Source organism: Acipenser ruthenus, chromosome 1 (genome assembly GCF_902713425.1).
Source record: "Acipenser ruthenus chromosome 1, fAciRut3.2 maternal haplotype, whole genome shotgun sequence".
Lineage (NCBI taxonomy): Eukaryota > Metazoa > Chordata > Actinopteri > Acipenseriformes > Acipenseridae > Acipenser > Acipenser ruthenus.
The window spans coordinates 17,822,575-17,894,663 of record NC_081189.1 but is presented as its reverse complement, the minus strand read 5'-3'; the positions used below and the strand labels follow the sequence as shown (position 1 = coordinate 17,894,663).

Sequence of the window (72,089 nt, the reverse complement as noted above, 5' to 3'; positions counted from 1 at the left end):
CTCCTCCCGCTTGGGCTGTGGACGCTCAGGCTCCTCCCACTCAGGTACTGGAGAGGGCAGCGACTGCTCCTCTCCCTCTTGCTCACTGGAAGGCATCCCTCCCATGTCTGCAGCTAGGTACCCCAGCACCACCATGGTGAGGTCACGAACGGATGCCGGGTTGTGTTGTTGCTCCCAGTCCTCCCATCGTTTCCCATCTCGCATCTGCAGCGCGTGAATAACCCAGGGGAGGTCACTGGCGAAGTTCCCCTCAGGGTGCACCAGCCAGTCCCATATTTCCCGGGACGGTGGAGAACCCGGTGGCAGTGGGGGTAGAGGGGTGGCTACTGCCCCGTTGTGGCTGTCCTCCTCCCAGCCCGGCATGCAGGATGAGGGCTGCAGCTGTTGCTGCTGCTGCTTCTGCTTCCTGCAGCTCTTTCTTCCCATCCTCGCTTTACTATTTTTTTTTTTTTTTTTTTTTTTTTTTTACAAAACCCCCTCTCCTGGTCTGACGCTTGGAGGCGCGGCTATCCCACGATGACACCACGTGTCACAAAGACGGCCAGAGTGGGTTGCGTCAGACCAGAAAGGAATTCAAACACAGACGGTTGTTGTGATGAGCTGAGTGCAATGGTGGCACTCAGCGTTTATTAACAAATAAAAGGTTTTAAACGGTACACAAAACAGGACACGGCACTATACGCCAAAGTAAATAGACAAACAAAACGGACTAGACAGTGCACAACAGACAGACGAACAAACACGGTGAGTGAAAACACTTTAACTATTATTATTCTTCTTATTATTATTACCTCCGTCTCCAATCCCGTTCTCCACTCACTGAACACCTAACCCCGAGTGACTAAAAATGTGCCTATTTATACGGTTGTGCTGGGATTCAATTACTAATTAATTATTCACTTGAATCCCAGCACATGAATTAATTCTGTGCAACCCCGTGCTCGCATATTACATTTAACCAGCACGTGAAGTGATTTGTGCTCTCCTCGTGCCTAAATACAAATCTACACTTTTTAAGTACACGTGAAACACAGACCCGTTTATATCCCGTGTACCAATGACTATACACCAACATTAACACACGCAACATACAACACATAACACACAAATGCACACAGGGGCGGGGCGCATTGCCACAGTCACCCTTACTTTTTTTTACATGTATTGTGAGAACACAAGAAGTTATTCCACATACTCTAAATCACAGTAATAATAACAATACAGTGAAAGCTAACCAGTCACCCAGTAATCAAAGCAACAACACATTGGTGGCTGCTAAAGACGGGTACGCTGAGCATTTCATTCACATCATATGGAAACGACTCTGTCCTGTAGTTTAATCTGTTGTATTTTCTAGAATTCTATCATGGGATGAACTTAACTGTACTCTTCTTCAGTTTGCACACTGACCTGGCGGGTGCATTACACACCTGTAGATTTGTTTGATTTGTAATCAAGTTATAGGGCATCTGAACCTGTACAAAACGATACCTAACTTTCAAATGAATAAATAAATAAATAAATAAATAAATAAATAAGGCACAAATGTAAGTCAGTTCCTTCGTAGTTGTGTAACACTAACAGTGTTGTACAGCTTGGGGAGACGGGGGCGAACTTTGCATTGGTGTAAAGATGACTCATACAGCTGATTTCCTAGGAGCTGGAGTAGAAAAATATGAGTATGTGCAGAATGACCTGGACATGCTAGTACGAGAGGGATTAGGAATTCGTTTCATTTTGATCTGTGACTAAGTTTAGTGTCATTTAGTGAGAAGGCATTTTCCTAGAATGTAAACAATTTTGTTTGAGCTTCACATTATGCCTGAAGGATATCATTTATATGGCAAATTAACTATTTAATAATCTCCTCTCCCATTATTATTATTATTATTATTATTATTATTATTATTATTATTATTATTATTATTATTTAGCGGACGCTTTTATCCAAAGCGACTTACAGAAATTAAACAAAATATAACAATACATGTTACAGTATTACATTTTTTTAAAAAAGAAAGCAAAAGAAAGATACGGAGAGAAATGGCACATGGAAAGATATTACAGACATATAAAAAGCAAATGAAGAATTATGAACATTTAAAATACACAACTAATTATAAAATAACACAACGCATAAACATCCCAGAACAGCCCAAAACAGCCAGTGTCCTTTCCCGATATTCTTACACGATTGCGGCACACGCTGCCGCTCACACCGGCAGGGAAGAATGACTCCATAGCAATCCTTAATCAGAGGCAGTAGAAACAGGTGTGTGATGGACACAGGTGAAAACAACAAAGTCCCATAATACTGAAGGATATTTATGAAAAAAGAAGTATGTTTGAACCTAAATTAAACAACAGAACAGCAGACTTCAGACCAAGCATGCGTCCCACACATACATTTATACTTAATGCATTTATATAGCACTTTTTATACAAAAGTATCACAAAGCACTGTACAGTACATAGCAGAAAAAAAAGAACAAACCACAATACATTTGTATAGCATGTCACACATACAAGTCCTGAGGTCAGCTGTGGGCTAGGGCGTCGATTCCCAGAGGGCCCCCGCCTCTCTGAATCGAGAACCACAGAGGGCAATGCGTGGACTCCCCTGAGGCAAAGAGGTCAACTGTTGCGCTGCTGAACCTGTGCCAAATCATGGCTACCACCTGGGGATGCAGGCACCACTCGGCGTACCGAGGAGCCCCCTCGACAGCAGGTCTGCTGCCTCGTTCGAACCCCCCGGCAGGTGGACTGCTCTGAGGGACAGAAAAAGCGGTTGTGCCCAGGTGAGCAACTGGAATGCCTCTTGGTGCAACCCCGGGACCGTAGCCCCCCCTAGCGATTGACATATGCCACGACAGAGGTATTGTCCGTGTGCACTAGTACATGCCTGCCCTGCAGCAATGATTGAAAATGGTGCAGAGCCAGGTGCACTGCCCTCAGTTCCAGCGCATTGATGTGGACGGACTGCTACCTGCCAGTCCAGACCCCACAGGTCCCCCTGCCGTTCCAAACCGCCCCCCAACGGAGGTTGGAGGCGTCCGTGGTCAGCACCTCCCTCTGGTATATTACACCCATAGTTACTCCTTCGCTGAGGAGGCGAGGATTCTTCCACCAGCTCAGGGCACGCCAGCATGACTGAGACACCGTCAGCCGGCGGTGTCTATCTCGGGCTGGGTAAACAACTTGGGCACAGAGCCATGCCTACAAGGGGCGCATATGGAGGAGACTGAGAGGGAGGACAGAGGAGGCTGCGACCAGCAGACCTAGCAACCGTTGGCACATCACCACCTGCACTGACTGTCTGAGATGAAACAGGGACAGACAGGCTTGCAATGCGCTTACCCTGTCGGCTGACAGGGAAGAGAGCATGGAGCAGGAATCCAGCCGGATCCCCAGGAAAACCGTCACTTGCACCGGCTGCAGGGATCTCTTCTCCAGGTTGAGTGTGAGCCCCAGCCGGGTAAGATGCTCCGTCACTAGAGCCATGTGAGACACGGCTTGCTCCCGCGACTGGCCACAGATGAGCCAGTCATCCAAGTAATTGAGGACCCTGACCCCCTGCAGCGGCAGGGGTGCCAGAACAGCGTCCATGCACTTCGAGAACGTCCTGGGAGCAAGAGACAGACCGAATGGCAGAACACAGAATTCGCTGACCCGAAAGGCGAAGTGGAGGTACTTTCTGTGGACAGGACGTATCGCAACGTGGAAGTACGCGTCCAGGAGGTCCACGGTCGCAAACCAGTCGCCCGGCCGGATGGACTGGAGAATGTGACGGGTAGTTAGCATCTTGAACTACCTCTCCTTCAGGAATATGTTCAGGCCTCTGAGATCCAAAATGGGACAGAGCCCGCCGTCCCGCTTTGGTACCAGAAAATACCTTGAGTAAAAACCCTCCTGTTGACATGGGGGTTCTACAAGGCGAATTGCATGCTTTGTGCGTAAAGTGTCCAATTCTTGCGTGAGGACAGAGGCCTGTACAGGGTGGGACACCAACACAAGTGTTCACGAGCCCCTGTAAGGGAGGAGGTCTGGCTCGAAACTGGAGTGAGTAGCCGGAGTGGACGGTTGCAAGCACCCACGCATCAGTGGTACATTGCTTCCATGCCAGAAGGTGGTGCTGGCTGAACGGGTACAGGGCCTGAGGCCGGAGTCCTTCAGGCTTGCTGCTGCTGTTGCCGAGCCTGCTGGGCTGTGTTCGGCTGTCGCTGCCTCTGTTGAGGGCACAACGCGCGAACGCAGACCAGAAACCGAGACACAAAACAATTTGTCGACAAAATCCAGCCGCCTCTTCTCAGTCGTGAAAACCACACAGCCGTGTGATTTAGATGAACTATAACAGAACTACCATTGCATCCAAAGGAAGGGGCAGCCGACTTCTGATGAGGAATAGTGAGGTGCTTTTATTATCAAAAAGAGAAAGAGATTCTCACGAAAATGGAGCAAGTGAAGACACGCCTGCTCAGGTTGGAGTGAGGAATCAAATGGCGAAGGTTGTTGTGTGATGTAGCGTCTTGTTCCACAATGCAACAGACACATGGTCACACCGGGCCTATCAGCAGCTTTTTAAATATGAGCTCAAGTCATGTGCCACGAGGGTCATTTCCCAACTCCTAATGGCTGACATTTCGAGATTGAAAGGGAACTGTAATATATAGAATGGCAAACTGTTGTAGACTTTTGTGCTTTGTTGCTATATCTGAGACGTGTTCTAGAGATCATACCAAGAGAAAAAACGGTGCATTTAAATCAACATGGGTTTTATTTCGCAGGGAGATTCACGTCACTCATCATGGTAATTTTTTCCTCTTAGCTCTCAGATAGGGTTGTCAACAGGCTCCAGAATCTCGGGACACTTTAAGGCAGGTCAGGTTTTTTTAACTCACCTCTCTAAACTGCAATGTATTCGACATGTAAAGTGAGTGTGAATTGCTTGAGCAGTTTAGTAAATGTATTTCATTGTTTAATTGTGGTGGCGATTCTATCCGGAGAGCCTCGTAACAACGATTAACCGTATTGCTTGAATTTTTTTATACAGTAAACAGTATCCATCAAAACAGTGCAACACCATTAGTATAGATAACTTTCCACTCGCCTCCACTCTTTCATTTAACCTTGTGATAGCAGGTAAAGTTTATATTTGTTTAATATTTCTTGCTTCACACAATCCCACCCAGTCAGAGACTCAGAAAAGCCAATCAGCTGCAGTACTATAGGTCTGATTGATGGAAACGATCCTCACAGGCATGTGTGTGCTTTTGGTAACAACTAAGTAAAGCAATTAAATTAATGTTGTTTATTGACGTTTCTGTTATGGGAGGGAAGGGGCTAGCGGTAAATTGTGTAAGTTTCAAACTGAAACCTTATTCATGGATATATTTCCATTCGGTAATAAAAAATACTATGAACTAAAAATGAACTCAAAACAACAGATTGTGCGTGCCCCTTGTCAGTGGTTGCCAGTCTGTTTTTCATTAGTTATTAGTGCTTCTTTTGAGGCCCTGTATGCCGCAGAACTTGTTAACAGTCATTATACTGAGGTCAACATACATAATTTATATAACAAAGTAAAAACATGCATAATTTATATAACAAAGTATATTAAAAAGGCTCTTTATAACAACAATGTTGTTGTTGCTGTGGATCCATTTCCGAGAAACCTCCACTTGTAGCATAGCCAGGAAACTAAAGCAAAGCCATGAGTAAAATAATTCAGGCATAGTAATAAAGTGCATAAAACCAACATACAGTATACGTCACTCCTCTGTTAGAAACAGCCCCTATTAGAACAGACTGCATACTTGAGTGAATCATAATAGTTTGTTAATCCTAAAGTGTGTATAGCCAAAAAGCTGTCATTGTTTTAGACATTTCTGGTGTGTAATGCAGCAGATAGTGAGGGAGCCAAGAGTGTATAACCTACTGTTTTGTGATTTAATATGCTACCCCTCACATCCATAGACTATTTTTTCATCAGAAAGAAAGCACAGGATTTATGCTCAGTTGAAGTGACAAGTCTGCAAAGTGCAACGTTATGCAGTATATGTCTCAATTTCTCAATGACGGTTTTGTTTACTACTCAAACCTTGCTTAGGATCTCTTTACTCATCTCTGGTTATGTAGACATTCATTCAAAATGAAATGTACTTTAATTAGGAATGCCTAGAAATGGTCCTCAAAACATGCAGGTATCAGTTATGGATGATTTGCAGTTAACTGTTCATGTGACAAAAAATGTTCAAATGAATTTAAACAAATAGTTGACATACAGGCCCTTTGCTCGACCATGGCAAGGTAAATATAAACCCAGATGAGGTTGCTTATGGCAAGAGATGACCGGGAGTTTCACAGTCACTAACAGTGATAACAGCTGCTGGATTTAATGTGCAGACGACTACAAGACTTGAACTTCATGCTTCTTTAGGTTATCAGCTGCTCCATGTCCCGCAACATCCACTGGCCTTTGACTACCATCCGAGTCATAATGGTTATATCATTCAGAGGCTCTTGTCGGCAGCTGACAGGCTGACGATATCATCTGTGTGTTTCATAAGAACATAAGAACATAAGAAAGTTTACAAACGAGAGGAGGCCATTCAGCCCATCTTGCTTGTTTGGTTGTTAGTAGCTTATTGATCCCAGAATCTCATCAAGCAGCTTCTTGAAGGATCCCAGGGTGTCAGCTTCAACAACATTACTGGGGAGTTGGTTCCAGACCCTCACAATTCTCTGTGTAAAAAAGTGCCTCCTATTTTCTGTTCTGAATGCCCCTTTATCTAATCTCCATTTGTGACCCCTGGTCCTTGTTTCTTTTTTCAGGTCAAAAAAGTCCCCTGGGTCGACATTGTCTATACCTTTTTAGGATTCTGAATGTTTGAATCAGATCACCGCGTAGTCTTCTTTGTTCAAGACTGAATAGATTCAATTCTTTTAGCCTGTCTGCATACGACATGCCTTTTAAACCCAGGATAATTCTGGTTGCTCTTCTTTGCACTCTTTCTAGAGCAGCAATATCCTTTTTGTAACAAGGTGACCAGAACTGAACACATTATTCTAGGTGAGGTCTTACTAATGCATTGTAGAGTTTTAACATTACTTCCCTTGATTTAAATTCAACACTTCTCACAATATATCCGAGCATCTTGCTGACCTTTTTTATAGCTTCCCCACATTGTCTAGATGAAGACATTTCTGAGTCAACATGAAAGCCTAGGTATTTTTCATAGTTCCCTTCTTCAATTTCAGTATCTCCCATATGATATTTATAATGCACATTTTTATTGCCTGCATGCAATACTTTACACTTTTCTCTATTAAATTTCATTTGCCATGTGTCTGCCCAGTTCTGAATGCTGTCTAGATCATTTTGAATGACCTTTGCTGTTGCAACAGTGTTTGCCACGCCTCCTATTTTTGTGTCGTCTGCAAATTTAACAAGTTTGCTTACTACACCAGAATCTAAATCATGAATGTAGATTAGGAATAGCAGAGGACCTAATACTGATCCCTGTGGTACACCACTGGTTACCTCGCTCCATTTTGAGGTTTCTCCTCTAATCAGTACTTTCTGTTTTCTACATGTTAACCACTCCCTAATCCATGTGCATGCATTTCCTTGAATCCCTACTGCGTTCAGTTTGAGAATTAATCTTTTATGCAGGACTTTGTCAAAAGCTTTCTGGAAATCTAAATAAACCATGTTGTATGCTTTGCAATTATCCCTTGTCAATGTTGCATCCTCAAAAAAAGTCAAGCAGGTTAGTCAGACATGATCTCCCTTTCCTAAAACCATGCTGACTGTCTCCCAGGATATTGTTACCATATAGGTAATTTTCCATTTTAGATCTTATTATAGTTTCCATAAGTTTACATATAATAGAAGTCAGGCTTATTGGTCTGTAGTTACCTGGTTCGGTTTTGTCTCACTTTTTGTGGATCGGTATTACGTTTGCTATTTTCCAGTCTGTCGGTACAACCCCTGTGTCAAGAGACTGTTGCATGATCTTGGTTAGCAGTTTGTAAATAACTTCTTTCATTTCTTTGAGTACTATTGGGAGGATCTCATCTGGGCCAGGGGATTTGTTTATTTTAAGAGCTCCTAGTCCCTTTAACACTTCTGCCTCTGTTATGCTAAAGTTATTTAAAACTGGATAGGAACAGGTCGACATGTGGGGCATGTTGTCCGTGTCCTCCTTTGTAAAAACCTGTGAAAAGTAATCATTTAATATATTTGCTATTTTTTTTTCTTCATCTATGATTTTGCCATTTGTGTCTCTTAAACATTTAACCTCCTCTTTGAATGTTCTCTTCCTGTTATAATATTGGAAAAACATTTTGGAATTGGTTTTAGCCCCCTAAGCAATATTGATTTCTGTCTCTCTTGACCTTTCTAACTTCCTTTTTGACTTGTGTTTGCAGTTCCAAGTACTCTTTCTGTGTACAGTGCCTTTTTTCACTGAATATTTTTTTTAATTGATCTATTAAACCATTTTGGCCATTTTGTTTTAGATTTAGATTTGTCTACTTTTGGGATGTAATTGTTTTGCGCTTCTAGTACTACATTTTTAAAAAACAGCCATCCTTTTTCTGTGGATGTTTTCTCTATTTTACTCCAATCTACTTCTGTTAGTCTCTGTTTCATACCTTCATAGTTTGCTTTTCTAAAATTGTAAACCTTAGCTTTAGCCATTACTTCATGGCTGCACCAAATAGTATGACAGAAATTGTACATCCTGTCGTTATGCCAACATCCAACCTCTTTAGGTTCCGTAGGTGAAACTCAAATAAACTTTTAGACTAATCAGCTTTGGACATTTTTCCAGGGGATATTGTCTGCAAGTGTCTCCATATGGTATGTTATCTAGGAGTGTTCTTCTACATCTACTTGTGAGCAGTCTTATCCCCAGCAACGTAGTGACAGATTGGAAAGTTTTGGCCATAAAGCTGGCTCTCTTCAATACTTGCTGTGTGGATGTGCCTCAGCCTTCCTCCAACTCCTCCTCAGGATTAGGCCAAGTTCCCTGGCTCCTGACACTGGCTTGTGTCCTGGTCTGGCTCCTCCTTCATCTCATCAGGGTGCCCTTTGGGCTTTGACAAATTCTTTGACAAAATCTCTTCTCAGTTGTTAACACATATTTTCATGGTCTTGAGGCTCCAGTTACTGCAATTTTTTAAACAGATCGTGCACTTGCCACTAGCTCTGTTGTCAGATGTATACCATCCATCATCGTTTATTTTGATGCTATCCACAAAATGCTTGAGATGGCACACCAACCAAAGTCATCAGGCCTCGTCTTGAGCCATCTGACTTTTCATTTCTGCCAGACCCATCTGGAAGTTGCTTCTGCTGTTCTACACATGGCCACAACACCTGCACCATTTTTTTTCTTCAATTCTTTTTCTGAATAGACGGTGTTTTTAATTAACAATATGCCTTGAAATTTAACGATGTACCATGTGATTTTTGTCATTATTGTATAACAACTGGGGCCATATTTGGAAGCTGTTGCAAAGGCAAAAGCACATTTTCTGATATGAATACAACTGTTTGTATAAAACTAGCAAGAAAAAAAATTGTTGCACAAAGGAGTAGCTCAATTGTAGTTACTATTTGCTAAATTGTTGTTACTAGTGAGCAGTGGCGTGCCGTCAGGACCTTCAAGGTATTCACTGCTGACCAGACAGTGCCAAGTAAACCATCAGTCAAATGACATTACGTTGCCTCACTCACTTGCGTACAGTGTGCTTGCTTATACTATGAAACATACTACTCTAATTATTATTTGTTCATTTGTCTGACTCCTTTATCCAAGATGACTTACAGGGTTTACTCGAGGTTTTTTAAGAGTCTAGGGGTTTCCTGAAGGGGATGTGATCAGCCAATAAGAGATCTGCATTTCCCCCACATAAGTCTAAAACAACGACCAGACGTTAGAAAAAAAACAGTTCTGGGTATTCTCCGTTTCAGTTGAAGGTCTTGAGTGAGTTTAACCAATAGGCGAGTCGAAGAATGTCCTTTTTTTTAGACAGGCGACTAATCAGGAGTGAGCAGAGGCGGGCCATAAATCTCCCAGGGTATTCTCTGCCTCACTTGAAGGACCTGCTTTAGCAACCAATGGGAAAGTCAAAGCTGACAGCTGACCAATCATTAGTGAGAAACCCCGAAACATGAATATTCCTTGGTTAGCACTGCAGTTCGCACGATATTGCTTATAAATATACATTGATTAGGGTTGCGACGACTCTGCTACCCCAGGCCATTTTGTCACGGCACTCCACTGCTAGTGAGCAATGTTATGCTAGGTTTATACCATTACATTAAGTTTTATTCCTCTCTCTGAAGATCTATTTTGTTGTTCTCCTGTCTCTCAGTAAGCTTTATGCTGTTGTGTGGCTGGGAGGCCCTCATGTGGTGGTGGGTGTGAACAGCAGTGTTTATAAAACAGGTATTAATCTACATGCACAGTTTTTGTCACAGATTACTAAGTGACAATTTGAGACAGTGGTAAAGTGACAGTGGTTTGGTTGAGAAGTAGTCCTATTGCTGAAGCGATAACATTAAAGGGTCTAGTAAACCAACTATTTGTCAACCTCAGTGCCCTCCCATTATTTCCCCTGCCATTTTACAGTTTTCAGGATTTTTTAGATTTGATGCTGCGAAGGAGAAAACAACAAACTGGAAAGTCACACGGTTCTCTTAGCTTCTCAGAATGCACATTGCTGCCCTCATTTGAGATATAATCTGCCTTCAGTAATGTAATTAGAATCAACAATCTCCCTCTCGACCTGTGAGAGCACTGTACAGCAGGAATTGCGTGCCCCGTACTGAATGTTTCGGCAGTTCATTCCGGGGGCAGTCGGAAGCCGGCCATTCAGGAAAGGGATGGCGTCACGGTAGCAGGAGTCCCCGCCCTAGTACGGTAAGCAAAGTTTCATTCATGAATTGGACGAGACGTGATTGAACTAGCTATCGGAGGGGACGGAGCTGAGGGTACTTTAGGGGGACGTGACGCCATAATCGGTTCCTTTGTTGTGGTTGATGGGAAGAAACGAGGACTGTTTTGAAGGAGAGTTAAGTGTTTTGTTTGTTTTGCAACCGTGTGTGTTTTGTCTTTGTCAGACTGATTAGACGGATCTGGGAGCTGCAGCCTGAGGCCAGCGATTCACCCGGACTTCACCGCACCTGCACTTAACCGGCATCACTGTATCCAGCACCGCACCTGCACCTGAGCACTCACTGTCCGGAGACGTGTCTGTGTTTGTGTTGTGTTTGTGTTTTTGGAATTATTATTTCGGGACTGCAACCCCTTGTTTTGGCACTGGCAATACCCATTGCTGGGTAGAACCAGTTTTATCATTTAAGTACTGGTCAAGAAGAATAAAATAAATTGTACCGTGAACTTTGTGTTTGTCTTTGTCTGGAGCACCTACATCACCCTTTCACTTCGTACTGCAACCCACACGTTCACAAATGGCCACTAGAATGGCCACCAATAAAGCATCCAATATGGCCACCATTTACTTCGTTCATACCCATATTAATGCTGGATTTTGAATAATCATAACTTTAATGAGACTGTGTGATGATGTTGTTTGTAAAACCTTCCCCAGACCCTCGGGTGACCTATTGAGAAAAAGGGAAAAGGGTAGTAAGATTTTTTTTACCAGGTCTGACATATACGAGAGGGTGACACAAACTTCTGTAGGCTAGTCGGCAGTACTGGACACCAGCAGAGTCCCTCCCCTAGCCTGAACTCAAATACAATACAACCTTTGTTGTATTGTCATGTTTTGAATTTGTGCATATTGTTAATAAAATGTAAATAAATCAATCAATAAATAACCTGTCACCATGGTCAGCTGGGGGCCCCCTCGCTGCATCAGGGCCCCATGATTGCGTGGGTTGCATGTCCCTAACGCCGCCACTGGTCACAGATCAAAGTGAACTGGCACATTTAGATTTTCCAAGATAAGTATCATAAGCAGTAAAAATACAGACAGCATCATGTTTTATGAGCTGTTGAAGAAACTGCTGCAGCAGCTGATTTACAAAAAATAAATAAATAATGAAAAAGAATTGACTAAAATATCTAAATCAGGAGGCTGTGTGGTCCAGTGGTTAATGAAAGGGCTTATAACCAGAAAGTCCCTGGTTCAAATCCCACCTCAGCCACTGACTCAATGTGTGACCCTGAGCAAGTCACTTAACCTCCTTGTGCTCCGTCTTTCGGGTGAGATGTAGTTGTAAGTGACTCTGCAGCTGATGCATAGTTCACACACCCTAGTCTCTGTAAGTCGCCTTGGATAAAGGCATCTGCTAAATAAACAAATAATAATAATAATAAATTATGTACCAATAGTTTAAAAAAAAAAAAAAGATGTCTCAATCCTAAAATTTTTGGTGATGCAAAACGTGTGGCTTTAGATGTAGGCGTTTCAAGCATGTTGAGACATATTTAGATATTCAAAACTCCAAAGTTTATTACGTAGGTGATTTTGCATTTAAACAGACATTTGTGTGGAAGAAAACAGCAGAACAATTACATACATGGTATAAAGTGTAGGCTACACCACGTAATTGGATTTGATAATAACCATTTTTGCAGTAAAGAAGAAGAAAAAAAATTGCCAGGAATCGGATGAGGTCTAATAGACAGGTGAGGTAGATGATCACTTTTTTTTTTTTATCAGTTTCTTTTTATTTGTAGTAAATATTATCAGACAGACATATAGATGCTGTATCATATAGGCAGGATAGATAGATTTTACTTTTTTCACTTGCTTTCAAATAGGGACATACGTCAGTGTCTTAGTTTAGCATAACGCCTTGTGCAGATTCTTTTTATTTTATTTGCTAAAGTCAAACATTGAGAGCATATAGGGTCGCCCAGATCAGTTAAACGTTTTGAATAGATCTTGCCATTGATATGAATCTAGTGTCATAATCACTTCCTTTCTTGAGAGTTTTACATTTACTAGTATTATGGTGAACCGTTAAAACATGCATTACAAAGAGCATGCGTTAGAGGAACGATGGACAGCGTTTGGATCTGAGGAGATATTTTCAAGCTAGTTGTTTATTTCAACTTGTAAATAGGTATGTTCAATTCCTTGTAGTTTATTGGCTAGCATTTACATGTCACTGTGCTATACGTGGTCTAGACTGACACTGAAGGCAGAAAAGTGGAGTTTGTTAATCTAGTACAGTAGTAGGCTACTAAATTATTAATTCAACAAACTTTACAAAACATACGAAAATGCATGTATTTAGACTGTAAAATACAAATGAGTGTTTTTTAAAAAGTGTTTAGTAATTACAATCATACATCGTATGCAAGAGATTTGAAACACACCATAGCGCAGTATTGACATATAGCTGTAAATGGTTGAGCTGTATAAGCGGGTTAGACTGTGAGGTTAAAACAGTGATTCAGAGAATGTTGATGGTACAGTACTTTTTGCAATCTCAGACGTTTACAATGAAAATGTTGCCTTATTGGAGATACTATATATTTGTAGATGTTACTGATATCGCCCTGCATGTGGCACACGGTAAACTGGCGCAGTGAAAATGACACACAGTTGATCCACTAAAACGTATTATTTTTTCACAAAGCATATTTAAACAATACCTGTGGAAGCTATGAAATTCCAATTCTCTCTCTCTCTCTCTCTCTCTCTCTCTCTCTCTCTCTCTCTCTCTCTCTCTCTCTCTCTCTCTCTCATTTATTAAAAAAAAATATATATAAAAATATGTTATTTAAAGCTGTAACAGAATTGTAATATAACAAAACAACATGTAATAATTAATGTACATTTTTAGGATGTTTTACGTTGTGACCCAAACTAGCAAACAGCATAGCATGTAGTATACTGGATAAACAATTTTAACTTGAAAATCAATACCAATAAATAAATAAATAAATAAATAAATAAATAAATAAAAAATTAAAAAATATGTCCAGGCAGATTTTTTTTCAACCAGACAAAATAATAATTGGAAATTCGAATAATCCACAATTAAAGCTATACTTACACATGCGCTGTTAAATTTAGCATATAACCTACAATGTATTTTCTTTCCTTAATAAATTAACCAGTCACAAACTTGATGCAATGATTGAATCTGTATGTGTAATAAAACACGTGTTAACGGCATTTCCCTCACCTTCATCAGCTTTTCAATACCTTTCTTATCACTGTTTAATTAAAGTATTCATTTCTTAAAGATGCAGTCTGCAATTGTGAACAATGCAATGCGATAGGGGGGCAGCTGACCTTTAACCCCATTTTATATTTTTCAGCTACCACAACAATGCAGCTTGTTTTCAGCCTCATCATGTTTCTGTGTGCAGCAATTAATAAAGGCAGGTTTAAAACATTAAATTTTTTTCTATCTTAAAAATACAGTACTGAATACAACATTTTATTTTCACAAATACATAAAAAAAATATATATTATTATTGCTATTTATCTTTTCGTAACTTCTTTTGTCCATAATTCAAACAGGCATTTTGCAAGCCAACAAGGACCTGGCAGTAATGGAAAGTAAACCAGGTACAGTAATTAAAGTGAGGATTTTTAGTCACAGAACATTGTTTTGTTTTAGTAAGTTTTCTTATTTCTTCTGGTCTCTCCTTTGGAATAAATAAATGGTTTGTGCTTCCTCTTTATTATTATTATTATTATTATTATTATTATTATTATTATTATTATTATTATTATTATTATTATTATTATGTATCAACAGCCCTTCCAGAAAAAGTCACAAACATCACCTGCACCTATTTTTTGAATTCTACCATCACTTGCAGCTGGAATCCTGGAAATAATATACAAAACCAGCAAACAGAGTACAGCTTAATTTATTATCGGTAAGCAGCCACCAAGGTCCCATAAACAGAACCTTAGCAGTGCTATCTACTGCTGCAGAATGTCTATGGAGCACCAGTACATGTGTTCTCAGGAGGCTATACTAGATAACTGTGTCGGTTTGGTCCCGATCCAACCCTCCACAACACTCAATAGAAATTTACCATTTTAATGTTTTGGATTTCTAACAAGGATATCTGAGTTTCTCATTGCCTCCCAGTTCTCAAGGCACAGACAACAACATGGTGTTAAGCTGAGGGAACATGAAGCCACTTTGTGGCTTGGAACTCAGTTTCAGGAGACTAGGTTCCAGGTCACTGCATGGCACACCAGGGGAGACTTGGGGTTTAATAGAGCAAAGTTGCCTTAAACTAGGTCTCCCAGTCTCCTGGAACCAGGGTTCAAGCCACTGTTCCTGAAAAAGTGGCTTTGTGTTCCCTCAGCTTTACATAACCAAAATGAACATTTTTATCCTGCTTAATCATGTTTTCAACATGTGTTGGTCATACATTATTTTGTAAAAAATGGATTAGGAGGTATTGAAAATACATTGCTTTTTACCACAAGGAGTGGCTTAACATGCTGCATTTGTAGATACAACATTGTCTACTAGTTTTCCTGTTTTTTTGTTTTTTTTACAGTAATAAATTCTTCAGTGACACTCCTGTACAGAACTGTTTTCCAAAGGCCATTATTTCATCAAGGTACATTTTTACAATACAATTAAATGTATTTCTGTATGAAATGAGTTTGTTTTGTACAACATACATTCACAACAGCAATTTTGAATATTTTTTTCCTCTTATTTTATATTTTAGAATAAGTTTGTATTATACAGCATTCATTAGGTATTTTTAGAAGCTAATTGCATATTTTGCTTTTTTTATATTTTGAATCTATTTGACAACCATTTCCAATTTAATTTGAATGCAGGAATAAAAACTAATCTCAGTTATAATCATTTCAAGCAGATGTAAAAATATGTTAAAAGATCATACTTGTATGTGTACTATTACTTGTACTTGTAACTGATGAAGTGTTTATTGGCAACTAATAAATACATCTATTCATTAATGTGTTGATTTCAAAACAAGAAAAGCTGTCCTCCCCTCATCTTTACAATTGAGTACCAATCAATGGCAATTACCTTCCGCAATGAGTATTTTAAAAGCTGATTGGAAGTGAATTATTCTCTTATCTGGGGCGTTGATATTTTTACATTTATAAATGGATTTATTTAATAGCGTCTTAAAGGCAATTAGGAGTAGGAGTAGGAGTATCAGCACACCCCTAGCCTTTACTGCAACTGAAATTGGTTCCTTATGACTTTTAAAGGAAAAACTGATTAAATACATGTTTTATTGTTGTACATTTGATCTCTGCAACGAGCACTGTTTGAAAGGGTTCAATTATATCCATATCCTTTGCATCTTAAAGAGATTGCACCTATCAACATTCCATAAATATTGCATGTTTTGCTCTTCAGTTTGTTATATCGGTCTAAGATGTCCAATTTTAAAAGAAACACATGTTACGGTAAACATGGATTTTTATATTAAAACATGACACATGGTACTTTACTTGGTTAAACACATCTCTGTTTGCAACCCATGCTTTTCAGTTAGTGTTGCACTTGCTTGGTCATTTCATCAAGAGGATATAACTGTCCCTACCCTTTCAACGGCTTCTTTCCTGTCATTAACTAACCAGATACTTCCCCTAATGACTGCCATGATTTGACCCAGAAGACACTGCTGAGATGTAATATATCTTGAAAATAAGGCATAGAAGCTGAGAACTTTCTTCAAACTAAAAGTAGTACTAGACATCACATTTGAAAACAAAAATAAAGTACACGTTTGCTATAATGTGCTTCTTTCAAAACTGCAAATTGCAGACCTACAGTATGTAGCTGCACAGTAATAAAAAACTTTACAGAATAAGAACTTTACAGAAAGATTTACAGAATTCTTTTGTTAGCTACAATTAGTTTCTCCCGTATAATTTCTCTGTTCTATGGTGCTATTTAATCAAACTTTCAGACATACTGTAGGAGGGAACCGTCTGATCACACCACACCATTAGCATATATACCATGCCTCTGGAATGGTTGCAATATCACTGGTGCTGTGTTTTCTGAAGTAAATTACAGTAAGTTAAACACGTGAACATGTATGCCAGCCCATGTCTTTGTATTAATATGCTCAATTTAAAACAAGGAGAGTCTGTTATTCATTTGCTTTTACAGTTTCACTGTTCTTTTTTCTCCTAGTGAAAGTGTTACATTTCCCTGTGGACTGTCAAAGACAGAGTGTACTGTTAGATGTGGGGTGTTTATTTTCACTGCTAAATATTTAATATCCGTAAGAGCTGAGAACACCATGGGTAAAGAAGATTCAGAAAAGTACAATCTTGACACACAGCATGCAGGTAACGTAAAACGATTTCTCATTTGATTATGCTAACACATCTTTATATCATCTTTAAACACTAAAAAATAATATTAAGGTTTCAGGTCTTTTTTTGTGGTTGTGGCACAAACAACACATTACAATAAAAAATAACTGAAGCTTTGGTACTTTATTAATTATTGGTGATAGATAGGTTAATTGAGCTGGGCATCAGCCTGGATGCGTGTATTACAAAACAATAGAGTGCTTTGATTGGGGTTGGGTTGCTTTCAGTGAATGTTTAGAATTTGCACTGTAACTACAGTATGGGCTCATTATTCTGTATTCATTTGGTAATTATTTCAGTATTACAATGTAACTTCTTAGAAATCACTGCAATTCATATTGAATTATAATCATGCGGACGTTAATTAGAAGGGATCCACACTGAACTATCTATTCTTAAATACTTAAAATATAAAAAGTAGTTTATCAAAGATCCGCTTAACCAGAAGCTTTAATGAAATGTAGCTAATTAAATATTCTGAATTTCAGTACAATTATCTACTCCGGTAATTACAAAAATCATTGCGTCAAAGAATTCATTGAATTTGACTTGGAAGGGACAAGATTTTTTTCCATTCGATGTAACATGTATACTCCGATACAAAAAGGTCACTGCGGGCCAGTGGATTCAGGTATTTACATTTTCATATTATTATTACTTTTTGGCTAGTCTGTTGGACATATGCATTTTTTTGTCTTTGTAATGTGGTGATGCTGGTTCATTTACAGTCAGTGTCGTAATTTAATAAACGAATATTGCTTCCAGAAATTCTTGGTTTGTAACATGTAACTTGTTGCTGCTTGTACCCCTATGTTCTCTTTGAGAAAAAAAAATAAAAAATCAGTCCATCAATATGACTGCCTAATTATTATAAACAGACTAATGCGGGAATAACAATTTAGAACGAACACATGCAAACTCACGCAGTTCGTGCTTCAGTATCGACAGCACTCGTGAGAACGCGATGGTTACAGGCTTGTTTGCCATGTTTGAGTTCAGGTGACATTTTCAACTCTACTTGCTTCTGTGCTAGTCTTTACATTGGATCAGGTTTGAGCAACAGAGTTGAAAGACCAGCCAAATTCCCAAAGACCAAAGCCTACTCAAAGCAAGATAGAGGCAGCCATTCAGAAAATGTATAATCCTACTGCTGGAACAACAGCATGAGTGCAGCTATGAGAATGGTTCAAACAAACACAAAAAGCAAACCCTTTAATAGTTTGGATTTTAATAACAGGTTGAGAACATACCCATGGAAAAGAATGAAAAAGAAGCAAGTTTTCACATTGGAGGTTTGGAGCCGTTCAGCAACTACAGTGCTGCTGTTTCCTGTATTAGAAAAGGGAATACAATCTACTGGTCTGAATGGAGTGCTGACGTATACGGTCAAACTTTGGAAGACAGTAGGTATATTTAGTACAGTAATAGGGTTTATAGATAGAAGGCATTACAATGGCTATACTGATGATATCTTACAATTTGTGATTTGCCCAGGCACCTGGCATGCCATGAACAATTGCTCTGGGGCTGTTTCTGTTTAGTATTATCATTCTTGTTTCTTAATACATTTACTTGATGTGCATTTAAAGAAGCTCATTTGCTACAGTTCATGTATGTATGTACTGGTATGAAGGATCCAGAGCCGGATTAACCAATGCGCAAATTACTCTATAGCATATGGCCCCCAGCAGAATTGGGGCCCACGCGAGGTCGACGTTTTTGGGAAATTTTCTAAAACTTGCGTGTGGGCACACAGAAACTTGTTTTTGGTTGATTTTTTATTTTATATTATGACAGATAGGTATTCCTTCTCAATTAATAGTCTGTCTCTCACGCAAGCAGCTTCCCGCTACTGTACAATACCAAATGCTCTACGCCCACTACCTCTTGGGAAATATCCGTCCCTAGTCCTACGTCAGAGGTGTCAGTCTGCAGAATAAAATGTATGAATCATGCTCAATTTACGCATTAATTTATTTCAGTTTTAGGGCCAATTTAATAACCTGTCCTGTCTCAGATGTGCACAGTATGTCTCTTTATGTTTATAAGCTTACCTTTTTAATTAGGGGGTTTGAATTTTAGGACAAAAAGGCAGGTAAAAGTAAATGTGTTTAATGGGGGAGACCACCCTTCTGCAGCAGGGTTTAAGTCCATAGCATTTGTTTCTTTATATACTAAGCAGAAATCATGAAATTAGCCAAATACAGCGATTTTTAAAATATTCTTAAGAAATAAAAATACATTTTCATAATTATTTGTATTTCATACAAATAAAAAAAATCACATTAACTAAACTGTACAGCTCTGCTGTGTGTCTGCGTGTAATATTCGCCATGCATGTAGTGCTGTGCAGTGATTATATCATGTGACTACAGTATATGCAATCTAGGCGGGAAATTGAAATACTACACACTGTAAACAAGAAAATGGATGTCTCTAAAAAGGCTAAAAATGTGTCTGCACCAGATCACGTAAAGCAGTATCAGTTTTACACCCCGATGGAGGTAAGCTCTTCTGTACGTCCTGCAATGTTACTGTAGATCACTACCGAAAATCGTCTGTTTACAAGAATTTAGATTCAAGTATTCACCGAAAGAGAAAGGTGGAAATCCAGAGCAGTACTGCGACTGCTTCACTTGCAAAGAAACAAAAAACGGTGACTTCCATGTTCCAAAAGTCCACTGAAAACCGTGAAGCACAAAACACATTACATTTTGACCTGACAGAGGCGTTTGTTAGCGCAAATATCCCTCTTGAAAAATTGGACAACTAAAAAGTAACGTAAATTCTTCAGACTGAGTGTATCAAATGGTGGAGCGATTCCTTTATCAGCCCATCTGAGACATGAATACTTACCCGAGTATCACAAGCAGGAGATTATGGAATTGGTAAACCAGTCTGGTTGTTTGTCAGTGGTCACTGACGAGTCGACTGATGCCCAAGATCAGTATGTGTTATACATTGTATTTGTTTTGCAAGGTCTAAATGGTGAACATGCATCTGACATAGAACTGAAAGCTTTCCTTGCAGTTACACTTTACCTACAGGCTGTTAATTACAACACCGTTTCACAAGTTATTGTGCATAGGGCCCCCAAAATATGGGTTAGCATAGGGCCCCCTTTGTCATTTAATCTGGCTCTGGAAGGATCTAGAAAATGTAGACTTTTGTCCTGCTGGGCCATCTTGGCTGGCTACAGCAAAGTGGATGTTAGTGGTTTGGTGAAGTAGTCATCTGGGTCCTGTTATGTCATTACAATTGAACTCCTGTATAGTGTATGCAATGTAAATGTAATTTGAAAAATAAGCAGTCCTTTTTACATTCATATTTAAATGGTTCAATAGTGTAACCGTTATAAAAAATACAAGACGATTAATTATTCCTATTTTTGCCACTAGGGCCTTCAAAAGCAGTGGATCTCTGGCGGAGCATGGAGGACCCTGGCTTCCCAGGAACAATCTATCTTATATGGAAGGTAATTCACAGATTGTTTTCTCACTAGTTAATGATTCCCGTAAGGGGAGCTTATATGTTTTTGCCAGCAACTGCTGACATTGCTGCTACTTCAACTGTTCATATAATATTTAAAATGGGCATCTCATCCCAGAAAATTGAATGGAAAGACAAGGGCTGGACGGTTTAAAGACAAACATCTTAGCATTCAACTAAAGAGCTCTTTGACTTTAATACTGGCTATATACTCAGAACTTAGCTGTATTCTGTGATTCTCTATCTAGTTTGATCATCGGTATCGTACCAGAAAAATGAACCCTTTCGTGACAGTCTTTTATCTCAAACTATTTGGGGTAGAGACTTGTTTTCTGAAAGAATAGCTAAGCCCTGTATGCGAAATGTGTTGGTGATTGCTACACTGACCTCTGACATAATATGGCTGCCAAATTGATGTCATGTAACATTTTAAGTTTCGACTGTCTAGAGACAGTTATATTGTTTGGTACACACCTGTATTCTATGATTCTTTCAGTTATGTTCGACTGGTGTCGTCCAGTAAAAATGAACCCTTTCACTACCTCACTGTTTTAACCTCTGGTTGTATCAGTGATACAGGACACATGCTTTGACATAGTGCTTTTACAGGTGGTACACAGCTGTTTTTAAGTTTATTTTATTACAGGTGGTGTCCAGTTAAAAAAAAAAAAAAACATTTTACTACCACATTATTTTACCCACATACCAGTACTGTACAGAATAGGTACAGCAGTTCACTTGAACTGATTCTTATGAACGCCCTACCGGTAGAGAATGATGCAGAGGGGTATTATGAGTACCTACTTGTAAACATATGTTTACAGATATTTAAGATAATTGAATGTTCCTGTGTTTGCCTGCAGCCTTTAAGTGTTTCTGACGCTAATGGAATTATACTTGGATACAAAGTGAATAGAAGAAATCAGCCTTGGATGAACACCACTGAAGCTAAGATATCATTCCCCCGGAGCAGAGAAGCTTGTGAGGTTACTGTGTTCGCTTATAACTCCGCTGGGGACTCTCCTGGAGTCACGCTGAGAATCCCTGCAATTTCCAAACAGGGTAAGCCAGTCTTTCACATCAATTTAACCTAAAATAAGCTGCAATATTTTAAGAACGATTCGAGTGAATTAACAACCCCCCTTAGCGTGTTGCTTGCATGGTGTTGCTTGCTGATGGTGATGATCTTCTCTGTTGACTAGTACTGAGTACTGAATGCTCAAAGAGCTCTTATTTAAAATAAAATCTATTTAATGTTCACAGTATCATACACTCTGGAACACAAACTTGTGTTTGGATTTGTTGAGTTATAGTCAACAGTCACACATGTGCTTACATTTCTCATTAAAAACAACAGAGTTTTGTTAAATGTTACGTAACAAAACCTCCTTTTTAATCACACATTGTGATGTGATGGTTGTTCATGATCAATCATTTATTCTAACAGTATACAGTATATTTTGGTTGACTTCTTTACATGGACTGGTAATTTGTGCATTTGATTTTTAGGTGTTCTACCAGTAATACCAGTGGTACAAGCTTTTCCTAAAAACAATCAGCTGTGGGTTGAGTGGAAAGCTCCTCCGTCGGCAGTAACTGGATACGTGATTGACTGGTGTGTGGGTACAGAGGCCGTTTGTGACAGAGACTGGCAGCATGTTAACACCACCACCCTCACAACTTATTTAACAGGTACGTGGCCCTAGACTACTAGAATGAGAACATTGTAGTCTTAGGGCTCTGTTTTAATCACAACTACTGGTGAAAACCAGTGATATCAAATTCATGTAAACAGTGTTATTCAGATTAAAATAGACCCTAGTATTTCAAGTTAATTGGTTACTTTATTGTTATATTATCTACAGTACCTGTAACGTAATGGATAATGCAAACCCAGTTGTATCAAGTACTGAACCTGTGAGGAATGCATTCTGATCAAGAGGAATTTAACAGACGCTTGATCTATGGAAAAATGTTGTAAACAAAGTCTGAGCAACCATGAATAATATGTGTTAAGTGTGACAGTGAGGTTTAGTGGCCAATCAAATACCGGGTCTGGAACATGCTGCAAGAAAGCTACATCCGTTTTGGGAAGTACGCAGTAGAAATATAATACACATCCCAGATGTATCGTATCAACCATGGTATTTCCTAAAAAGTCAAACCACACTGACAGTGCATTCTTGCACACTTAGAAACAAAACGGCTTCATGTCAATGCGAATGTTTTAACCTACGACAGCTTCATGAGATCCACTCAAAGTTCTCTTTCAGGGTAAAATATATTTATTTAAGTCTCTTGGATAAACATTGCATACATTGAGAAGGGGCCTAAATTATTATAAATCCATGCAATTAACAGAGCAAATGTGGAGAACTGTTTATTTGGCTAGCATACAAACATTGTTAGCAAGCTGTTAATTGTGAGGTTTTTTATCTCATAATACTTGTCAGGGATCATGTGAAAAACAGCTAATCATTCTGGCCAATTTACATCGTTTTCACCCGGCTAACCTAAGCAGTGGATGTTTACAAGCTACTGAACCCTGGAGTCCAGTCTGTCTAGTTTCTGCCTTGCCTGTCCTGGTACGTGATCAGTGAGGTTCATTGTTGCACAGTGAGGCAAACCAACAATTTCCCCTCCCCAGCCTGTAGCAATGCAAAGGCCAGTCAGTACTCATTAATCACCCCCCAGCCAAGAACAGCAACTTGCCATGACTAGCTTTGAAAAAGCAAGCTCCTGTTAACATGACTCATCTACACTTCACATGGCAGTGCCTTAAGAGTGAATACTTGTATCTCTACATTTAGATTCTTCTTATAATGAAATGAAATGCACTCATATCATCTGTATTGCTTTCACAGGTAATATTGAACCACTGAAACGTTACAACATCTCTGTCTACCCTGTTTATGAGCAAGGCGCTGGAACTCCTATATTAACTGAGGCGTACCTTAAGGAAGGAGGTAAGGACACAATATTATCATTTGAAAGAATGGAATTTAAGAAAGCTTTGCACAATATACCAAATCCCAGTTGTCTGATTGTCTATGAATGCCTTTCAATACTCACCCTTTCTTTCTGCTGCTGCTTCTACTGATATTTGGTTTGACAGCCAGCAATTGCGGTAAGATAGGAAAGAGAGACCATCATTTTCACTTAATTGATCAATGCATTCTTAATATACTGACTACACCCTTCAGTTCAGTTGCCTTGGCTTTATCTACACAACTGTTTTTAATAAAAATATGAAACTTACAATTGTTTTCTCTTTTAGATACTATTTTGTTTATTAGTATTATTATTACTATTATTTTTATTAGCACCAGGGAAAATTCATACACCAGAAGTATCTGACATTAAGACCACAGAGGCTACTATCAAATGGAAAGAGATTCCAAAGGACCAAAGAAATGGTTTCATCGTTAACTACACCATTGTTTTCCTCAACAAAGAACAACCCTGTAAGCACAAAATATACTTTTCATAGTTCAAAACTGTATGTTCACCAAGTTTGCTAAGTTTTTACTCTCCTTTAAATTACTACCTCTGATCGATGTTTTACTTAAAAGTCAATGAGACTTCTCCCCCCCTTCCCTTACATTTGACGTTTACTTTCTCAGTTATCTCTTTGTTATCTTTCTACTATGTGAGTGTCGGCCCATTGTGGCCTAGATTTTTCCCCTTGGACTGGTAATTTCATCAAAATTACAACCTTTAATTTAATTTTCTTACTATTATCAAATATTCTTTGTATTTTCCTATATGCAGTGCTGTAGTCAGGCATAACTGTTCCTTTGTCTCAGAGGTAGAATTTGATTTACAGGGTTCATTCCATGATATTCAGGCTTTGTTATTTTCAGTCTGAATAACAAAACCTTGCTTGTTTTAAATGGTATTTATTATTGTGGCACAGTTGTGTTGTGTAATATTGTGGTTTCTGTGTGTAATGCCCCTAAACGCCTCTCTGTGACGGGCATGCAGTTTCAAGTGTCTGAGGGAGAACACTCTGTTTTCTTGAGAGGATATTGAGGTGTCAGGTGTGGTGGTAAACAGAAGCAGCACCCATCCTGGATGGTTACAGTGTGCTTGAGCGGTTACCCAGTGTCCACGCCTACAATAGTGCTTCAGCGTTGAATTGCATGTGGTAACTGTCACAATCTATTGCTTTTACATCTCTCTTTGTTTCCTAGTTAAGACTGTCAACTCAAATGTGCTGGAGTGCACTCTGCAGTCTCTGCTGCCCAGCACACAGTACAGAGTTTACTTAAAAGCCAGCACCAAGGCAGGAAGTATTAAAAGCAGTGATGTGATCTTCACTACTTCATTGTGTAAGAAACCTGTATTTTGGGTTGGAGGCTACATTTTTTAAAACTTATATTGATCTTCAAAATAATGTTAAAAAAAGTAAAAGTAAATCAGTAAATATTGAGTGTATTTCTCTAGAAGAGAGTGGCTATAGATTTATAATACACCTATAAAGCTATTTAATTATGCATCAGTAAAAGCTAACATTAAACTAGTGTCTAGTGCATTATTGTTATTGAATTAACACTGTACAGTACATTAAGCTTGACGTGTTTATATTTTATATATCGAGTTCTATAGTGTTTTCAAATAGAGATCAAAAGGTGGGTCTCAGGTGAAAAAAAAGCCATTCTGTAAGTGTTGACCTTCCTGTTTTCTCTTTCAATGTATGTGTAGTCTCAGCGAAACGGACATGCAAAAGTGCACTAGAATCCATCAGCTTGTGCATGTGCTAAAGGAAGTTAGGCTTGAAACATGAAAGGGTCAGCTTAATTAAACTCTTATTGCTATTTCACACTATTGCCTCAGTAAGTGAATCATGTTTTATATGATTTTTTGCAGCAACAGAAGCCATTGTGTCAGTAACCTTACCGTTTATTTTCATGATTTTCCTCTTGGGAGTAGTCTGTGTCATAAAGAAGCCTGTGTAAGTATTGTTATGTTTCTTATAACTATTTACATGATCACTCACAGAATAATATTGATCAACCCGAATTATAAATAACGATGGTGTATAGAATGTCATTATGACATGTTCTACATGGTTTGTATAAGTAGCTTGTATGAGGTGTTTGAAAGTGTAGATCAGACATTCCCAAAATGCTATTGGGCATAGTAGTAATACTGTACTAACAATATTCATCTATCAAACAATGGGACCTGCATACCTAATGAGACGAGTGTGCCTGGTCATTTCTGCACAGCTTCATTATGGGGAGGAACAATTCTTTTTTTTTTTGTATCTGCAGATTAAAAGAACAGTTTTGGCCCCCTGTTCCAAACCCATCCAAAAGCTCTCTGGGACATTGGCTTGATAAATACCATCCTCAGGTAAAACAATGGTTTTATTTAACAAAGTCAGTTTCATACAGTATCATCTCTATGTATCTTCTATACGGTATGTGCTGTTCATCAAGAGGTTGCTGGTTTATCAGCTATACCCTGTTGCTTGATTGTTTGTTTGGACAATGTTTTACATTAAGTTTCGTTTTCACATATAGTATGGCTGGGCATCTCAGCCTATAAATAGAATAGAGGCAGAAGTCTTACCATTAAAGAGCATGCTGAAGATGCATACTGACATCAGCGTAAGGCGCACACTTCCCTATTGACTATAGAGCATGCCCTTCAGACTCAGTTGTTGTACTTTGAACCATGAAGTCGTCCCTTGCCTTTCCCTTCAGTTCAATAAGTTGAGATGCTAAGTCATTACAGTTCTTCCTTTTTAATTTTTTTTTTTTACCATTTATATATACTGGGATAACCACATTGAGATGAGACATGTCCAGGGTGCCACAGCAATAACACGTCACAACAGTCATAAGTAAACTTCAGTGCACACCATTACACATTACAGTTGCATAATAAATAATTTAGCTCCAAGGAATTCCTTCATTTGAAGCAATGAATCAATTATATAAATTGGTGTTGGAAGGGTTAGGTTTTGTTTTGCTGTTTCAGGGATGGAAGTAAGACTCTCATTGCATTGGAGTCCAGTGGCTTCTTGTGGCGATTGCAAATCATTACAGTTCTTGTGGTACACAGATTCTTTTTAATACCCCCGATAAAGACTTGCAGTAACTGTCAGTTGTTTGGGATATATGTAGAATTAGAAAATCTGCCATGTATGTGAACGACATGTCATGTGATCCACTAGACCTATATGAGTTGTTTGCAGCTATTCAGCAACACTCCTGAGAAAGCAGAAGGATGTTGCTGCATTGACCAATGTGTACCAGGCGTTCCTAGAATGTCAAAATCTGCAGAAAACCACAAACGGAAAAAACAACCGTGTGTGCACTGTGTTGTGTCAAGCAACAGACGTGCTACAGGGGCCCAAATGCCACTTGTTTCCACTTGAACAGTGTGCCTGGGGAATTGTGTCGTCCTACCCACTATTAAGCTATTCCCGTGAACTTTTATTGTGGCTGCTGTAGACAGTACAGGTTTAGAAAAGCACAGCATGAAGTATTTCTTTGTCACTGCTTGGCATTGTATTGTTTTTCCACCATCAGTGCATGAAGAAGACAAGTCGCCATTTAACCCAGGGGATGAAACCCCCATTGTTCAGAAATTGAAGCCATGTCAGACTAGTAGATCTCTTATTAAAATCAGAAATGTGTGGGTCCCTGAGTGGATCACCTGGTAAAGTATGGCCATGTGGCGTGCAGGGTGAATCATACAGCCGACCCTATTGGCCAGGCGCATGGTGATTTCAGGCTGAAATCTTCAGGGCTGGCCTTTGTCCTCCAGAGACCGGTAGCTCGCTGACATCCACTCTCGAGTTCCTGGGTGTAAAAGAAGAAATTGGCTTGGCTGTGGGCTCGGAGGACACCCACTGAAATATTCAGTTCTCCTGAGCTGTGTGGGGAATTACTGCGGTGAGGGAACATAATTGGATATTCTAAACTGGGGACAAAATCAGTGGTAAAATAATTGGGCACTTTAAATAAAAAAAGAAATGCCAAAAAAATCTTAAAACTGTTATGCAGTTCTCGTGTTTCCCCGAGGACCTGGATCACCACTTAGATATGCTTTTTCCAGAATTCCTGGTGAACTTTCTTTATTCCTGTGATCAAGTTGCCATATTCCATGGGGGGGTTGAAGGCTGTCTCATCCAGAGGCTAATGCTCCAGGAACATCTGCACATAAACCTAATCCTCAACCATAAATCACCATTTAACCCCTGACCTGTAATTTAATACTAAATCATCAGATTGGGAAATGTATTATTCAGACCCCCCAGCGGGAAAACTCAAATAATATTTCCTACTCAGAGTAGCTGATGAAACGACAACCTGTTTGTTTTAAGCCTACAATTATGAATTGGCTTTTTTGTTTTAATCTGTTTATATTTATTTTTATTTCAGAATATACTGGAATGGACAGTACTGATTCCTGATGATGGTTCTTCTGTTTGTGATGTACATCTTAGTGATAGCATTAACTCAGACCATTCGTATTCATCTTCAGAAAAACAGCTTCTTGATTCATATATTGCAGAATTGCCCCTGCCATACCAGCCTGTGCCTGCCATTGGAGAAGACATAGACCAGCATTCTGCTAAGAGTAACAATTTTCTGCAATTCTTTTCTAACAAGGATTATATATCCATGGTTCAAACTACTGAGTTTTTAGCTCCCAAAGACAGCTGGGATGTAACTACGAGTCCAACAGCGACAGAAACCACAGGACTGAAGCAGGTTGCTGGTCAACTGCATGTCATAGAAACCAGGGTGGACCTACTGTGTAACACCATAGCAACAAGTGGAGGGGATACGCCCCCTTCTCAACTTGTAAGCACCCAGCCATATATTAAAGAATATGAGGTAACAGCAACTGCCACACAAGGAACTACAAATGCAGCTTTTCAGAACAGCACTGATCTCCCATATACCCGGTTACCCATGTAGAAACTTTTCACATTATAATCATTTTTACCACTCATTTAGTTTAAACATATATTAACAAATGCATTAGCGGAACATCACCACCAAGAAAATCATCTTTCAAATTGAACAAAACAGAATGCTGTTGTGCGTAATGCAGAACGGTTAAATTAGACAGAGTTGTAATATATGAAACTAGCAAGTCGGGTTTAGATCAAATTAACTCTCTGGACTAGTTTCATAACATTTACATTTTTATGTATTTATTTTTAAAAGGAAAAATCAAAGGCAAACCTGATTCTGGTGCACTGCAATCAGAAGGATAATTGGGCCTAACAAGTATTCTGGTGTGAAAATACTTTTGCTACCAACTAAAAACTGGGTGTTTATTGTATATAATAAAATTACTAGATTCCCATTGCTTGTTTGCCAAAATAAGAACTTTCATGTTATTTCAGTCCCGTTTTATTTGCTAAAATTCCCATATACAGCTGTTAAGGACTCAACAGTCCCCCTGCATTTCTCTGGACTGCTATGCTGTGTCAGTCCATATGCTAGAAGATTATTCGCACCTGAGAGCCCTGTGCAGTGCAAAATAAACAGATCCTGTTCAAGCAGTGTGTCTGTTTGTGTTTCAGCACCAGCTTAAGTATTCCCATCCAGTGGCTCTATATGAAGGGCAATGTTAATGAGATATTGGTAGAATGGACCCACAATTGTTTCACATTTTGACAAACCAGTAGTATCACAGTTGTGCAAAAAATACATACTACCATAACAACTGTGTAGTATTATGTTGTCAATACTGGTGGTCCAGCGGTTAAAGAAGAGACCCCGTTCAAATTCTGGTTCACTCACTGACTCTGTGTGACCCTGAGCAAGTCACTTAACCTCCTTGTGCTCCGTCTTCCGGGTGAGACGTAGTTGTAAGTGACTCTGCAGCTGATGCATAGTTTACACACCCTAGTCTCTGTAAGTTGCCTTGGATAAAGACATCTGGTAAATAAACAAATAATAATACTGTGGTCTCTTGGTTCTGCTAAAGTTTACTCAGGGCAAAACACAGCTGTTGTAATGGTATCACTATGTTAATTTAGTTATTTTTCAGTAATAGTACATATTTTTTATACTTTTACAGCTTTTGTTATTTATTTATTTTACCCAAACGTACATTTATTGTTACAAGATTGTTAGTTAAACGGTAAACTTCTATAAAATGTGGCCTCTTGTGTCTCTTTCTTTAGTTTTTAGGTTAAAGTTAACAGCAAGCAATACTAAGAATTTACAGCAAGTTACAACTTTCAACTGGCTATTTGTGTACATATTAAAAAATACATAGTACTCTTGGAACAAAGGTTAGCTTGTCAGGTAAATGCGTGGTGTACTGACTTTTGTGGTCATTGCAAATCATTATTACAGTTTTTGTGCTGAATTCAAAACCCATGCTAACTGCAGTTCATTTTCTGTTGTATCCAGTACAGCTGTAGAAAAGGACAAAAGACAAATGCACTGTGAGTGAGTAAATGGACATCGCCAGATTAGCAAATTAAAGGGGTAACAGAATTTTGTTACAATTGGTTCACTGTGTAAATATATAAAAATAAATAAAGATGTTCATTGTACACTTGCTTGTGGTTAATCTTGATTTAATGTTACATACATCACGATATTCCCTGGTGAATTCTTACAAATATGCAATGGAGATTCATTCTATTTTTGGTGTCTGACACTGTGTTTAATATGTTACAGTACTTTATCATACAGATTATAATAAATGGCACCTTTTAAGCAGCAAGGACAAGTTAAAAATGAGAGGAGGCCATTCTGCCTGATGATGCTCATCCACTGGCTGTCAGTACTGCATCCAGACAGATTTTGAATAATCCCAACCAATCAGCAGCAACAGCATCATTACACACACTTTCTTTGATGCTAAATAGGTTCGGTTTCCTCAGCCTTTCCTTAATACTCATATCCTTTACCCAGAGGATGAGTGAAAGTGGTATTCTCTAAATTCTTAACATCAATCATCATAACCTCCATTGATTTATTCTGTACAGTTTTTACCATATTTTTAAATTGCCCCAACAGACATTGTCTAGAAGATAGAAGTATTCCATGACTGACATTCACATTATGTTGAGTACTGTAGTTTCTTGGACCAGACGACTGTTTGGTAAAGAAACAGCCGTAAGCCAACCCATTGCAAGCCCAGATGCTTTAATAAGTAGATCACCATGGCAATTTACAGACCAGTTCTTTCCACTGTTTTGCTGTTGCTGGGCATAACATTTTTTTTTTAAAACTAACAATGTTGATACAATTATTAAAAGACAAATACTGGATATAACTGATATCATTGGTTATTTTACAGTATTTATTTCTTGAGTACATTTTTTGTTAAAACAGGTTTTCGGTTAAAATAATTGTGTAAAACAAAAAAAATAAGTTCTATTTACATTACTATGAACATGCACTATCTGTGTATTGTTTAATATGCCTTGGCAAGACAGGAGCTTTGTGAAAATGAAAGATTACTTGTAAATAAAAGATGACTTATAATATTACAGGTTTTTGGTTTAAAGCAGTAAGGTTCAGTGGAGGCTGGCTGCTGAGAGACATGTGCTTACAGTACTAGCAGTGGCAGATGGTGTTTAGGTCTTGGAGGGGTTTTATTTTTGTTTTGTTTTACAAAGGGAGGCAAGCCTCCCGTCTCCCATTAAACACAGTACTAGCAGTGGCAGATCACATGATCTGAGCATGAGTTTTAATTGGAGGAGCGACCCACATCCTCCTGCCCCCTTCTAAAGTGCTGCTGTAAGCAGTTGTATCATGTGCAGTTAATGTAGGAGTGAGGATTGAAATTGCTTTGTTTTGTTTTGCATCGCATCAGTGGTAAGAAACACACAATATGTTGTTATTGTTTTATTTTGGTGCTTGTTTTGTGAAGGGGTCAAATGTCAAATGCAGGATAACGCAGTTGATCAGCTGATTAAGTCTCCCATTTGCCACGCTAGATACCGAAAAACAAGATAAAATCTGAAGGGAAGCCATAACCAAAAATTGAAATTGCTAATAAGAACAGGTCATTTCATCTGGCAGAAGAGCATTATGTTTGAGATTACATATTTGAAGGGAAAATGTGAAACTTTAATTGTCTCCCATACTAGAGTATAACAGTAACAGCCTTTCAGAATGTCAAAAATGACTTTTACAACTAAAAAGTCAGTTTGTTCCCTGTTGTTGTAGGTATTTTTTTTGTTTTACTGTAATGACTGATGACTAATAAAGAAAAACAATATACAATGATTTGTTTTGTTGGAGTGGAAAAAGAAAAACAAGTTTTTTTTTTTTTAATTATACAACCCATTTTTAAAGTCATAAATACTATTTTTTCAATACAATTCAATAAAAAATGACTCTTACTCCAACACACGAACTCAAACCGAATGGAAAAAATAGAAGCCTGTACTAGATTTACACTTTGCGGTGTACATAAGTTAATTTAAATCAAACCTAATTACATTTAAAATGGTAAAAACTGAAATCACAAAATTCTGACAATGCCCTCACTGTTATTGATGAACCTGTTTTTGCTTTAATTCACTGTCAATGTTAATTTGTGATGTTAAAGCTAAAAATCATGTGAGAAATCATGTTTTAAATCCCAATTTTTCTAATGCAAAAAATACTGAATACAAAAAAAACTGTTTAAATGTTCAATATTATTGTAAATGTTATCCCTTTAAAAGAGATTATTGATGACCTTAGAATGCTGTGGGTAAGGCAAACAAAAAAAAAAAAAGTACTGTAGTACTGTACTGACTCTGAGGTCACCAGCCACCCCTGGTAAGATTAGTGTTGGCGCAACGCCTAAAAGCTGTCAGTGAAGCATTTTACATTAAAATTTGAAACTTTACATAAAGAAAACAACATAAAACCGGTCAATATTCTGAGGCTGATCAAAATAGCTTACAATACAATCAGTTCACTCCTATTACAGGCTACCCATAAAACACTTAAATGTTCACTGTTAGAACAAAATTCCACATTTTTTTCCTGTCAGTGTGATCCAGTGAAGATTTATATAGCTTTCCCCACCTACTCAGTTTTTCTTAATAAGCTCAACTTTATGCTAAAAATATACTGTTGGAAAATGCTGGATAACCAGGAACGAAAAAGTTGTGCAGACTTTACTATGTTTATGTAACATAATGTAAAAAGTAGCCTTATTAGGACCACCCCTTGTTTAGATCAATTGAATAGACCCTGATGTCAAATTCTGTCTCCCTCAATGCACCAGTACAGTCCTATTGGTTTATATGCAAAGCCCCCTGCCACATCAAGGGTTCATTTAGCTTTTTTTCTGTGTGTGTTGTTTCTTAAACAGAGGCACTCCGGACTTGATAAAAGAAACACAGGCCTTCTCTTCACTGTGCCCTGTAACCATTCTGCTGTGGCACGTAGCTTTTTGTCTCGTTTCTTTCCAGGCTGGCATTAATACCATTCCTGGGGACAGTTTGTCTTTCACGGTCAGGCTGTGAAGTACCTGTGGCAGCAGAGTCCTGCAGAGTTACCTCGTCGGCTGGGCAAAACCCCAAAGAATCACAGCTCGGGTCTGCATCTTCATTTATCATTCTGGGTCTTTTGAAGTACAGTCCGCTAGGATGCCTCACCCCTTGCTCGCTGTTTTGCAGCTGTCCTTCTCTATTGAAACCGTTTAAGTTTCCATACAGGTGCTGATCTTCCGGCCTTTCCTCGCAGTCGAGCAGCGGCTGGGTCGACTCTGATCTTGTGAACACGGGTGCCGATGGTAACTGTCCCCTGTAGCTGGTCGCCACCACTGAGGAATACTGCACCGTACTGGAAGTGGTTTGTGCTGAATCAGCCTCGTCGCTGTCCGAGACACTCTGTCGGGGTGATGACATGCACGAAGAGCCTCCGATCCCACTGCTGTGCTCCTCCGATGTGTACTTTCCCTTCTTCAGGGAATCTGATGCCTTGTTGTAATCGTCAATGTTGTCATTTTCTATATTTATTACACTGAAGTCAGTAATGATACCTTCTGGGCAAACTTGTTCTTTTGGACTAAAGTTATGCTGAAAGAAAAAAAAAAGTTTCTACATTTATACAATGTTTTACATCGGTTGGACAAAAAAATACAAATAAAAATAAAAGTCGTAACACAATTAATCCTATTCAGCTGTCTTTCCCTTACTAAACTATGTATCAGATTAGACCTGCATTTTGCAGGTGTAAATGAACAGGACCACTCAAGTTCAAATGATGGGACCATGTCGTGATAGGCGATAGAGCAGATCCTTACTGATCCATTCATTAACCCACTGAGTAATTCTCATCTACGCAACACCAGTAATCTGGTGCAAACATGACATGCAACTGCACTAGAGCTTTGCAAAACAGGGTCCTTACTGAGGGTGTGACCCAGGGGACGTACAGTATGGTAAGAATGGAAAATAGGACTCTCTTGGAAAATACTATGTGTTTAAATAACATGACATACACCCTTTATTCAATTTTTTTTACTTACTCAAACTGACTGTGGATAACAACATATAAAAAGGATTCTTTACCCGAACTGGACTATCAGGTGACCAGTTTGCAATACGACTGTTCCCAGGATCAGGCACCTGTGGCCAAATGTGTTTCTTAATCCTAAAAGAAAGGAAGGGGAGAAAAAAAAACATGTTTTAGATTAAATCAACTATATCAACTCATTAGTCAGAAAATGTTCTTTATTTTAATGGCTTCAAAATAAAACACATAAATGGGAATGTAAAAATAGACATTGAAAAAAAGAATCACATTTGAAAGTTATGGATGAGGTGAATTTAGATATGTTTTGATGCCACTTGGGTTAACACAAGAAGTGTCCATACAGTATATGCTGAATACCAAGGAACCTGCAAATTACAAATTACAACCTACTGGTGTGAAACTACTGTATACAATACTGGTACTTGATGTACAGGGTGCTAATGTACATTTCAGTTAATTACTTTGTGATGCTGCTGTGAAATTAAGCAATGAAACTTAATAAAACCAAAATAGGCAAGGTGATCATAGGACTACCACTACAGGCTGGAAAGGGCTCTTGTACACAACACCCAATGCGCAGACTGTAGCGTCTTCACAGGGATACAAAAACACACCACGTTCTTCAAGACACATAGGACTGCAATGTCTGGACTCACAGGTCACGCTTGTTAAAGCACAATAGCAGTGTCACCACAGCGGTGAACAGGAAGCCCAAGCAAACTGGCACGACGATAGCTTCAATTTCTCCGGGTGCTAAAAAATAAAAATTAAAAAAATCAGTCAATATTTGGTCTGACATTAAAGGGGGTTCTGTGATTCCATAAACTTTAACAGGCAAACAGCCTGCTGTAGACTGCATTACTATACAAATAGATGTATCTGCTTTATCGTGGTAGCCATAACAAACCCCCAACCCCTTCCTCACCTCCACTGTTAATATGATATGGTGCCCCAATAGATCAGATACATTGACACTGAATGGCAGCTAACCGTTTGGAGGGAAAATAATCTGTAACAACCCACTTAATCGTTCATTTTCAGTACTGTCTGTTCAAGTTACTGATAGCTGCAGCCCTGTCTTAATAGACTGCCCCTGAAAATCGCCTGGCCCTGCCAAAACAATTAGATTAAAGCTGTCAAACCAATGGTAGACACACTAGCGTTTGAAACACTGAATTAGAACACGCACTTAGTTTGATTTGATAATACAGTAGTCTCTGCCTATAGGAACACCACCCAAGGGAACACTTCTCCTAAGGGAACACCCTTGTGATGAAACAGATTTTTCCCGTTGTAAATGCTCCGGGTAAAGGAACAGGAACTTCGCTTCAGATGAATTTGAAGAGGGGTTTTTTGTATGTTTGTTTGTTTTGTAGTCATTGATTAATACACTGTGTAGAATCACTTACCGAACTTCAGTGTTGTAAATGTAAATTCAGATCCGTTTTTGCTCCCTGCGTCAGTATTTGCACTTACGTGCACAGCATACATAGTGTTAGTGCTGAGTGAAGTTAAAGTATATTGACGGTTTGCGTAATCAACTGTTATTGCTAAAAGAAAAAGAAAGAAAGAAAGAAAATAAAATGATGAATTACATACATTTTAAAAGAGCAGTTACTATCTACAGGGCTAGCATGAGGAAATGTAGCTGAAACTGTGATATTTTCACTTGCATGCATTAATAGCTAACAATAGCCATCCTTGTAATAATAACAAATAATAACAAGTTATTATTGAATATTGCATTAACACGAGATATTAATCTGTAATTGCAGATCAAGCAAAGGATGCCGCTTAAATTCTAAAATATTTCCCCAAGATCAGCCGAGCACTTTAATAACCCATTACCTGGTAGCAACCAGTGATTCATTTTCAATCTTCTGATAGCCCTGCATCGCAGCCCCACAAAATAAAAATAATTTAAAAAGTAAAAAAGGAGCCATCTCCTTACTTACATTCTTCAACCCCACCTTCAGCCTGGTAAAATATTGTGTAATTTCTTATGAATCCATTTCGAGACATAAATGGAATCAAATTCCATTCTAACAAAGCTCCATTTCTTTCTTTTTTTCTTGTTCGAACAGTAGGACCAATTGTAGGACCTAAAACAAAAAAAAAAAATTTGTAAGAAAAAATAAATAAAACAAGCAAACAAACAGCAAGACAAAGTGGTTGTAGCCTCATAAATCTTACATGTTGTGCACTTTGATTTAGAGTCCTGCATCGGGTCGGGTTTGGGTCGGAATGTGAACTTTTTCGTGGTTTGCAGGTTCGGGTGCGGGTCAAAAAAATGTAAATACTCAGATTTTTTAATTTGAATCACCAAAAATGTTTTCTGTCCTGTCAGCGTACTCGTCTGTAACCCATTCCCAAATAACGTATTAGAAGGTAAATGTGGGGCTCCCGAGTGGTGCATCTGGTAAATGAGGCTGTGTGGTCCAGTGGTTAAAGAAAAGGACTTGTAACCAGGAGGTCCCCGGGTCAAATCCCACCTCAGCCACTAACTCATTGTGTGACCCTGAGCAAGTCACTTAACCTCCTTGTGCTCCATTTTTCGGGTGAGATGTAATTGTAAGTGGCTCTGCAGCTGATGCATAGTTCACACACCCTAGTCTCTGCAAGTCACCTTGGATAAAGGTGTCTGCTAAATAAACAAATAATAATAATAATAAAGGCACTCCGAGTGGAGTGCAGGATGCGCCCTATAGCCTGGAGGCCACCGGTTCGAGTCCAGGCTATTCTATTGCCGACCGCAGACGGGAGCTCCCAGGGGGAGGCACACAATTGGCCAAGCACTGCCTGGGGGGAGGGGGGAGGGCTTAGGTCAGTCCTCGGCTCACTGCGCACCAGCGACCCCTGTAGTCTGGCCGGGCGCCTGTGGGCTTGCCTGTAAACTGCCCAGAGCTGCGTTGTCCTCCAACGCTAGCTCTAAGGTGGCTGCACGGTGCGAGTCCACAGTGTGAAAAAAAACGGTCGGCTGACGGCACACGCTTCGGAGGACAGCGTGTTCGTCTTCACCACTTCCGAATCAGCGCGGGGGTGGTAGCGGTGAACCGAGCCTAAAAATAACTGGATACGCCAAATTGGGTGAAATTAATAAAATAACTGCCGATTACTAAATTAAAAAAAAAAAAAAAGGTGGTAAATGTACCGATATTTCCTGCATAAAGCAGGAGGCGATTAGGAAGGAGTCAGCTGATTAAGCACTGTTCTCGGTTTGTTTTGCCACTTGTCTGGTACATCTCTGCGAAAGCACAGGTGTAGCTTCCTTTCAACTGGTGGCACGAAAGTAAGACACAGGTATTTTATAGTAAAGTAAGTAGACGTAGTTAATGTTACAATGTTAAAATATATGCAGACCACTAGAGAAAGCTACCACGCTGTATAGCCTATTGTATAAACTCAATCTGTGGAGAATGGTAGATATATGTGTGTGAATGTGAGAGTGTGAGAGTCAGCTGATGCAAGCAACAGGTAAAGGACAAAAACTTGCGGGTTTGGGTCGGGTTGCAGATCTTATTAAAGCGGGTCGGGTCGCGGGTAAGAAGACAGTGCTGCAGCGGGCTGCAGGTTCAGGTCGGGTTGCAGATCTTATTAAAGTGGGTTGGGTCGGGTTGCTTGTAAGAAGACAGTGCTGCAGCGGGTTGCAAGTTCAGGTCGGGTTGCAGATCTTATTAAAGCGGGTCGGGTCGGGGGTAAGAAGACGGTGCTGCAGCGGGTTGGGGATTCGGGTCAGGTTACAGATCTTATTAAAGCGGGTCGGGAGTAAGAAGACGGTGCTGCAGTGGGTTGCAGGTTCGGGTCGGGTCCTGTAGTAGCGGGTCTGGGTCGGAAGCGAGTTGTAAAAATCGGACCCGTGCAGGACTCTACTTTGATTCACTATATAGGTCTCAAAATGTGCAGTTTTGAAAGAAACACGCCTTGCTGTCTGGACAGCATCCATGTGTAAAATAGAGAACATAAAAGAAAACAGATATAGGAAAGCTGCAACCAGGATTCAGCGACCTTATGAACCAGGATTGTTCATTTTCCCTTATTAAATTGGGATAAAAATGCTCCTTCGAGTTAAAGGGACATGCAATTTAAGAGTTAAGGGAAAATATACACCAGCTATTTTCTAACCAGTAATAGAAGTTACAGTTTGGACTGTATATCAAATATACTGGAATATACTGTACAGGCTACTTGAACACTTACATCCTTGTTTCAGATATTCTTCAACTGAACGGCAAGCACCAGGAGTTCCAGAATAAACCGGAAACACCAAGATTTTGTAGCGCTTCAGAGGTTTAATATCGCCTAAGGAAAAACACACATATGGCATGTTGAGTGAAAAATAACTTTACTAAGTGCAACCTATCTTACCAACTTATAGACTTATGGTATACAACATCAAAAACATTTTATATATCCAAGTTACAGAATATATTTCTAATGTTCCACATTATGATTAAATGATGCAAAAGGCTCTCACGGTCATTGAAAATGTATTTTCTTTCAATAATTATAGTTAATACAATAACAGGATTAAGTATTTAAATCCAACCACCTCAAAAAAGACTAAAAGGATTCAAATCAAGCAATACTACATTGATCTTCTTCCCATGACAAGTCTGTTACTAACATAAAGTCATTTTTGTGGTTGATTATTTACCTTTTAGGAATGTATTAATAGAAGATGCTGACACACGCTGCCATTCAATGGATTCAGTGGAACACCCTCCCCCTTCCTCCATCATTGCGCACCACTCAATAACATACTCCGTTATATTAGGAGTGGCCTTCCACTCTACCCGCAATTTGCCATCTTGTGGAAATGCCTTCAAATCTTCCACTGGAGGACGCTCTGAAATAACAGCGAGAGTTAAATATAATAATGCTTAGAAAGTTTCACCACAATTAGATAAGCAGCTCCAGATAGCGAATAGGTCAAACACTAAAAAGTGCCTCCACTGTGGTATATCCCCATCAATAGGGATATGCATCTCCTAGTTATTATATGTTTATGTAAGAGGGAGTGCATATAGTTAGTATAGCATAAATGATCAAAAGCATGTAGAAACTTGCTGAAAAGGAAATGGAAAAGAAATCAATACAAAGTGAATTGTAAAACTAATGCAAAAAATGACAAAGGAGTCATGTCCAGAGATTAAAACAATATGGCAGTGAAATGGTTAATTTCTACTGGACATTTCAACCTCTTCAGCAACATTAGTTTATTATTGAACAGAGAAGATTAGTTCAGATATTGTAGATCCTACCAAAGTTTTCATACACTGTGTTGTATGTGCTCCATGCGTTGCCATTGCTGGTAGTGTCACGTGAGCTGTTCAGTGTGTTGATATGTTGATATGTAAATTTGCCAGCGGGGGGGCGTATCAACCTCCACCTCCGTCTCGATGTCCTGCCTATCACTCAGCAGCGAATGCACGCATCCACACGGCAGATGGCTACTCTGTCACAAGCATTAATACCTTGTATCTTTATAAACAATGGATTTAGGGGAGCTCCCTAATAAAAGCTGAATCTCAAAACAATAATTGTGTGAATATAGTAATTGTTACAGCTGTGTATAACGGTATTTAAAACAGGATTCATTTATCTGACTTTTTACACATCCGCCCTGACTCTGGTCCCACCGCAGTCGGATATGCGATGGATTACTGTACATTCTGAAAAACAAAACAAACTCTTCACACATACCCTTTTGACTGTCTGCCGGAATAACCAACAATGCACGAGGAGATTGTCCTTTTGAATTAAAGGCAGCGACAGTTATACGATAGGTTCTTCCTTCTGTTAACATGTAGTCTGCACTTGTTCCATTAACTGTGAAGCGTTTTACTGCAGGATAGCGTCCCGCTTCAATCTCTACTTCATATCCCAATATCTTTCCGTTTGCAACAGAGGGATCTGGTTCCTGTAATTAAAGACAAAATATGCTTCATTTAAAATCGCATTGATCACATTTATTAAACTTTTTTTAATTGGTAACTTTCAAGATGCAGATCAGAATCAGAATTAAAGAAATGATGAAGATTTGAATGTAAATCTAATAGTAATGTATTCAACGATTGTTTATCTGAGTGCCTACTATCGTTAGACAACCCTTTAAGGACCGAAAAGAAATACCGTGTTGGAAAAAAAAAGAAAGTTTTATGGTTTCTGAAGTCATTTTGACCTGTAGAAATACTAGAATTGAATTGTCAAGGTTGTCTACTAATAAGATTGTAGGCAGGATTTACTCTTGGCCACCTATACAATGGTTTCCTCCTCCCATTAAAGTTATGTGGACAGTTCATAACAATGCGCAGCAGAGTTGCAAATCTGAGCCCTTTAGTATGAAGGGGTTTCTCCTTGTTTTAATAAAAACAAAGTACCATATGATGGATTACCTTCCACATCAGTGTTACAAGTCGATTTTTGTCAGAATCAGAAGGGCCAATAACTCTCCAGAGATCTGGTTTTCCAGAAGGTTCTTAAAAAGTAAAAAGAAATATAAACATTACTGAAGTAAATACAATTAATACATTTCACTGGATTCCTCTTTGAATAATCAACTAAAGACATGCACATTTCTCTCATGGATTTCAAATTTAAGTTCAAATTTCAAGCAATTAATGGAGATAATATTTTTTTTTGTTGAACACGCTAAAACAAAGCAAAAAAAACAGTAAATCAAGGAAAATATGTAAAATAAGAACAAGGAGAGTTGCTTACTGGCTTCGGGCGTTGTTGCACTCATTTCTTTACTCCAGTCACTCCAGTAGCCAAAACCATCTTCTTTGATGCACCGGACAGAAACTCGGTACTCTGTATAGGGCTTAAGGTCTTGAAGTCTAAATGACTTAATGCTGCTTCCTGTTTCACTCAGTGGAACCTGTAAACAGTGTTTAGTGAATATCACTTTAGAAACTATTACATGCCTTTTTATTTCAATAACTGAAACTTCTTATAAAATGCATTAAAACTGGTATAATATTTACAAATAAATCAATGCACTGCAACAAGCATACTGCTCACAGTTTAAACTACTTTGGATTTTTTTTTTTATCTTTACTTTTGCACAACATAAACATCCCAAATGCTTAGATATTTTTGACAAAAATGTTTTACCTCCGTCCAGTCTGAACTGCTGGCGCTCCTGTAACGAATGTTGTACTTCAGTTTAAAGAGAAGCGGATTTAAAATGAGATTCCAGGACACCACCAACGAGTTGGGAAACTCCTTTTCAGAACTAATCTTTTCAATCTCTGGAGGACTCGGTTTCACTGTAAAAACAAATACAAAACACAAATGTATGAATATGCTACATACAAATAAAAAAAATAAAAAAGGATAATAATAATAATAATAATAATAATAATAATAATAATAATAATAATAATAATAATTTACTTCATCGCAACATGCAATCATCATATGATATGGATTCTAGGATTTGTATGTATGCCATTTTATTTGCAGTTATCAGTATTTAAAATAAGTATGAAAGAATCAGGTCAAAACATTGCAACGTTAGTACAAAAATGTCAGGTTAGGTGGAACAATGGGTCAGCCATATTTAATATTTACAAAAGAGCCAAGTGAACGAGGCAGTGACAGGTATCCTCCACTGAACACTTACCAACGTCTACTGGATCCAAATAACTTTGTTTTGATGTGCTTTTTCCAAGTTGATTCTCTGCTTCAACCCAGATCATCATGTTGACAAAAACAGGCATGGTTGTCATTTTTAATTCGCCTTCGTCAATTCTGGATATATTTTCATAAGTATTAGTAATCCTATAAAAGGAAGATGAAGAAGACTTTGAATCAGATATACTAAATACTATTAAAATTACAAGTGCCCATGTCTATCAATTGAGATTCACAACTTACAGTGCTCCCCCTGTAGGAACAATTCAATAATTGATAACTTGATTAGTTCTCTTACTAACAATATTTAATTGACATGTTACAAAGATCGAGGATTTACTATGAACACACATTCACGCGCAGACACAAGGAATGTTTAATAAATAGTAGTATTTTATTAAGTACACAAACAATAAACAGAAATCAGAAAAGACATCTTAGTGTCTAAGCACAAACACAATTCAAAAAGCTCTCAATACACTCATGCTGGCTAGCAGGCAATTGAAATATGACACCGCCTGTCTCCTCACACACAAACAGCACCCGAGCAAGCTGCCACGTAGTAGCTCGCTCACACACACGCCCCCACATACAATCACAGCCTCAGACTGAAACAATGCAGAATATATCACATTAAGCTTATCAGTGGTATACAGAGTAAGTATATGGCAAGTGTACTTTTAAAGAAATTCTTCATATAACAATATGAGGTAGATTACTTATAGTTACTTCAACAAGTTTCACTAAAAGTTATTTCACAGGCAGTGTGCAAGCTAAATAATTAACTGTTCAATTCTATGTGAATGTGTTACAATTAATTAATTTAGTTCCATGAAAGGAAAATGCAACTGGAGTTATACTCAACGGTTCCTTGAAGTTTAGACTTTTGGTCTGCTAGTTTGGAAACTCAATCTGTTGAAGTGTCCAGTACAAAAACTCTCCTCTCCGCAACAAAGTCTTCAATCCCACATTGGATCAAACTCTGCAAAAAAGCTTTCAAGAATCAACAAACCGCTGCAACAAAGTCTTCAGTCCTCGGTATAGGATCCACAACAGCGCCCGTCCGCTCTGTCCTCTTCGCTGAATCTTTTAGCTACGCAGGTAGAAGGGCACAGTTTCTTTTGGATACTGTGGTATTTGGTGTACACAGACCCAGACTGGTTTGTCTGATAACAGTCGCTGTAAGTTTTACAGCAGTCATCCAGCCAGGCCTCAGTCTCCTTGCTTGTGTTAGTTGTCACGCTTGCAGCTTGCTTCCTCTTCTTGGTTCCGTTTTCAGATTCCCAGAGTTGCAGCTTTGCATAGCAGAGTGACAGCACCTTATTTAGCATTCAATGTGGAGTGCAAAATGTCCAGTTTTGCTTGGATATTTATAGTCTTTTTCACTCTGCTAAATAGCCACTTTCATGAGATCATTTGTGCATCTTGCCTTTTTTAAAACTCACAGTCCTTTGATGTTTTAATGTCCTTTTCTACTGGGACATCGCTAGTTTATGTCTTCCTTCCATCAAAATGATTGTTGTTGCACGTGTGAATTATCTGTACATAATTCAACTGTCCGCTCAGCCTAATCCAGTTCAGGCGCCAGTCCTCTAATCAGTAGGTCACATAGTTCAGTATATTTTGCAAGCCAGAGGCCCCCTTCAAGACACAGCAGTTTGCCCTGTTTCTCAAGACACACAGTTTCATTAACCCTTTGAGGTCCATTTATTAATTGCGCGTCAGGCACGGCAGGTATAATTAATTTTCACACGCGCCGTTAATTTTAGACGCGCTGTTTAAAAGTATTTTTTTCCACAGTCAAACGGGTTTAAATGGCCCTGCATATCAACAAAGCACTCACTAGGCATCTCCAGCCCCGCCCCACCCTTTCGTTTGCTATAGCGTTCACCTATGTAATAAATAAATAATAATAATAATAATAATAATAATAATAATAATAGTCGTACATACCGATCGATCATCTCCGGATCACTCGTTTTATCACCAAACTCCTCAATAATGCGATCCAAGTCATTATTTTATTACTATAACATCTCAAAAAAGCTCTGCAAATGTTCGTGTTTTCTGTGCGTGTTTTCTTTTTTTTTCTTTTTCGACTTGTCTCGGCTCCTTTCGCTCCCACTCGGCAACTGAATGGTTTTCTCGGCTTTTTCTGGAGAAAAAACGACTAGACACCCGTTTATTGCGTTGCTATAATGATGTCGGACCCAGTCCGACAAAGGACCTGTGAGGAATAATTGCAATGTCAGACCCAGTCCGACAATGGACCGCAAAGGGTTAATGAATCCAGTTACATTTCTAATACAGAACAGGTGGGTCTTGAGAGTTGATTTAAAGTGAGAGACGGTGGAAGCATCACGCACCAAAGCTGGGAGAGAGTTCCAAAAAGTCGAAGCCATGAAGCTAAACGAGCGTTCTCCAAGATCACACACTTTGCCTGGCTGCGGTTACCTCCTCATGCCTGTTGCCATGGTTGCAGTTTGTGTGAAGATGGCAACGGTTGCATACGTCACACATGATTCGCACTACAATAGGTTATCTATGAATCAGCCTTATCTTTGAATTAGCCTACTAAGGTCTTTGTTTAAAATTGTTTTTAAATTTGTCATTTTTCCTAAGATCTGCTAATAGTGAGCCTAATGCAAATGAACAGGTGGGCCTCAGGTAAAAAAGTTTGGGAACCTGATACAAAGTACTATTTTCCTGCAGAAATTAACACAAGTGGTATAAGGCAAGTTATACAAAGCTCCCTTATAAAACAAAAGTAAAAAGACTTCCTGTGTTATTTTCCTTTTTAAACCCTTTGCAGTCCATTTATTAAGTGCGCGTCAGGCACGTCAGGTCCAATTTATTTTCACACGCGCAGTTAATTTTAGACACGCTGTTTAAAAGTATTTTTTTTCCCCACAGTCAAACGGGTTTAAAAGGCCCTGCATATCAACAAAGCACTCACTAGGCATCTCCAGCCCCGCCCCACCCTTTCGTTCGCTATAGCTTTCACCTATGTAAGAAATAAATAATAATAACAATAGTCGTACATACCGATCAATCATCTCCTGATAACTCGTTTTATCACCAAACTCCTCAATAATGCGATCCAAGTCATTATTTTATTTCTATAACATCTCAAAAAAGCTCTGCAAATGTCTGTGATGTTCTCTGTGCGCTGATGCAGTATCAGCCAGCTTGTTTCCTTATGACCGCCCATATGGGATGCCAGGGGCAAGTATGACTATTCATGAGATACTCCCTTTTTTATTTATTTATTTTTTTCGACTTGTCTCGGCTCCTGTCGCTCCCACTCGGCCATTGAATGGTTTTCTCGGCTTTTTCCGGAGAAAAAACGACTAGAAACCAGTTTTTTGCGTTTTTTTGATGATGTCGGACAGGGTCCGACAATGGACCTGATAGGAATAATTGCAATGGTGGACCAGGTCCGACATAGGACCGCAAAGGGTTAAAGTTTCTCATTCTATGTCAGTTATGTACTTTTTGTAATCAATAAAAATAATTCAGCTGCTAAGTGGCGCATCCGGCAAAGGCACTCTGCGTGAAGTGCAGACACGCCCTATAGCTTGGAGGTCGTCGGTTCCGGTCCAGGCTATTCCACTGCCGACCCAGGAGGCGGCGACAATTAGCCGAGCAGCGCCCGGGTGGGGAGGGCTTAGGTCGGCCAGGGTGTCCTCGGCTCACCGTGCACCAGCGACCCCTGCGAGACTGCAAGCTGCCCAGAGCTGCGTGGTCCTCCAACGCTGTAGCTCTGAGGAAGCTGGATGGCGGGCCTGCAGAGTGAAAAGAAGCAGACGGCTGACGGCGCACGTTTTGGAGGACGCACATGTCTGTCTTCGTCTCTCCCGAGTCAGCGTGGGGGTGGCAGCAGTGAGCCGGGTTGAAATGTAAAAAAAAAAGAAGAAGAATTGGGCTTTCCAAATTGGAGAGAAAATGAGAAAAAATGATTGGCGATTCCAAACTTAAAAAAAATAAAAAAATAAATTTAAAAACAGATTTTTTTTTTTGTGAACAAAAACGAAAATCCCCGGGAGCATAGTGTCACCATAACCCATAGAAAGTATGAAGCTGAAATGGTTTATGAGATATTAGCAGTTGAAGTAACAGCCACATTGCAATGATAATTACATATAGGCCTAAGCACCCCTCACGGAACGCTTAATTATATATGAATTCGAAATCATAACACACTAGCCAAATTCATATGGTTTTACTTTTTGATCTTTTTAGTTTTCAATACTGTACTTTCACTTTGACTCGAGACAATACATACGTCTGTGCTTTGAGTGTATATCGTGTGTCCAAGTGTGATTCTCTCCCAGGATTCCAGGTACACAGCATAGTATCAGAGAGGCTTTTACCAGCCTGATGCACAATGCATGTCAGATTCTGAGGCTTTTCAGGGGGAACTGAAACAAGAAAATAATTAGAAATATTGTACCTATTAAGATTTGTAATTAAAAACAAGAAATCCTTAACAGACAACACATTTTTAATTCACATGGATTTCTGTACATCTCTACTATTTATTCCTCTTATCTTGAAGAGAAGAACGTGTGTGTGTGTGTGCGTGTGCTTGTGTTTCATATAAACATTGCTTGCAAACATGACTTGGAACACATAATTCGGCGTAGTTCACTTGAGAAAAGAAACAGGACTTAATGGTAGTTCATATCTGGATTTAAGTGTGCTTTCCGAGTCAGTCAGCAGAATCTTCTGTCATATGATCCAAATAAAAAAAGACAAAAATAAAAATAAAATATGCATACCACCAGCTACAGTACTTCACAAAAATTATGAAAAGCTAAACATCCATCATATAGCAGAAGGTATTTGCTAATATTACATTTATTAAAGTGTATACATTTTAGAATCAGATTTGTTTGCTGATACGATAGAGATAAATACTTACATCCTTTGTTTAAAAAAATTCCGTAGATATTGTGTTCCACTTGTCCATGTAACATGACATTACAAGTTAAGGGGCTGTTTAATTCATCGGTGATGTTGACAGTGATGCGGATAGCTGTATCGTTTATCTTTGTGTACTGCTCCTTTGGAACTTTGTGCTGTTGAAATTTCCAGTACATGTCGTCAGCATTAGCCACATGTTGACGAATACAGGACTCAAACAGAACACAGGTAGCCGTGAACTCGGTGTGAAGTTCCACTGCTGAAGGAACGGGTTCAATTACACCACACTGGAGATCAAGCCCACCTGCAAGACACAGTTTACTGGCGTTAATGTGTATTTAAAAAAATAAAAATACACTGACGGAATGGGAAAGAATACCTTCATTAAGCTTCAATCAATTATTACAAAACACTGATTGGTGAACGTGAATTGTACCTCAGAATATTTACAACACAATGCTACCAAAAACTATTCACATATTTACCCTAATGCCTTGTTTCTATATGCCACTAGGATGGAGCTGAATGTGATTCGACAGCAAATCAATTCAACATGATTTGAACTGGGATTCTGACAGTACGAGTCTGGAATATGGACGGAGAACATTCTCTCTGGCCGAGAACCTCTAATAGAGGAAACAACACTACAAGCGTCCACGTTCTTTCCTGTTGACAGCAACAGTGGCAGTTCATTGTAACAAGGTTTTGAATGCAAGTCTCTAACTTTAATACCATAAATTAAAAGAAAATATTACTGACATATAAATTTAGAAATATATATAAACCCACATAATCCCTACAGTTTAGATACACTGTGGTAATTAAACTGGGGTCAAATGAATAACCTATCTAGTGGGTGTTTTTTTTTTTTTAACATCAGGAAATACGTAGCTTATGACTTACCCATCACACACAACACATTGAGTTGAGCACAGAGGACCAGCACCAACAGGTTCTGAGAAACGTGCATCTTTCTTGATTTCTCTGGAGGAAAAAAATATATACAATTTAAAAATAAATGTAACATCATTTAAAAATTAAAATGACTGGAAAATCCAAAGTTATCCCTTTCCTGCTACATCATTTTAATATGTAAATGTTACTTTACATTAGAATGGCTTGACAAGACTTTAGGATGAATACCACACATTATAAAATGGCTGTATTCACTAGCTTGGCTTGGTTACAACATATACAATGTACAGCACAGGATGGGCGCTGCAAATTCATCACTCAACTGCAAGTTTACATACAAAAGCAGTTCTACAGAAAACCACAAGAAATGGTTGGTTGTGTTTTGCTGGTAAAAACGCCCTCAAGAAAACATATATATATAAAAATCATGTCATACAGGATTACATTTTAAACCAAAAAACCTGATACTAAGCATTTTATGGTGATGATGCATAAACCACAAGTGATTGAGAACATGCTGCCAGGACAGGTGTTATGTACAAAAGGAGAGCTGTGTAACTCACATGGTGAGCTTGAACTATATTACAGTTAGCGAGAATTCAAAACAGAATAGCATATTGTAGCAAAATGTAAAAAAAATCCCAAGACACAGAAAAACCCCAGAACAATGTGCCCGTGACCATAAGGATTTCGTTGTTGAAGACAGCAAAAGGAAAGAAGGTACAACTGAAGTGTGCAAGTACTGTCGAGTTACTATACATATTGTGACAGAAAAAAACAGCCCAGGCATTTTGGAAAGTAACCGAAAACAATAATTTCATATAGTATATAAAAAGCAAAAGCCCTGCAAAAAACTGACTTGCATAAAACTTGAATAGCTAAAAATAAGCACGGAAAATGAAATCAAAAAACGAAAAACAGAAACCCTAACTATAATGCACGTCTCAAGGGCTTTCCAATACAAAAAAAATGTTTGTATTTATTTGATGCAAGTGGCCGAGTGACCCCCTTGGTATCCACTTCTGCTGGAATGACCCTTGTGTTTCTCAGAGGAATGACCCACCAATCACAACTGCAGCAACTCCAGGTGTTAATAGAGTTAAAACACAAAAACTTTTAGAATTTTGCTGAAGCTTTTGAACCATTTTTAAAAATATCAATGCGGTCAAACAGATTCTACACTTGTATGCCTACAGTGTGAATAATTTTTTACATTTTTAGTCTGAAACATAAATGTTGCAAAAAAGTTTAAAACTCAGCAGCAACAACTTGTTATAAATAAACTGATGTAAAATAACAAAAAAAATTAGCAGATACATAGAAACTCTAATTTACATTTACATTTTTATTAGCAATGTATACCACGGCACAGCAGGGGGAGCAGTGTTCCATTTACTATCGCATAAGATTAAAGAAAGGAAACTGCTTCCTGTCACCATGGCCTTTCACTTGTGGGTTTCCAGATTTAGCTTTGTGCAGCTTTGTCTAATTATACAAATGTGTAATTGTAACAATTTAAACTTACGCAACTTATGGGTCCAAATCTGGGTTTACAGTAAAACTATGGAATGGCTTTCTGTCCAGCTGTAGAGTGTGACTTCAATAAAGGGTATCTGTTACTCATTTACAAAAAATGTCTGTTCTTACCAATGAGTATAAACTTATGTAATAAATTTCCAGTTTGTTTTTTTAAACCAACCATTTTGCATGTCAGCAGAAGAAAAAGTCAATATTTGAAATACAATAACACACCAGAAGTATATAATGTATAGTGTGTAAAAAAGGAGCTTTGAAGTTGATAAGACCCCTTTCCTGTAGAATCTTGATACATTACTTTTTAAAAGTTTTTTTTGTTTGTTTTTGGCTTCTCCCTGACTCTAAGACCTGTTCAATAACATGGTTTTGATGAAGAGCCAACCTGATATGCTGCTGTCTTTTTCTAGTGCTGTACTGGCAAGTACATTATGTGTTCACTCTAGGCTGTGCACTATTTTCAGCAGGGCTTTCCAGTATTGCACAACCCAGCAAATGCATTGCAGTCCTGTGTACCAAGCTCCATGTTATGAATAAACATTCTGTTCCACTTGCAGAATAATACAAAAAAACTCACCTGGTCAAGAACAGCATGAGCGAAATCTACATCAATCACCCTACCTACTGTGATAACAAGGAACACCTGAAAAAATAACAACACAGCATACACATTAGATCCAAACAGGGTTACAAGTTTGCATACAAACAAGAATGGTAAACAGGTCAAGTATAATATATTACTTTTAATGTCATCAAAATTACTTTTGACTTGACCCCATTAAACACACAGCAAATACAAATAAACAATAAGCACAGATGTTTAATTTACCACAGGAAGCAGTGTGGTCCAGTGGTTAAAGTCCAGGGCTTTTTAACCAGAAGGTCACCGGTTCAAATCCCACCTCTGTCTCTGTGTGACCTGAGCAAGTCACTTAACCTCCTTGTGCTTCCATCCTGTGGATGAGATGTTAAATCAGTGTCCTATTGTAAGTGACTCTGCATATAATGCACAGTTCACAGCCTACCACTGTAAAGCGCTTTGTGATGGTGGTCCACTATGAAAGGCGCTATATAAATACATTATTATTATTATTATTATTATTATTATTATTACCACACCCACATTATTTCTTCATGTATAATAAATGTGTACATTTCTGGTAGAATGTATTACTTTCCAAATGGTTGTTCCTGTTTTTATAATTGAGTTTGTACCTCTGGTTTGTATACAAACTATAATAATGTTCTAAATGCATTAGTCTTTAATGAAGTGGAATTACCTTGAAGCAAACCTCAGTCTAGTGCCCAGATAGCAATCTTCACCACAATTTATTCTTGAGGAATGCCTCAAAAGACAATTGTTAAAAAAACATCTAACCATGTGCTGGCTCTGTGGTGCGGATTACTGTTCACTGAAACCCAGTGACTGCCAACCACAGCATTAAAAGAAGAATTCATCAGCTACACTATACAGCACTTCTAATGCTAGACTTTATTTGTTCATTCTCCACTTTAACTAACGAAATCCAAGATAATAATAATATATTAATATATTAATAAAAATATCTGTTCTGATGAAAATGACTACAAAAAAAGAGAAAGGAATTAAGAGGATATAAAGAACAAATTATTGAGACAGAACCAAGAAATGTTGACAAACTCAACAGGAATGAACTACTTGATTATAAGAAAAGAGAAGAGAGGGTTAAGAGAGTACCATTCATAATACCATATTCTAAATTACTACCCAACATTTCAAAAATAGTTTGGAAGCATTTACGTATACTTCATAATTCAGAAAAAAATGAAAGCACCGATCGTAGCTTTTAGAAGGGATGCAAATTTGGCTGACATTTTAGTCCACAAGAGATCATAGATACATGAAGGGACATTGAATCATGTAAAAGCACGTGTAAAGTGTGCAGATATACTGGTAAAGATAAAAGTGAAATTGCAAATAAAGAAAATAAATATTCAGGTCTTAAAAAAATCCATCATGCAAGGATAGCAACTTTGTATACGGTATATTTTGCATAAAATGTAATAAATAAAATATGTAGGAGACAGGTACATCATATAAAAGAATACAGAACTACCTATCAAATATAAGAAATAGAAAAGTAAATGAACCAATAGTTCAGAACTTTACAAGGAACAGACACACCATAGATGACCTAAAGTTTGTGGCTTGTGATGATTCAGTACAGTCAGCCAATCAGCTTCCAGCTCTAGTGGGCTCTAATAGACAGTAGATGCCCGCTGGAACCTCTCAGCACCAACTGTGAATCAAATGTAAAATCAATCCGCTTGTATACTGGCTTTTTAAAAATTACATTCCTGCTTACAGCTAAACTTAATGGCTACTCAGTCAAAAAGCCAGTCTCACCAAAAAGGTACACAAAACACTGTGTGAGAGAAACAGCTGTTCAACTTCTATCTGACCTGGTCTGGAGACAAAAGAAATCTTATTTGTAACAGGACACCATAATGAAAGCTCAATTCGCAACTATTGGAAAGCAAATGTTCGCCAAAAACACAATTGGTCTACAATACTATCCTCGGCTGGATCCTCCAAACAAGACTCAAAACCAACCAATCAAGCAGTGAATCCTGTTCCTGTCACGAACGCACCAGCCAATCCACTCCCTGTCGGCTCAAATGATGCTCCAGTAACAAGCAGTTCAGACTCCACCGTACAGACTGTTCAGCAATTGCTCCTTTCCTTCTCAGACAATGTCCAGAGTATAAATAGGGGTTTAAAACCCTAACAAGTTAATACAAAATAAAAATCGATTTACTAAATAAATACAAATGTTTTTTTCTCTTTATATGTATGTCATCCTTGTTTTTTATTTAAAAAATGTTCGGGACTATTAAGAAAAGAAAAATAAACCTGTGCTTTTGAGGAGTTAAGTTATCTGACCTCTGTCTTGTGCTTATTTTTTTAACGATACCAGCAATTTCTCAATATCAAGTTTATACTTACCATTAGCCTAACCTTAGTTATACTGGAGCCACCTGTGATTAGTTTGGAAACTCCCATCTTAAGGAACAGCATTACAGTAAACTGGAGAAAACCAAAAGGCCCACGTAGTTTAGGTTTTAATTGTGAAGTCCAGCACCAAGAGACTGGTTCAAACAAATGGGTATGTTTTTTTCATTTATTTGTGCAAATATATTGGTAAATATAAGTGAAATCGCAAATAAAGAAAATCAATATTCAGTCTTCACTCCACCATTTGCTACACTCATTTAGGTAACTTTTGGTTGTCCAATTTTTCAAGAGGGATATTTGTGCAAACAAATGCCTCTGTCAGGTCAAAAGTTAATGTGTTTTGTGCTTCACGGTTTTTAGTGGACTATTGAAACACTGAAGTCATCGTTTTTTGTTTATTTGCAAGTAAATCAGTCGCATTACTGCTCTGGGTTTGCGCCTTTCTCTCTGTGAATAACGTTGCAGGACGTACAGAAGAGCTTACCTCCAGCACTATGTAAAACTCCAGCCTGGATACTGCTTTACGTGATCTGGTGCAGACACATTTTTAGCCTTTTTAGAGACATCCATTTTCTTGTTTACAGTGTGTAGTATTTTAAGACTGCATATAGTCACATGACATAAACACTGCACAACACCATGTACGTGGCGAATATTGTAAAAAATTGTGGTATTGGGTTAATTTCACAATTTCTGCGCAGCCCGTGGTTTACGCAGGGCCTTAATTATAGGGCTGCCACCACAGATCATGGAGGGGCTACAAGGCAAATGGCGTCCATATAGTGTCAACCCAGCTCAATTTGTGGACCAAATTCAGCACAGGTTTGGCCATGCAGCACCAAAGAAGCCATTCTTTACTGGCATTTAGTACATGTACAGAAGTTTAGTTTGTCTGAATCTGCTCTATTGCCATAATACTTCATAAATGAGGTAAACCGCGCACATTTTTTTTTTAATTTACTTGTCAAATAACTTGCCTCTACCAACATTTATACACTATTTACAGGAAAGAAAAAAAATGCCATAACTATCAGCCCAGCTGCATTTGTGATGCTTCAATCAACTTCCTGTTATGGTTTCCTGTTTGATTCAATCCAAAAGTACAATCTACATTACAAATTGATAGTCTTGCCCCAAGGCGTTTTTGGGGGTTTGATCATATGTTCCATTATGTGCAATGTCATTTCATTCAGGTATTATTTTACCTGGTGGTTTTTACTTTCATTGTCGATGCAGATTAATTTCGAAACCTGTTAACGGTCTCTTTGCAACTGTCTTTTTAGATCAGACATTGAGCTCAGTCTGTCAACCTGCAGCCTCTCTGTTGTTTGCTACCGTTACCAGTGTTAATGAAGGGGCTACAGGCTGTTGGGATAAGTCAGATGCAAGTATGTCAGGCATTTTAAAAGTTGTTATGAAACACGTATCAATGGCGGTATTGTTTCAACTACCAAAGCTCAGCTTTTATTGAAGTTGCAGTTACACTGAAATCAAATTTTAATTACAGAACAATGAAAAATATTATAAAATGTAAGTACTATGCATTTTATTATTAATATGGCTGTAAGTGAACTTTAAAAAGCATACATTTCAAATAAACTAAACTTCAAATCTGCATGTACCATTCTGACCACAACAGTAAGGCGTCCTCCAATACGTGTGAAATGTAGGCTCTTCAGTATGTGTAATAAGCCGTTCCCACAGATGTGTGACTAACACAATAAATCAGAAATCTGTAACTCTTAACATAAAAAAATAATACAAAAATACCCAGAGAAGGGGAATACAGTAGTGTAGAAGCTCATAAAGAGGGCACCCAATTCTCAATTACGGTTATTTTGTCTATATGCAGTTTAGTCTCATCAATAGACAACAGAGGAAGACCTAATACAACCACAGTTCTGAGGAAAAAACAAATAAAAAAGTGTACAGCGAGTACAGAAAATACAAGCACTGTATCAGTGTCAACAAAGTTTTTTTTTAAAGATATTATAAAATCAAGTGACTTCTCACATGGGAGTTTGTCTAATAATGTAAAATGTAAATGGAAAGCAGCAAACAATCCAGGATACACTTCCCAAGCCTTAAGTGTAATCAACCAAAAGCCAGAAATCATGTCTATACAGCCTGTGTAAGCCCTCTGACATGAGCTCAAATCTGAGAACCAAGCGACTGGAGCGCATTCATGCAAGCTGTATCTTACAGCAATGGTCTGTTCCGAAAACACTGTCATACAGAGGGATGGCCAATTCATGACCGACAGTTCAATTCACAATAACGCTGAATAACTTCTTAAGCCCAGCAATGTACAAGCAAAGTACAATGACATTTAAGTGGCCAGCTCTAAGATAAGCCTACATGAGCCCAACCAATCAGAATTCAAATGCATCATTCATGACTTGGCACTGAGACAATAAATGGCCTAAACTGCTGTGGATCCAAATACCCAGGACCAGGGATGAAAATTCCCACTGCATAATACAGCAGTTTCACCCATTCCAGGATTTAATACAAGATTGATTAGCCACAGTGTACAGGTAACAACTTCCTCAGGTGTGACTTATTAAACCAGGATTGGCTCAAACTGCTATGCAATCGGAGGTTGTTTCCATCCCCACCTATGACTTACAGAGGTGCGTTAACGCAAAATGTATCCATTGGACGGAATAATACTTTGTCTTGCGTTCACGGGACGCACATAATGGGAAAGGGACGCAGACATGCATATTCGTGGTAATTATTACACTGCAGCAAAATTATCGTAATATACTTGCTTGTTTTAAAAAAACTGTTCTGCAATATAACAGGCATGATTATGGTACACTCCAGTCCTGTAGGTGGCAGCAGTAAGACTCATATTTGGCTTACGCAGCAATATTAAGGATATTTACTTTTCAACCCTGTCCACACTACATAGCTGATCTCGAGAACCGTACTCAAAAACATTTTAATTAACCCAGCTCAAAGCGTCCACACTAAAGTACCGTTTCATGTTTAGTCGGGCATGACGCGTAAACATACTATTAAGAACATAAGAAAGTTTACAAACGAGAGGAGGCCATTCGGCCCATCTTGCTCGTTTGGTTGTTAGTAGCTGATTGATCCCACTCGTCAAGCAGCTTTTTGAAGGATCCCAGGGTGTCAGCTTTAACAACATTACTGGGGAGTTGGTTCCAGACCCTCACAATTCTTTGTGTAAAAAAGTGCCTTCTATTTTCTGTTCTGAATGCCCCTTTATCTAATCTCCATTTGTGACCCCTGGTCCCAAATTACTATTAAAATAGTTCAGTTACAGTTCCCAGCAGCGCAATTAACAGTGGAAATTAATATGGTAGTATCCCACCATAAACTGTATTTTATTGTAAAATAATGTGTTATGCCCCATATTAACAGAAGTCCATATTGTTAAGAAATAAGAAGTATTTTGGACACACACACACACACACACACACACACACAAGTAGGGCTTGAAGTTTGGGGGTTTTATTTTTAATCAGGTGACGACCCTTTAAACAAATTCAGCTGATTCTGTTTCATAATTAAACTCTGAAAAAGCTGTTAATTACAAAACAATCTTTGCTTTTCCCTTCATATCTTGCCTGAGTCTAATTCTGGTTCCTTTAATTTTACTTCAAACAGAGCTGACAAATTACGTGAATTGTTCATCCCCGATCCTACTTTTAACTCGCATTTCATTTTTGCATGTGCGTTTCAGGAACGCATGAACAGAAAAGCTAGCGTGACCTCTGGACTTGCCTCTAAATCGCAACCCTTTTTCCCCTAAGAGTGATTCATAAAGGGTGCTTTTTACAGTACATGCACATCACTAAATACCACACACATATAGTGCGAAGAGACACTAGAGTCTAGACGTTCGAGTGGGTTAATTCTGCTAAGAAATAAATAATAATAAATAATAATAATACCTACTGTAGCTAATGATAATAAACTGCCGTTTACCCCCCATTTATTTAATTCTGCCTTTACAAAGTACCAGTGACACTAGACAGATCATTATCAAGACAATAAAGGGGTCATTTGAAGCCATCTTTTAAGAATAAAAATGTACACTGTTTTTAATACAAATCTCAAAGAATTAAATATCAGTCCGAAAATTAGTCAAACCACACAGAACCGCATGCTGTAAAAAATAGGACATTACTGTAGTTCTTTAGAATATACTTGCAAATGTATGATCCCCTAAAATGAAAATAGAAATCTTTGTTCATTTCAGCCTAATTGTAAAAAAAAAAATCAGTGACCTAAATGGTGATGTGATGTTTTGTATTTGTGTGGCATTTAAAAAAATAAAAAAATAAATAAATAAATAAAGGAAGAAAGAAGAAAGAAAGAAGCAGCAAATCTTCTAGATCTGCATCAAACCTTCATTATTTCACTCACAAACTACACAAGCAGTGATGCCACACATACACACACTAACAGAGGTTGTACAGGACAATGCACAGTTATTTAAATGCATTTTAATGTTAAACTAATAAAAACAAAAACTATTTGGATCAAGAAAAATGTTAATTCCATAGCTTACATAATGTTGATCTTTCATCTAGGTACTGTACAGCAAAGAAATGCACCAGATACACACTTCACTGCATTAGTAGAACAGTTAAAGCAAATGGTCTTCCTGTTATCTTCACACCTGGGACATGTTTACCTGCCGTCAGAATCTGTGGCTAACCTCTAAATTCTAACTAACATGTGTGAGGAAAACATAGACAAGTACTGTACTGAAGTATTCATGGTGCAGTACTGTTTGCTTGTTCATGATGCTACCACTGTAGCTCTTTGAATTTACAGCCTTTGGGTGTGTATGCTACTGACGTACAGTACTTGTTCACTTTAAGTCTATATTTTCCTCACACCTGTTAACTTAGAATTCAGAGGTTCAGTGGCCACAGATTCAGATGTTCAGAAATATAAACATAGTTTATTTGATGAGGTTTAAGAACCAAATCATTTGCTATCTTAGTATGTACAATTATCAAAATTAACATTGTTCTCTTAGAGCAGATTATCACCATTATTCACTGAACATATACAGTGCCTTGCATAAGTATTCACCCCCCTTGGACTTTTCCACATTTTGTAGTGTTACAACCTGGAATTAAAATGAATTTAATTAGGATTTTTTGCCACTGATCTACACAAAATAGTCCATAATGTCGAAGTGGGGAAAAAAATCTACATATTTTTCACAATTATTTACAAATAAAAAACTGAAAAGTCTTGATTGCATAAGTATTCACCCCCTTTGCTGTGACATCCCTAAATAAGCTCTGGTGCAACCAATTGCCTTCAGAAGTCACATAATTAGTTGAATGGAGTCCACATGTGTGCAATTAAAGTGTCACATGATCTCAGATTAAATACACCTGTTTCTGGAAGGCCCCAGAGTTTGTTAGAGAGCATATCTAAACAAACAGCATCATGAAGACCAAGGAGCTATCAAAACAAGTCCAGGATAAAGTTCTGGAGAAGCACCAATCAGGGTTGGGTTATAAAAAAATATCCCAAACTTTGAACATCCCCCGGAGCACCGTTAAATCCATTATTAAAACATGGAAAGAATATGGCACAACCGCGACTCTGCCTAGATAAGGCCGTCCACCAAAACTCAGTGACCAGGTAAGGAGGGCATTAGTCAGAGAAGCAACCAAGAGGCCAATGGTAACTCTGAAGGAGCTGGAGAGATCCACAGCTGAGATGGGAGACACCATATAACCCGGACGCTCCACAAAGCTGGGCTTTATGGAAGAGTGGCGAGAAGAAAGCCATTGCTGAGAAAAACCCATATCAAATCCTGTTTGGATTTTGCCAAAAGGCATGTGGGAGACACAGCAAACATGTGGAAAAAGGTTCTCTGGTCTGATGAGACCAAAATTGAACTTTTTGGCCTTAGCGCAAAACCCTATGTGTGGCGCAAAGCCAACACTGCTCATCACCCTGAGAACACCATCCCCACGGTGAAGTATGGTGGTGGCAGCATCATGTTATGGGGATGCTTTTCATCGTCAGGGACTGGGAAATTGGTTAGGATTGAGGGCAAGACGGATGGAGCCAAATATAGGGAAATTCTAAAGGAAAACCTGTTTCAGTCTGCAAGAGACCTGGTACTGGGGCAGAGGTTCACCTTCCAGCAGGACAATGACCCTAAACACACAGCCAAATCTACACTGGAGTGGTTTAAAAACAAGAACCTGAATGTCTTAGAATGGCCCAGTCAAAACCCAGACCTCAATCCGATTGAGAATCTGTGGCAAGACTTGCTGTTCACCAACCGGTCCCCATCCAACTTGACAGAGCTTGAGCAATTTTGCCAAGAAGAATGGGCAAAAATTGCAGGATCCAGATGTGCAAAGCTGGTAGAGACTTACCCAAAAAGACTCACAGCTGTAATTGCTGCCAAAGGTGCTTCTACCAAGTATTGACTCAGGGGGGTGAATATTTATGCAACCAACAAATGTCTTTTTTTTGTTTAATTAACTTTTGTGTCACAATAAAAAAATATTTTGCACCTTCAAAGTGTTAAGTATGTTGTGTAAATCAAATGGTAAAAATCCCAATTAAATCAATTTTAATTCCAGGTTGTAACACTACAAAATGTGGAAAAGTCCAAGGGGGGTGAATACTTACGCAAGGCACTGTACATCCATGTGTAAATAAGCAGTGTAGTATTCACATACTGTACTGTACCTAAGGAGTTTTTTGGTTTTATGCTGGCTATAAAGATTCCACTAATGAAGTGTCTATGTGGTTTGGTTACATACTGTACTGTGGTTTTGTACAAAAAAAACTATATCAACGAACCGCAGGAAAGCGTACAAAGTTTCAAGAAAAGAAAGCTACCAGTCCAAATCTCGTAAGTAATTTCTCATCAGCACTACCGTTTCCACTTTCCTAGTGTAGTTAGTGTAAAATATGTTTCAAACCAACTGGTTGTAATTAAACATGTCTTCTTCTGCAAACAGGGCATTTTGTCCCATTGAGGTCCCTGGAATTAAACAGTGACAGGTCTAAACACAGACACTACTGTATTCCTTTGAATTTAAGATGCGCTTTAAAAACCATTTTTTGCTTCTCAAAAATAGCCTGCGTCTTAAATTCAAGTACAATATAGTGATGCATGTATTAAAAGCATCAACAAAAGACGTGACTATCCAGGTACACAAACAGCAACGGGACTGACTGCCGAGAAAAGACAAACCAAGCTTCCTGAGGAATTCCAAGAGAAATGTTTACAATTTCAGCATTTCTGACAAACAGTACCAGCTTGGACAGACCTCCATATTTTTCGACGTGCCAAGCAATACCACAGTTCAATGCTGTTGTGGTTGCTGGGTTACATGTTGCCTGATGCCGTTTGAGTGTTGTGTCGTGCTTGCTGTTGCCGGGATGTGTGATGCAGTAAGTGAGTGGTGGTATGTGTACGACAGAGACGCCATCTTAAGTATTATACAGTACTGTGGCAATGTGCCCCGCCCCTGTGTGCACTTGTGTTTTATGTTGTATGTTGCGTGTCTTAATGTTGGTGTATTGTAGTTGGTACACCAACTACAATATGAGCACGAGTGTTTAAAATGTATAACTGTATTTAGGCACAGGGATTGCATTTCACTTCACATGCATTTAAAGTATTTAATATGTGAGCATGGGGTTGCACATAATTAGTTCACGTGCTGGGATTCAAGTGAATAATTAATTACTAATTGAATCCCGGCACAACAGTATATATAGATGCACAAAGCACTCACTCAGGGTTGCGTGTTCGGTGAGTGGAGAATGGGTTGTGAAGGAGAAAAGGTAAACTGATATACTAAAAGAATAATTGTTATTTATTTATTCTTACTCACCGTGTTTGTTTGTCTGTTAGTCCACTGTTTGTTTAAGTGTTAGTCTGTTTTGTTTGTCTATTTATTTTGGCTTAAAGTGCCGTGTCCTGTGTTTTGTTCAACCTTTTATTTATTTGTTTATTAAAACACTGAGCGCTGCCGCGTCTCAGATTCACTGCAAGTACTGCCAGTCTGTGTGTGATTCTTTCTGGCCTGACGTCATCCCTGCAGCTAGCCTGTCACAAGTATGCAGCACAATAAACGAGATCCGTGGTTAATCTACAACACTGTTTCGTGTCAGTTTTGTACGATACAAGAGCGTAATTTTATGTTTTATTTTCCCCTCAAAACTGAGGGTGGTAAATTTGAAGGAATACAGCATTTAAAAGCAGTAAAACTGATTCCCTTCAACATCAATGTCATGGTTGCTGACACATTTACCCAGCGGTCCTACAGTACCCGAGCAAATACAAAGTCACTACTGGTACTTGAAATGGTCTCCAAAATATGAAAATGTGGTAAAGGCAGCTTTGTAACATTACTGCTACAAAAGGGAAAAATGGATGATGACAGAAAAGCCCTATGTGTAAATCAATGGGGCATGGTGAAGCCCTGCTGATAAATGTATTGTTTGGGATTATGTAGAACGGGTGAATGTATTATTTTGGGGTGTATTTAAAATAATGGTTTGTTGGGATGTACTGTTATGATTTAAAATGTATTGATGTGGGTTTATTTAAAACAAAATACAACATTTTGTTATGGTTTGGCACCATGGATGGGGTTAAAGACCATTGTTTGGCAGCAGAATGTGGCCGTCTTTTTTTTTTTAAATGAATAAAGACATGGGGGTAGCTGGAGATGGACAAATTCTGCCTGCATTTAGAAGAATGGTGCTTTACCCCACCCACGCTGCTAAACAATAACACAATGTGTTCTTTTTTTTTTTTTAAACCCACAACAATACATTTTAAATCATAACAATATCTCGCCATAAACCATTATTTTAAATACACCCCAAAATAATACAGTCACCAGTTCTACATAATCCCAAACAATACATGTATCAGCAGGGCTTTGCCCATTGCCCTGCCACAGTGTCAGATATGAGTGCACTACAGATTATGGTAACTGAAGTAGCATGCAAAACCATTTGCAAAGTGCATACACAAAAGGGGCAACATCAAAGGCACAGAATTTGAGGACATTTTTTCCAAGAGTCATTCAACAATGCAGCTGTCAGCTGTGCTGAGTGTTGTTCAAAGAGGTGCTCCTCTACTACCACAACCCAACAGAGTGGGGTGCTGTCTGGAGGGGTATGTTCTGCTACCGTACTCAGCATTTTGTGATAAAAATGAGAAATGTGTAATATGTACTGTATGAATATGTTTCCACAATATTCCTTGAAATAGGCATATTCTTCCCCTAGGGCTGGTAGGCTATTTCTTTGCAATGCTGCTAGAGTTAATGTTGTGCATTGTATCTAAGCTAATGATTTCATTACTATTAAGTGTTGATTCTGCACAGAGATTGGACTTCTGTAACTGTGGGCATGTTCTTACACATTTGGACTGCTCTTACCTACCATACAATTTTATTCATGTTAGCAATAAGAAAAAATACATAATCTAAGAAAAGTTTACAAAATCAGGTGCAGATCTTGCTTGACTGAATTGCCATTTCCTTCACAAATGTATATGTTGCGGTTTACGAAATGCCCTGTGCAACAACTTCTCTAAAATGAGTTTCTGTATTACATAAAACTTCCATGCAAAAAAAAAAAATCTAATTATTTGTTTCTGAATTAGCAAGGACAGCAAAAATTGTAATTGTGTACAGCAGGTCTACAGAGAAAAACTGACAATAATAATGTGTTCTTTTTTTTCTGAAGTTTTTGCATATTGATGTTTCCGTGTATTTCAGGCATTCTGTGATGTAATTTTGTGCTTGCGAAAACAGCAACAATATACATGAAATAAAGGCTTCCCATTAAATCAGCCTCTACTGCATGGGGACAATGATCTGATGCTGTTTTGATAAAGCACTGTGTGTGCCACCCTCAGCCTGTCAGCTGGGTGACAAGTGCTTACTAGACCCCTTATTGTCAATGACTTGCATCAATTTTTTTGTTGGACAGCCCTTAAAACAAATTTCAAAACGATAACGTTATTTTTGTAGGTCTGTGACGAGCAACTTTTAGACACGTTATCACTAGGGGTCTACTTAAATCGCGGTATTTATGTATTTTTCGCAGGTAGGTTATGGAATAAAATTAGGATTTCGTGGTCCTGTTTAAATATTAAATAAACCTAAGCAGACAATATTTCAGAGTCTTATAACAGCCTAAAAATAGTGGTGCTTCTTTACTAAAACAGAGTGCTGTCATTTGTTAAAGGCAAGCATGCAACATCCCCCAGCAGTTGCTGCCGACATTCTCTGTCTGGTGTGGAGTCTTGCCCATACTGAGACTGCATGTTCTACATCCACTGAGTTGGTTGGAAGTGTAAGGCAAAGTTATACAGATGTGGAAAATTGATTAGAAACAGTCACAAAACTTGGTTAACCAAAGGTATCTGGTTTGTTGTCATGTTATTTGTACCATTCAATAATTTATTTTATTAGTATCGAGTCAAAACAAAGAAAACATGCCTATTCAGGTATAAAATGCTAACTGCGTTTAAAAAGTAAGCAGCAGATTGTTTGAAGCGAGGTGGCTGTGCTTGATCATACCTGTAGTACTGATTTAACTTGGCTGCAACCGACAAGATTACTTTTAGTCTGCGCTGACTTTACAGTTTGTTTTCTGAAAGCTGTTTGCTTTACGTTCTGTTCAGCAGCCTCTGTAGTAGTTTAATGTGTGATTCTGAAGCTAAATAGCGATCGATCGTATTTTCTCTAAAGAAATATACTTTTTTTTGCTTTGTCGTCCATTTCTGGTATTTCACCTCCAATGTTGAAAACCTAAATCAAAACAACGCAGCACTGACTTTGTCGCACCCTCTACTATACAGTACAGGTCACAGAAAAGCCAGTACAGATGCACTGATAGGGTGATTAAAACATCGTTGTCATGTGAACAGTAAACAAGAACGTTAACAGCTTTAGAGTATTTTTTTGTAAATGTTATTTGTCTAAGGACTTTATTATTATTTTTTTGCTAAGTACAATGCACACAGGACGGCGAAGGAATAAATAAAAGCCTATCTACAGAAGGAAGATACGTAATTTGCGTCGCGCAGTAGTTCATTTAAACACGTTTTTTCCCACTCCGTACTTGTCCGGTATGCATTGGCCCCTAAAGAGGTGAATTTTGCGGTAACCCCTCAATTTGCCGATTTTGGCGAAATCGCAATTTAGGTAGACCGCCAGCGGCATGGGTTGCACCACTCTCTTCTTTTGCATGCATACACCCCTAATCTGATGTATCAAACCACAAATTGTATAAATATAGATGTGCCAGTGGCCTGTTATGGGTCTGTCACGTCCAGTGTGTATCAGCTGTGGGGTGGCTGCCGTTATTGTACAAATGAAGCGACTTGACAAGAAGTCATTCTACTTCTTAAACACCACAACTGCCTGCTGCCTCTCTCCCGGTGCCAGGTGGGCCTTTAGGAGACGCAGGCTAGACCAGTGGCTCAAAAAACAAACGGTTTTGTGGCCGCACAGCATGGTTTCATTATGGCAAGCCAAAATAAGGTACATAAAACAAAGCATCTGGAAGAATCACAAGCCAAGATCACACCAACAGCAATTAAATGGGCTCAATTATAAAAGCATATCAATTATAAAACCTTACCAACAGAACCGGAAAATCATTTACAAGCTGGCGTTTGCTGGGGCTGCACAAAATCATCTTAATGGCCTCATTTGAGAAACACTAGAATAGACTGTCCCGCAACACAACTGTTTTATTCATATCAAACAAATCCATTTAAATAGCCATTGATTCAGGAGCAGTCACTTTATACGTAATCAGGGATACTCTGAAACCCAGGACATGCAAAGATATATATATATATATATATATATATATATATATATATATATATATATATATATATACACACACACTATTTTACTGTTCAAAAATCACACAAACACACTGCAATCATAAATCGCAGTATCGTAGCCAATAATGTATCACCGAACTACAATATTTAAAAAAACAAAGCCAGTGTGGATGAGTGTAGTTCTGTAGTACTGTGCAATGAAATAGTTAAAGACGTGGACTGGAATGGCAGTCATTGGAAACACGCACACTACACTTACAGAAATGTGTGTTCCACACTGACATACGGTGCTCTTATTTGTTTATATTGTTAAAATTAAAATATGAACTGCCCACTCACACCCTTTACCTGCCTGAACAGGTGTGCATGTAGGGTTTATACTATGCAGGCATGCACTGGAACCCTCTTTAGAACAAGTTATACGGTATCATAATCTCGGGGAATGTGGGGTCTGTTTGTCTGTCTGTATGTGACACAAATTGTTTCATGTATCTAGAATCCATTTTCAAATTGTGATGAAACTGCCCACAGACACATTTTTAATTAACAACTGTATATTAATCTGGGAATATAGAGACTGTGTATGTGCGTGAGTGTGTATATTTAAATCTATACAACACATTATCACAGTTGTTTTGTGTGTGTGTGTGTGTGTGTGTGTGTGTGTTTGTTTTTTTTGTTTATCGTGAATGCGGTATTTGTAAGTTATCTACATACAAGATATCTTATTCTCTAAATCCTTACAGTACAGTATATTTGTACATTCTAGCGTAATATAGTGTTCCTGTAACATAACTACAATGTACTCTGATTTGTGTTGCATATGTGTATGCGTTTATATGATTATATATTTTATAGTATGTTTTGCGATACTTCATAAAATAAAAACGTGCAGCCTCCGAAGTGGACGTACACATCATTATTTCAGTGACACACTGCACCACAATTTCCATCTATTCGAAGACATTTTTTGTTAAATGTTTATGATTTTTAAAAAATAAATGTTAAAATAAAATAACCTTTAAAAAAAAAAAAAAAAAAAAAAAATCCCGTCGCTCCTGTAGGCTCCGGTAGGCTAAAAGTGAATTAAAACACCAACTGCAACAATACGCGATAAATAATATGATCGATTACAAAATCCAAACAGTACACGTTTAAATATGTTATTAACTTGAGGTTATTCAAAAACAAATTACAAAACAAAACATATCAGCCTTACACACAGCATAACATGTCTAAGTTTTTGCGCTGGTCTGGTGGTGGCATGGTCTGTGCTACGTACATTGTACAGTACTGAAAATGAAGACTGCTAACTTACCAATTCGTTCTATGTTCTTCAAATTCAATTAACCAAATAAACTATTCCTGATAAAAAAAAATAACACCTTGTATTTAACTACATTCTATACTTAAATAAATAAACGACGGAAAAACATTGACTTTTCTAAACAAGCTCACCAGCAATTATGGGCGTCTGCCTATCATGCGCAAGAATGTCGCGCATTGTATTGTAAATCCGTCCTAAAAAACATTCTTCGGAATCTGATTCGTTAGTGATGCAGTCAATCAAGCTCGTTCCGTCACAAGTCTACGCGAAATTTCCCGTTATTCTCCGCCCCGTTTATTTATTTTATTTATTTATTTAAAATACATTGAGCCAACAACAGGAGTGACAGAGACAGACACGTTTTGACCTTGTTTCTAGTGCTGTTCCTAGAATGCAACAATCAACTATGAACACTGTTCTAGTGTGTTTCTAAACAAACAAACAAACAAAAAAACGCTAGGTGTATGTTTTTGAGTATTGTATAGGTGACAGTAACACAGGGTAGAGAGGTTCCCTGTGGAAATAGAAGCCCATCTATTATTCTATATATCACAACTCTGGTATTATGCCCTTTTTTTTTTAGAATGGCTCAGGATGCAAATATAGCCTTCATCCAGAGAGAGAGAGAGAGAGAGAGAGAGAGAGAGAGAGAGAGAGAGAGAGAGAGAGAGAGAGAGAGAGAGAGAGAGAGAGAGAGAGAGAGAGAGAGAGAGAGAGAGAGAGAGAGAGAGAGAGAGAGAGAGAGAGAGAGAGAGAGAGAGAGAGAGAGAGAGAGAGAGAGAGAGTTAACCTAAAACCAAGGCACTGAAGTACCCTGCAGCAACAGGTCAAAGGTAAAGACAGACTTTCCCAAAACACATTTTTGCTACCACCTATCAAATTAAGGAGATAGTGGTTTTCATTTTAACTTATTATTTTTTTGTAAGTTACATATTAAAGTTAGTATAGATATGCCTGTCGGTGTCATCTTCTGCTTCGGATTGCCAATGACATTTATCAGTATAATATTGAATTTCACCCCACTTAAAATCTCTTTTGAGAAGATCAGTGCCTATACATGTACTGTACGTTGCTGTCCGGTATTGCTGTATGTTTTGACATACAGACAGAACACTGCAATGTGTATGTTTACAGTTTTCTTATGCTGTAGATGTAAAAATAGGCATACAGTCTGTGTTTCATCAAAATGTGTTCCAAGTTGTATTACTTACTTTGCCAGGTTAATGATCATATAACATGGCTTGCATACTAAAGAGCCGCTTCACTACGCACCACTACATTCTAAATTCCATGACAAACTGACATTTTATTTGTTATTAGTTACAAAACCACAGCCAAAGATGAGTGACATTCCACATATTTCCTTTAATATATTTGAGGATGAAACTCCACATAACTGGTGCAACATCAACTTTCTGAGTGAAGACAGCAGTCCATCTGATCGAGATTTTTCAACACGGCTGATATATATTTGTTTTGTCCCATATTTATGTAAAGAAAATACGATGTATTTTCACATGGGAGCTGTATCAGGAACAGGGCACAGAAAGTTAACTCAGATGGGGTTAGGTCAGGATGCTGCCACTTGATTTATTCCATTGTAATCAGAGGAGAAGGATGTCTTCTTGAGCAATACTTACAATCTAAAATGTTCCAGTTCCTGTCAATCGCTGCAGTTTTCTTTGTGTCGCCTGTACTAACTAGCAGGAAAAAGGATGGGTGGTCCTTAAAACAAGCCCTTGCAATCCCTGTAATACTGGCAGGCTTCTTGCAGTAAGTGTGCTGACTTTTAAGTTTACACAAACATACTGTGTTAAGCAGAAAGTTCCTCAGCTCTATTCAAAACACGATACATGTAAAAGTAAAAAAAAAAAAAAGTGATTTTATATTTTATACAGCTAAAAAGTAAATGCTGTGCTCAGACAAAAGTATTTTTCCCTATCAAAACTACATTTTCATAATAAAAAAAGCTGATGAAAATAGTATATACAAAGTATGTGTCTCACAAAGACTTGTCTCGCATGGATGATTGAAACACAGCAATAAAAACGAGCCTGAAGACTTGTCTGAAAAAATTGACTTACTGTTTAGCATCAGCTGATACTTAAAAAAAGAACAAAAATAAATACATATTCATACCCATATTAATATAACTAGGCATACTAACTAAAAAAAAACATCAGTAAGCAGTGTTTACTTTTTGCACACAATGGTTTTATATTAATGATATCAAGTTATAGAGCACCCTGTCATTTTGAAGGAGTGATTTAGATATTATCTGTTGGATGACTACAGGAGAGAAATTGCATTTTGACAAAGATAATAAGATGTGTTAGGGTTAAGGGCCTAATAACAAAGGGTACTAACCACCTTTATAACAATCACGCCTCATGGTTGATTTCACTATGATGTGTATTTACAACAAAGTTTATAGATATGTTTTCAATCAATCAATCTTTATTTTATATAGCGCCTTTCATAGTGGACCACTATCACAAAGCGCTTTACAAGATGCAGTAACAACAAGAACATCCATAATACATTAAATACAGTGGAAAATGCATAATACATGAAATAGTACATTAAATACAGTGGAAAATGCATAATACATGAATTAGTAGCAGACAGAAGGCTTAAAAAGCATGGAAAGCAAGAGAGAACAGGTGGGTCTTGAGAGTTGATTTAAAGTGAGCGACGGTGGGAGCATCACACACCAAAGCTGGGAGAGAGTTCCAGAGTCTGAGCCATGAAGCTAAACGAGCGTTCTCCAAGTGTGGTGCACTTTTGCTTGGGGATAACAAGCAGGCCAGAGTCGGAGGACCTCAGCTTGCGGGCAGGTACATAGAGGGTCAGCAGGTTGAGGAGGCACTCGGGACCTGTGCTTGTAGGTGAGCAGGAAAGTTTTAGTGGTTCCAGGAACTAATCAACTACTGCGGGGAGTGCAGGGTGGAATTCATTACTTTTTTAATCTTGCTCCTGCTGCATTGACCTTGTGGAATAGGGAGGAAAATCAACTGGCCTTAAATCACCTTGTTGCGCTTCAGCGACTCAGGCATCCATCGAGTCCAGGCAGAGCTGTACCTGACTGGGCCCTTACCTTCATGTTTCACTAGCTTGACCTGTTGCTTTAGGTTTGACAGTTGAAAATAGGCAATTGGCTTGATCATGGGAATGGAGGTTGTCTGGTGATCTGCTGGCCTCCTGATCTGTAAATGGGGTGCAAACGGGATGCGACGCGAATTGGGTAGAAAAAATAAATGGTCATAAGAGACTAATTCAATAAATAATGTGTGTTTCATATGTGTATGTCTTTTCCACAAACACCAACTCAAACTTTTAACTGTATTCTTGTTTATATCTGCGGGGCTAATTACGTTTGTTTAATAATTAATTTAAACAATTAATTAATTTGAAGAATTACAATAGTTCAAATTCATGTGCGTTAATCAACTTGAATGAAAACTATATGACCATTACCATATACATCACCAACTAAACACAGACAATCTATTAGTTATCTGTTAAATAATCTGAATATTCATTCACGTTAATTAAGACCTCATCATAATCATTTTATTTAAATGTTAGCCTTTTGATGGAATTCGGGGGCGGGGGGGCCAGGAACCCTTAATTGCTGCTTATCATTACCAAGCTCCTATTTAAACCCTTATCACGCACACCTTCCCTGTCTAGTGTTTTTTGTTTTTAAAACATTCAGACTGCAATAGGAATCTACCTTTTCAACCTGCTTCTTCCTTTTGTTTAAACAAAGGCATAGGAAAAAGAGATAAAGGCATCAATATTCCTGCCAGCAGCGATCGCCTGTCCCTTTTCAACTCTTACTGCGAAGCTATATCCGCAGAGCCAGTCTTTCCTCCCCGCTTGCAAGCAACATTAAGCGGCCATACCCTACCTGCTTCGCCTATCACCCATGACTTCTCTGATTTTCATCACATTTAGCCACTCTTGTTTCCAGAGCTGGTCTTTCACCTCAATTCTATACATTCATTTGTTTAGGATAGGAGCAGCCGGCGCTAACATCAATCTCCACCTAATCAAGAGTATGGGGTGCTGGACTTCATCAGCAGTAGATACATACATTCGCCCATCTCCCACCGACATTGCCACAGCCCATCAGAAAATAGTTAGCATGCCCGGAGTAGGGGCTACCTGACCGCCGGGGCTACCAGAGGTTTTTCCCCTATTTAAAAGGGGTTGGTTTCCTCTCCACTGAGGGGCAGGTAAGCACATAAACCATTACACACTAACCCTTCTAAACGCTCTCTGTTAGTCTCATTTCATCCTTGAATCTATGTTATGCATTGGCACATGCTCTGTTGTCTGTCTCACGTTGTGGTTCTGCGGGGAGCCGGGGGTCAATTCTTTGGGGGGTAAGTGAGCCTCACTTCCCCGACCTTAGGTCAAGCTGCGCTTCCTCAACCTCATTAAAAGGAGGTTCTCACCACGTGAGTCAGAGAGGACCCCCGGCAACACTATCCTTTCGCAGCTCATGCGCTTATCTTACCTCACCGCAGTGAGGCTCTAGCCTATGTTTAACATTTCGGGATGTGGCCCGCTTTAATCTCTAAGTGCTCGAGTCCCAACTAACCCATCTATTCTCATTCTTCACAGGTTCGCTGCGGCACGCCCCTCCACTCCTGGCTTTGGAGACTGCGGGCTCACCTTATTTGAGGGCAGCACCACATCGGTCAGGGAACCCTATACTTATACTCGCAGACGTCTCTTTTTCCAATCAGCAGGAGTCCTGAACACTGAGCTTTCTTTGACGTTCGTTTATTGCAGGGTACAGAATCTTCTTGCAGTCAAGAGGTATAAAACTAACGCTGTCTTCTCTTATGGAGCCGTATTAGTCTCAGAAACCAATTTGGGAACCAAATGAGAAAGCAATTCAAAAGTTCTGGCTGCAAGTTGCCAGTTCTTATAGGACTTTCACATAAAGACCTATACATTACCCCTACATCTGTCTTCCATTGTGTTGGACAATGTGTTGTCTCACCCTGCATGGGATGAATACATTATCTAATCATGACTTCCTTCTGCTGTCTCCAGCTTTCGTTTCCTCCATAAATTCTGATCAGATGCTCCGATCTAATTACGATCCTGCAGTGCCCCTTTGTGTCAGGTTCAGTTAAAGTCCACTGGTCAGAGAGCTCCCTACCCCCTCCTTTGTGTTGGGTGCTCGGAAGTTACTCCAGTCAATAGTTCACATGATCCCCTACATACTGTGTGAGCAAGAATGAATCCAAAAGATTAGTTCAGATCTGTACTTATATCAAAAATATTAATTCCAGGCAATTGTGCCTACATATCACACTACTTAAAATGCTTTCATGAGAATCCAAACTATCACGGCAACAGCCCCAGTGAATATTGCACCATGTGCAGTTCACTGCCTGTCACACGTCCACCCACGCAGGCACAAACACTGTGAGGCGCAGATGATTCAGTTTACTGGAACTGCACTGCCTGGAAATCCCTTAAAGGGTGACCTTCTGGTGTGCATGAAATCCTGTTCTCAGAAATAATCTGTGAATATTCTCCTTTGTTATGAGGAACAATAAGTATGCTAGATCATTTTTATCCTATTACTTGTTCTGTAGTGTAGAACATCGTTTGTTTTATTTCTTTAATATATACAGTATATATATTTTAAATATAATTTTGTAAAGAAAAAAAACAACTTGTTTATATAGTCACTTCTATTTGAGAAACTGTTTAAAAAAATAATTGTACCAATAAACATACAGAACCGTCGTGTTATTTAACTGTTTGAGAATTCTCGTAATTCACTGCCCTCTATTTCATTTTATGCTTTTTTCTCTTTTTTGTTAAATTAGCATATTAATGAAAGAAAACTCCACTGCTGATATTATTTATTCAGGAAACCTCTTCTGCCTTAACACTACCTTTTTGCTGACTTGTAACAATAACATATCCCTTTATAAAAACATGAGGTCTTGAGGGAATGAGAATTTAAGAATGGCGATTACTTTTGTATGTGACTGGCAAATAAAAGCTGTCTTCATACCACTTGCTCTGAATTAAAAAATGTCAGTATTTAGAAGAATGTATTGCATACTATGAATGGAAATCACTGAACGATAATCTTGCCACCTGGCTAAACTATTGAGGTAATACTATTTATTTGTTATCCATATGCAATCTCTGACATTAGTTATGCATTTGTTTTGTCAGTTCAGAAGTGATGGGTAAGAGGGTAGGACAGCAGATCTAACAGGTTCTGATAGAGAAATATCTTGTATAGTGACTCATTTTGGTAATCCCCTACACACTAATCTAAGATTAGATAGGGTTAATAAAATAGTAAAATAAACTAGAATTCATTGAAAAATACTTAATTTGTTGTTTCTTTTAGTATTTCTTATTTCATTTGTTTTATTATATGGCTGTTTTTCCCCTTCAGAAAAAAAGAAATTCAAATGACACTTCTGATTTCTTCAACACTGTGTGTATGTATGTATGTATATATATATATATATATATATATATATATATATATATATATATATATATATATATTTCTATTAACCTGAGCAAAGCAACTTGCAACG

At 38.5% G+C, this 72,089-nt stretch overlaps 2 protein-coding genes across 5 annotated transcripts; one reads left to right on the top strand and one right to left on the bottom strand.

Moving 5' to 3' along the window:
• The first annotated feature begins 12,507 nt into the window (after positions 1-12,507).
• On the top strand, positions 12,508-30,373 carry LOC117408765 (interleukin-6 receptor subunit beta-like). Of its 3 annotated transcripts, none has more exons than XM_034014046.3 (17): positions 12,508-12,668; positions 14,316-14,378; positions 14,522-14,569; positions 14,763-14,886; positions 15,526-15,588; positions 17,157-17,314; positions 17,830-17,972; positions 18,579-18,744; positions 20,740-20,816; positions 21,694-21,892; positions 22,340-22,522; positions 23,695-23,796; positions 24,154-24,294; positions 25,024-25,161; positions 25,700-25,784; positions 26,107-26,188; positions 28,228-30,373. In XM_034014046.3, exons 2-17 carry the CDS (start codon positions 14,327-14,329, stop codon positions 28,768-28,770), a joined length of 2,304 nt encoding a protein of 767 aa, XP_033869937.3. In that variant the 5' UTR covers positions 12,508-12,668; positions 14,316-14,326; the 3' UTR covers positions 28,771-30,373. The 3 variants fall into 3 exon arrangements, with proteins under 3 accessions (XP_033869937.3, XP_033869940.3, XP_033869939.3); XM_034014049.3 differs by having other exon boundaries at positions 12,508-12,673; XM_034014048.3 differs by lacking the exon at positions 12,508-12,668 and adding an exon at positions 13,020-13,108.
• A 729-nt stretch (positions 30,374-31,102) lies between these two features.
• Positions 31,103-65,681, bottom strand: LOC117408764 (interleukin-6 receptor subunit beta-like). 2 transcript variants are annotated; one of them, XM_059012770.1, is made up of 19 exons: positions 65,628-65,681; positions 65,488-65,534; positions 50,147-50,271; positions 49,895-49,960; positions 47,773-47,853; positions 46,868-47,173; positions 46,229-46,364; positions 41,933-42,090; positions 41,422-41,576; positions 41,026-41,185; positions 40,701-40,783; positions 40,009-40,225; positions 38,960-39,151; positions 38,503-38,604; positions 36,261-36,407; positions 35,715-35,855; positions 34,962-35,058; positions 34,341-34,422; positions 31,103-33,845 (listed from the first exon to the last, which is right to left on the bottom strand). In XM_059012770.1, the coding sequence occupies exons 5-19, from the start codon at positions 47,837-47,839 to the stop codon at positions 33,177-33,179; spliced, it is 2,712 nt and encodes a 903-aa protein (XP_058868753.1). In that variant the 5' UTR covers positions 47,840-47,853; positions 49,895-49,960; positions 50,147-50,271; positions 65,488-65,534; positions 65,628-65,681; the 3' UTR covers positions 31,103-33,176. The 2 variants fall into 2 exon arrangements, with proteins under 2 accessions (XP_058868753.1, XP_058868755.1); XM_059012772.1 differs by lacking the exon at positions 65,488-65,534 and having other exon boundaries at positions 65,628-65,646.
• Positions 65,682-72,089: the final 6,408 nt, after the last annotated feature.

What these genes read in the sequence shown, in the direction of transcription:
- LOC117408764 (XM_059012770.1), bottom strand. Translation starts at nt 47,839, where the DNA reads ATGCACGTTTCTCAGAACCTGTTGGTGCTGGTCCTCTGTGCTCAACTC. An exon ending in TATACACTCAAAGCACAGAC is followed by an intron (nt 42,091 to 46,228) that starts GTATGTATTGTC and finishes TTCCTTTTATAG; the next exon opens with GATTACTAATACTTATGAAA. An exon ending in ATTTACAACACTGAAGTTCG is followed by an intron (nt 35,059 to 35,714) that starts GTAAGTGATTCT and finishes TTTATTTTTTAG; the next exon opens with CACCCGGAGAAATTGAAGCT.
- LOC117408765 (XM_034014046.3), top strand. Translation starts at nt 14,327, where the DNA reads ATGCAGCTTGTTTTCAGCCTCATCATGTTTCTGTGTGCAGCAATTAAT. An exon ending in AGTAATGGAAAGTAAACCAG is followed by an intron (nt 14,570 to 14,762) that starts GTACAGTAATTA and finishes ATGTATCAACAG; the next exon opens with CCCTTCCAGAAAAAGTCACA. An exon ending in CCTCAACAAAGAACAACCCT is followed by an intron (nt 24,295 to 25,023) that starts GTAAGCACAAAA and finishes TTTGTTTCCTAG; the next exon opens with TTAAGACTGTCAACTCAAAT.